Raw genomic sequence first — 72089 nt, forward strand, 5'->3', positions numbered from 1 at the left:
AAAAAATAATGTTTTTCACTTGAAAATCAGACTGTAACAAGATTAAATATGCTTTTGTTTTTTCGTACCAAAAGGATCACAACATCTAAGGAAATCAAAGATTAATTCAAATGCTTAGGGAGCTACCATTTGATTTTTATGGGGGGGGGGGGGGCTAGGATGAAATTTGAAAAAAATAGGCAGGACAGGAGTTTTGAGTAAAAAAAAGGCAGGATGAGAAACTTGTTAAAAAAAAAGGCAGGATGACAATTTGTGTAAAAAAAGTCAGGATAAACTAGTAAAAAAAAAGGCAGGACCGAATAGAGTAAAAAATAAAAAGGCAGGACAGAGATTACAACTAAAAAAAAAAAGCAGGACACAATTTTTCATCCTAGCCCCCCCATAAAAATCAAATGGTAGCTCCCTTACGGTCAAACGTTGCTTGCATGGATTCACCTGAAAAATAAATACAAGTTACATACTAACGTTACATTTTCCAATATTAAAACACTATTATGGTTAATCTTATTTTTTTTTTAATTTTCATTTATAATTTATTCATTCATTTTTTTTATTTTTTATTCATAAAATCTTTACAAAGGCCAAATTGACTTTGGTATTAAGATCGACTATGAAAAGCGATGTCTTCGGTGATGGCTTTAACGTCAAAGAGACTAGAACAAACGTAAAAAAAATCATAATGGCAACATAATTTTATTTAATAATAACTTCAACAATATAATTCATTACACGGATGTAAGTTTTGTGAGTAAAAGACCCAGATTCGTGAGATACTAGTACAAGAATGATACATCGATGAGTACTGCAGTTTAGTTTGACTTTGACTGTTACAGTATAATATGAGGCAGGTATTACCTGTGAATGGGGACGAAGTTTGTTTCAATTAAACTATTTGTTAAAAAAAGAAACGGAAATACCGTAATGTTTCCGATTTTGGTTCTGTTGTTAGGGATTTTACTTCTGACGTTATTTAAGTTATGACGTCATGTTCAATGTAAACAAAGAAACGCAATGCATCAGGGGGGGTCTCATTGGGGGGTTCCGATCCCGGATCCCGCTTACTGTTTTGTCAGATTCCCGTATCCCGCTTACACTATATACGTAAGCAATTCTCCTTTTTATGTCATTTCCCGGGTCCCGCTAGACCTCATTTCCCGTTTTCACGACACAATAATTTGACTTTCACGTGTCACGCTTACAAAATATCGGCAATCACGCGTCACGCTTAGACCCCAATGAGACCCACATCAGGTAACGTTTATTCATACCAAAGACAAAGAATGATTAAAAATGAAATATTGGTATAGTGTTCCTTGAGTTTCTATATTTTACTAGACTAATCAAAGTCTCACGACAACAAGACCGGAAGAAGGAAGTAGACTTATGTGTTCTGCCCAGATCCGGAAATTAAAAAACGCGACAAAAAAAAAGTTGAACGATGTAATTAGTACAATGAAAAATTCGGGAAATTTTTTTATTGAATTTTCTACTGTAATAGGGGACTTCGTCCCCATATTAGATATAATTATATTCGCTTCCCCTATTTTCACAAAATAACTGATATGTTCAGAAGGCACCCTTTTTGGAGATATGAATGCAAGTGCATTTTATATGGGTTTTTTTTTTATTTTGTATCGTTTGGTAGTTGTCTCTGGAACAAATTTCTGTGACAACTATGTGTATTTATCAATTTATCAATAATAGTATTGGCTATGTTCCAAGAATTTGAACAATATTGACTTATACTTACATTAGATGTATGTTTCACTATAATACGTTATTCTGATTGGCTAACTGCACATCACGTGTCATTCCGTAAGCAATTGCATTACTCAATAAAACTTTTCATTCATGATAACACGAGGTGCCACAATAAAGTGCACAGGTGAATTAAATAAAAAAATGATAAAATTCGTGTTTTCATGATCCTAGCCAAAAAATGTAATTATAAGTATTGAATGCTTCTTTTTGTAACTTCATAGGGTTGTAAAAGCGTTGACCGTGCGCACATTTTAGAATGAAGCGCTTCCGCGCTTCATACAAAATGTACTTCGGCGATCAACGCTTTTACACCCCAATGAATTTACAAAAAGAAGCATTCAATTCTTAAAGGAAAGAAACAATTATTCATCAATCTTATCATATAAATACTCTATATCAAGCCCCATTTAAGAAAAGAAAGACGAATTAGTAGGTTTTTTTTAATTATCTGCGAGCAGTTGCGTTGTATGTCAGTAAAAACACATGTTTTCCGAGAATTGTAAACACGTATAGTAGTTCATGATGCAATAATTACATTAAATGTATGTTTCATTATAATACGTTATTCTGATTGGCTAACTGCAATTTCGCGTTATTCCTTAACCGATAAAGTGCACAGGTAAATTAAATAAAAACTTAATAAAAATCGTGTATTCCTGATCCTAGCTTAAAAAAAATGTAATTATAAAAGCGTGGACTCCGTACGCACATTTTTAGATTGAAGTGCTTCCGCGCTTCATACAAAATGTACTTCGGTCAACGCTTTTATACCCCAATGAAGTTACAAAAAGAAAAATTCAATTCTTAATTAAAGCTCATTCATTGGATTGTTTGGTAACCAAGGTAAAACATTTCGACTAATTGTAAACAAAGACATCAAAGGTGCTATTATTTCAGTGAATGACTACTTTTACATACTTCTAAATTGAAGTACAACCAACCCTTGATCAGGTGCGGATTTACTGCGGTACTGAATGTTGCCCAGGAAAGGGACGTTGGTTTGTTTTTAAAATAGATATGGCAAATCACATTGTATGATAGAGCTGTAAATTGCAATCTGAGGACGAGATGATTTCAGACCAACCCAAACATCGTCGGACCGCAGGTCATGACCTGTAAAAAACTTGAAGGTCCGTCACCATCCTGTGAACTACAGGACCTCCTGTCCTGTACATTTTTTGCAGCATGCAGTATTAAAATTGGGAAAAATGTTTTGCTATATCAAACACAAAATATGGTTTTCCTCCCGAGATCAATGAAAAGCACTTGTCTTTATAATAATTAGGATCGCGGAAATACCCTAGTCATATATATAGATATATATGGACAACACAAATAGTAATCCAATCAGAACACAATAATATAAAAAGCAGCCAATGAAATCACGCTTCCATTGACACGCGGCAAGATTTTCTTGTCAACTATTTTATGCATTCCCTGAAAATCGGCATTTCTAATATGACTTCTTCTTTTTAAAAACATATTATAAGACAATTTTAAGGCTCACTGGCTTGTCCCCTACTGCCTAAACCCTTTCCATTTGAATATTTTGAAAATTTTGTATCTCGATTGTCATGTCCGTTGCGTCAGTTTCCGGCATTTCTTTTTTCCCCGGTTCATTACGCATGCGACGGAAACACATGTTGTAAACAATAACATGAGTTTCCTCCGTTTTTATGATGGGGCCGTGCCTGGTCAAAAACGGAAGGCCGATGATCCAAGTACAGCACGCCAAAAAAAAAGTTGAGACATGGAAAGCGTACGAGGAAAAAGTAAAAACACAAAAATACTGAACTCCGAGGAAAATTCAAAAAGGAAAATCAAAAATCAAAAGTCCAAACACATCAAACGAATGGATAACAACTATCATATTCCTGACTTGGTACAGGCATCTTCTTATGTAGAAAATGGTGGATTGAACCTGGTTTTATAGCTAGCTAAGCGTGGTGTCAGGAAATTTTGTGACAAATGGAGAGAAGGTAGAGATTGGTTGACATTCAACAACAAAAATGAAACTGACATGACTTGCTCATATAATTTTGCATTGAGCTGTATAAAAATGGGAACACATCTACACCTTCCAACTTAAAAGGACAAAATACTTGAGTATGCCAAAGAGGAATAAATTTAAATAAAGTCTTAAAAAATGAAGTTTTATTCAATGTGATTAAACATGCAAAAGTGTAGTACAGGATAGTAGTTTTGGTTACTTCATTTATCATAGTCAAAGCACTCAGAATGCAGGATTTTGCATCTTATTTTTCATAATTTTTCGGGGGGGGGCATGCCCCCAGACCCCCCTAGCATGTTCGCAGCGCTGTGCGCTGCTCACCGGTGATAATAAATAGGTCCTGTAACAGAAATGAAGGTCCTGTAAAAAATATTTGTTACTGGACCTCATGACCTGTTAAAACAATTTATGTTTGGCTGGGTCTGTGATTTCTGCCTTTTTAGCTCACCTGGCCTAAAAGGCCAAGTGAGCTTTTCTCATCACTTGGCGTCAGGCGTCCGTCGTCCGTCGTCGTCGTTAACTTTTACAAAAATCTTCTCCTCTGAAACTACTGGGCCAAATTAAACCAAACTTGGCCACAATCATCATTGGGGTATCTAGTTTAAAAACTGTGTCCAGTGACCCGGCTAACCATCCAAGATGGCCGCCATGGCTTAAAATAGAACATAGGGGTAAAATGCAGTTTTTGGCTTATAACTCAAAAACCAAAGCATTTAGAGCAAATCTGACATGGGGTAGAATTGTTAAACAGGTGAAGATCTATCTGCCCTGAAATTTTCAGATGAATCGGATAACCCGTTGTTGGGTTACTGCCTCTGAATTAGTAATTTTAAGGAAATTTTGCTGTTTTTGGTTATTATCTTGAATATTATTATAGATAGAGATAAACAGTAAACAGCAATAATGTTCAGCAAAGTAAGATTTACAAATAAGTCAACATGACTGAAATGGTCAGTTGACCCCTTTAGGAGTTATTGCCCTTTATAGTCAATTTTTAACCATTTTTCGTAAATCTTAGTAAAATTTTACAAAAATTTTCTCCTCAGAAATTACTGGGCCAAATTAATCCAAACTTGGCCACAATCATCTTTTGGGTTAGCAGTTTGAAAAATGTTTCCGGTGACCCGGCCATCAGACCAAGATGGCCGCCATGGCTAAAAATAGAACATGGGGTATAATGCAGTTTTTGGCTTATAACTCAAAACCCAAAGCATTAAGAGCAAATCTGACGTGGAGTAAAATTGTTTATCAGTTCAAGATCTATCTGCCCTGAAATTTTCAGATGAATCGGACAACCTGTTGTTGGGTTGCTGGCCCTGAATTAGTAATGTTAAGGAAATTTTGCTCTTTTTGGTTATTATCTTGAATATTATTATAGATAGAGATAAACTATAAACAGCAATAATGTTCAGCAAAGTAAGATTTACAAATAAGTCAGCATGACTGAAATGGTCAGTTGACCTCTTTAGGAGGTATTACCCTTTATAGTCAATTTTTAACCATTTTTCGTAAATCTTAGTGATCTTTTACAAAAATCTTCTCCTCTGAAACTACTTGGCCAAATTAATCCAAACTTGGCCACAATCATCTTTTGGGTTAGTAGTTTGAAAAATGTGTCCGGTGACCCGGCCATCCAACCAAGATGGCCGCCATGGCTAAAAATAGAACATGGGGTAAAATGCAGTTTTTGGCTTATAACTCAAAACCCAAAGCATTTAGAGCAAATCTGACATGGGGTAAAATTGTTCATCAGGTCAACATTTATCTGCTCCGAAATTTTTAGATGAATCGGACAACCCGTTGTTGGGTTGCTGACCCTGAATTGTTAGTTTTAAGGAAATTTTGCTGTTTTTGGTCATTATCTTGAATATTATTATAAATAGAGATAAACTGTAAACAACAATAATGTTCAGCAAAGTAAGATTTACAAATAAGTCAACATGACCGAAATGGTCAATTGACCCCCTTAGGAGTTATTGTTCTTTATAGTCAATTTTTAACAATTTTCATAAAATTTGTAAATTTTTACTAACATTTTCCACTGAAACTAATGGGCCAAGTTCATTATAGATAGAGATAATTTTAAGCAGCAAGAATGTTCAGTAAAGTAAGATGTACAAACACATCACCATCACCAAAACACAATTTTGTCATGAATCCATCTGCTTCCTTTAATATTCACATAGACCAAGGTGAGCGACACAGGCTCTTTAGAGCCTCTAGTTAAATTTTTTTTTTTTGAACGGACGTTGCTGTCTTTTTATTTTTTTACTTTTAGATATATCGCCATACTGTTGGGTGGCTTATTGTTCGCCAGCTTCGGTTTGATGAAACAATTTTATTGGCAGGAACATATTAACAGAGATACATTTACATGTACATAGTTATGGGTATTAGAAAAGAAGTGAAGCAAAATGTTTTATTTTTTTTTTATTTTGAAAGTCAAATAATAAAATCGGAGCCAAAACGAAGAACTTACACAAAGTCTTTAAATTCTTTGATGTAAATTCAATTCATTGTCTTTTGAAATGTCGATTTTTGATTGGTCTGGACGAGAGGGTGACATTCAAAAAATTGTCATCTGCTATGTGATAGAGTAAATTGTCACCCTCTTATTAGCCAATCAAAATATGGCATTTTAACGTGAAGTATGCTGATAAAGATTATAGATCGTACAACATCATAATTTACAGTGTAATGGCAAAAACAACATACTGGAAAAACAAACAAAAACATGTAAGTAGTGATTCAAACTGCAAGTCTTAAGAGGAACCGCTCCAGTCATTCCCTATTTTCCAACAAAAGAGGGGGGTTAAATCCGTCTCTGTCTGCTATGTCAACTCCGGCAAAATAGCGGACTTTGTCTGGACCAAGCAGCAGTGTAAAAAAGAATAAATATAACTACTATAATGTCAAGCAGATTCGATAAAGAATTTTTAAGACCAAGTTCTCATGGCACAATGAATCTATACTGTTCACATAAAAGAGGGACGAAAGATACCAAAGGGACAGTCAAACTCATAAATCTAAAACAAACTGACAACGCCATGGCTAAAAATGAAAAAGACAAACAGAAAAACAATAGTGCACATGACACAACATAGAAAACTAAAGAATAAACAACATGAACCCCACCAAAAACTAGGGGTGATCTCAGGTGCTCCGGAAGGGTAAGCAGATCCTGCTCCACATGTGGCACCCGTCGTGTTGCTTATGTGATTACAAATCCGGTAAATAGTCTAATTCGGTAGGTCACATTCATGAAAGGGAAGGAGATTGTAGTTACGACGTAAGGAACATATCCGATATCATTTGTGAAACGGTTATTCCATAACGGTCAACCAACTCGTGATGGCGTCCGTAAAATTTACGAAGGGATGATTTCAACTTCACCATTTGGAACTCTTGGTTTAATAGCTTCCTTGTGAGCAGTAACCCTCTATCAAGAAAATCATGATAGGAAATGCAAGCACGGGAATATCGTATCAATTGGGAGATATATACCCCGTATGCAGGTGCTGCTGGAATGTTGCTACTTAGAAATGGAAAGTTCACAATTGGAAAGCTGAAATCATCTCTTTTGTCGTAAAGTTTTGTTTTCAACCGTCCCTCATTATCAATTTCTAGATGTAAGTCAAGATATGAAGCCGACTTAACTGTATCTGTTGTATCCTTTATCTCCAATTCGATGGGATAGATGCGTTCCACATAGTCACCAAATTTTGAATTGTTTAGTGAAAGAACGTCATCTATATAGCGTAAAGTAGAGTTAAAGGATATTGCTAACTTCTTATCTTTCTTCCTAAGAAGTTCCTGCATGAAATCAGCCTCATAATAATAAAGAAACAAGTCGGCAAGTAGAGGGGCACAGTTTGTTCCCATTGGGATGCCGACAGTCTGTTGAAAAACACGTCCTCCGAACGTTACAAATATGTTGTCAATCAAGAAATCAAGCATCTTGATAATATCGGTTTCAGAGAATTTTTTGTTTGAATCAGAGTGATTCTTTACAAAGTATGATTTATCCCTCCCTAAGACAAGATACTTGTATCTACGTTGGCAATTCTTTTTTATGAAGCAAAGTAATACCAACTCTTTCAATTTGTCTTTTAGTTTGGAATGTGGAATACTTGTGTAAAGAGTAGAAAAGTCAAATGTTTTAATACTGTTACAAGATGAAAGAGAGTTAGATTGTATGTACTCTAAAAGATCTTTGGAATTTTTAAGTATCCACATCTGATTCACGCCACCTCTAGAATAGGCAGTTTCACAATAACTTTGAAGCCCGTCTTTGATTGCTGATAAAATAGATGTTAATAATTTAGAAAGAGGTTTCGTGGAGCACTTGGAAGACCCAGCAATATACCGTTGTTTGTAAGGACACTTATGTAGTTTAGGTATCCAATACAGTGATGGAAGATCCAGTTCTTCATCTTTGGTTGAAATACCAAAGGAACAAAGAACAGACCTATGATTATCCAGGATTTCCTCTTTGGTAAGTGTCGTGAGGGTATATGTTGAGTTTCCAAGTGAATTGTCTATACCTAATTCGTTTATCAAGCAATTAATGTAGTGACTTTTACAGACAAAAACGATGTTATTTGGGGCTTTGTCTGCGGGGACAACAACATATTTATCATGGAGGTCGGATAAGTGTTTAGCAACATTTGGGTCTTTAAAGATTGACGTAGCATGGGCATTGATGGACCCATTCAGTTTCTTGATTCTGATTTGAATTAACGACCTCACTGATAATGTTCACTTAAATTTTCGGTTGCTTCTGCTGGTCTGAACGACGCTGAAAACATGCTAAGCGATAGACTCACAGCAAAATAAACATATAGAATGTTATGAGTAATAAACATGGGGGAAAAGTCCCACCTCACTGCAAATAATGTCGGCCTCTTTCACGCGTTTTACCGGCACTATTATGCTATAGATGTCGATCAAACAACATATGTGATTTGAAGAATACCAACAAATTATCAAATGTAATTGCAAAAAAATGAAAAAATACTGTTCTTGGTATTCCGATAACCTGACTGGAAAATACCAAAAACAGTGAAATATATAGACATTCACTTCGCACATCTAAATGAATGTCAGAAAACTTGGTAGGAAATTGTTTATGAATATAAAAACCTTTCTCCTCCCGACCTTATAAATATATAGTAAGTTCCATATATCCCAGTGTATATATTACAAAATAGACAAAGAGATGCACAATGAAAGACTGCATGTAAAAAAGGTTATGTGACAACTTTAATAATAGCGGGATTTGTTATTTTTTTCTGCAGCTAACTTCATGTTGTGCAACTTGAACAACCTTTCCCCCCAAAAAAAGATAATTACATTTAAAAATTGAAAATAGAATTTCAGGTTCTTAAGATTTTATAAAAATATTCATTAATATTCAGTCTCAGTTTTATGGGAACTTGCAAATACAATGCACAATGTTCAGAGGTTCTGTTTTTGATGATGTTGTCCAATGTTCCTTAATGTGGGTCGTTTGTTGATGGTGGTTTCATTAATGCGGACATCTGTAATATAATTTGGAAATACCACTTGAAAAAAAAACGAAGATCCCCTTATAAAAGTCATTTGATCAATATGAAATATGAATAAGATGATACAAGAAGTTATGAGTTAAATTATTTACTGGTTTAGTTTAAAAAATTTAATTGTTATAATTGTATTTGATATATCCCATCAGCTGGCAAAGCTTTTTCACACATGGATATATGACTTGGCGAATTTATCTTTAAAATTATGTAATTTAAAGTCTGTATTAAACATAGCATGGACAAGGTCTTTTCACCAGCGAGAAGTGTGCATATTTATTCTGTAGAAACAAATAGTTCGTAGCAATGACAGTGGGAGATTAGTTGCTTACAATTTGAAATGAAAATAGACAACTGTCATGACATACACGTGCTTACTCCTAACACTTTTCAAAAGTAATTAATGAAAACCATCAGATAAATTGCCAAGTTTCAGCAACCTTGTCAAAAAGGAAGTTTATTTGTTCAGAAGCAGAATTCCTTAATATTGAAAACAGTAGTATGCGGGACAGCTGTGTGGATGTAAAAAGCAGGGGAAAGTTAAACAGATGTAGAAACAAATCTTGCGAAGAAAACTGATGCGTAACGTTGTGACGAGAAAACCAGATCGACATAAAATTTTCCATTTTGTGCCAGTTGCAAATAAGAAAAATATAAAACACAATTTGCCAAATGATACTAAAATAAAAGTTCAATATATTACTTATGAATGGAACATTTATAGTTCTAAATGCATGATACTTGTTGTTCAGCTTTTTTCGACAAAGTACAAGGGTATTTGTAAATGACAACACAAAAAGAATACTGACATAAATCATTGCCTATGGGCTGTTATGTAAATGAAGGATTAGAAATTTTGCAAGAGAATGTTCGTGTTTTTGCTTTTGTGAAATACGAAAAAATAATTATTTTATTTTTCCCTTAACTTAACACATTTCAAGATTTCCTAGAGTATTTGTCTAATAGTGCTTATATTGTTTATAAAAGAAGGAAAAAATGTTGTTTGTACGATATTAGTGTTCTTTTACGCAATAAAATATATTATACTTTTATGATTTTGACTTTTTCATTTGTGTTATTATTATATTATTCAAAGGTTCATTGAACAGGACTGTTACTCAAATTAATGGTAAAATCTGTTAATCCCTAATGCCTAAAAATCACGTTTCTCCAACATTACATCCAAGCTCCTGTGTTCTACCAGTGGTGATCTGAGCCGGATCACCCCTGCCAGATCACCCCAGCTGGAGTTTCTTGCTTTCCTTTGTTCTGAAACATTTTGGCGGGAATGTCAAATCCACTATAAAACTTAAAAAAAATTTTAATACGGTAAAGACTATCTATCAAAATTTATGTAGAAAAAAAACCAGTGTCTATGCTGGGATTCGAACTCAAGACCTTTAGCATATCAACCCACGACACATGCCCCTATACTAGGACGACTGGATAACAACTATAGATCTGTAATTTAACATACTTAAAGGAAGCAAGATATGTGCATAAGTGGGGCGAGTTGTCAAACCTTTATTCAGTGGGGTTTTAGCCCTATTCGTAAATAAGTGAAATATCCGATTGAAGATTCAATGGCATTTTACGCTTTTTAAAAGTGGAAGAGATGGAAAACAAGAGTGGGGCGATTTATTAGAAAGTGGCGACTTGATGTCGGCCGATTGGCCAGTGGGGCGAGTTGACATGTTTTCATATTTAAACATCGTGTTCGTGATGTAAAATAGTTATCCCATTCGGACTTGGTGTGTCAGTGTTAGATCACCCTCTGGCCTCTGGCCATCGGGGTGATTTTACAGGTTGCAGTCTTGTAATTGACTGCTCCATAGGGTGACATGCAAAATAGTTGATTTTTGCAAATAAAAAAATAAAAAATGCTACATAGAAAAAAAAATCATGTTCATATCATGAATGTACTAATGTGAAATTGTGATTTAATCGAAAAAAAGTGGGTCATGCCACGAAGAATAAAAAGTTACGTAACACTTAAGTCAAAACAATTTTTTTCTACTTTCTGTTTGCTGTTTTTACTAGGCCTCACCACTTCCAGTAAACATGATATCCTTCCACTTTCCTGGATTGATATCCCCAAAAAGATGCGAGATTTTTTTTTAAATTTATATATATGTTTCAATTCAGCATAAGGGAGCTACCATTTGATTTTTATGGGGGGGCTAGGATGAAAAATTTTGTCCTGCATTTTTTTTTTAGCTGTAATCTCTGTCCTGCCTTTTTATTTTTCACTCTGTTCGGTCCTGCCTTTTTTTTTTTTAGTTTATCCTGACTTTTTTTACCTAAATTGTCGTCCTGACTTTTTTTTTTTGTAAGTGTCTCATCCTGCCTTTTTTTTTTACTCAAAACTCCTGTCCTGCCTATTTTTTTCAAATTTCATCCTAGCCCCCCCATAAAAATCAAATGGTAGCTCCCTAAACCTAATATGAGGCAGGAATTACCTGTAAATGGGGACGAAGTCTGTATGAATTATTTTTTTGTAACTTACATATTTGTTAAGAAAAAGAAACGGAAATACCGTAACGTTTCTGATTTTGGTTCTGTTGTTAGGGATTTTAGTTGTGACGTTATTTAAGTTATGACATAATATGCAGTGTAAACAAAGAAACGCCATCATCGGGTAACGTTGTTTCATATCCAGCAATTATTTAAAATGAAATTGGTATTGCGTTCCTTCCTATTTTATACTAGACTGATAAATATATTTTTTACTCAAAGTTTCATACAAACGAGACCGGAAAAAGGAAGTACATTGTAAATTTCTGCGCATATGTGGGAATTCAAAACCTGGCATCAAAAATATTGAACGATTTTGAGTTCATTAATTAGTACAATGAAAATTTCAGGATTTTTTTTTCCTACTGTTATTGGGGACTTAGTCCCCATAATATGAGGCAGGAATTACCTGTGAATGGGGACGAAGTTTATGATTTTTTTTTTAAATCAACAATGTTAAAAGAGAAACGGAAATACCGTAGCGTTTCCGATTTTGGTTCTGTTGTTAGGGATTTTAGTTGTGACGTTATTTAAGTTATGACGTCATATTCAATGTAAACAAAAAAAAACGCTGTCATCAGGTAACGTTTTTTTAATAACCCACCTTTTTTTTTAAATGAATTAGTATTAGTTCCTTTCTTAGACTGATAAAATTACATTTCATTCAAAGTCTCATGTAAACAAGACCGGAAACAGAAGCAGATTTTTGCGCCGATCCGGAAATTCAAAAACGCGACAAAAAAAAAAAATTGAACGATTTTGAGTTCATTAGTACAATGAAAAATTCGGGAAATTTTCCCGATTTTTTTTTTTTTTTTTTTTTTTTTATTGAATTTTTTTACTGTAATAGGGGACTTCGTCCCCATATAATCAAACAGAAAAAATTGAGTCCAGAAAAAAATTCTGAAAAAATGGACTATTTTGTTTCCCTCGTTGTAATACAAGATTGGTACCTATAACACTGACACACCGTGTCCTCATGGGATAACCACTACAGAAATTCTTTACCTGTATACGAAAATATCAAAAAGTTGGAAAACCTGATCACACCAAATTTTAAAGCAAGCTATTTATAGTTAACACAATATCAGAGATCTGTGAATGTAAAACCACATTATTAGACCGCTTTATGCACGATTATATGTTCCGTATTGGTAGGTGAATTGAATGAATTTCTTGGTGTTAGAAGTTTATTGTGCACATAATTATATATAAATAAACTCATCATAGATAGCATATGTACGCAGTCTCTTTTTCAGATCCACCTGTACTGGCTTTCCGTAAGCCCAAAAGCCTTAAAGACTTGCTGGTGAGAGCTGATTTATCATCTAAATCAGGCTCTTCGTCTGTGTGCTCTTGCTAGGGATGCGAAAACGAACGATGCCCGGTTTGCAAGCAAATACTGAATACCCAGGCTTTTAACAGTCACTCCACTGGTACGGAATATACCATATTATGCAACGTTAATTGTAAGACTACAAATGCTGTGCATCTCCTAGTGTAAATGTGGACAACAGTATGTAGGCGAGTCGCCATTTCATAAACGTATGAATGGCCATCGTAGCTACTACGACTATGAATACAGGCCAGACCTTCATCTTAGTCGACATTTGAGATCCCTTGGCCACAAACAGAGCTGATCTTAATCGACTGACCGTTTAGATCATAGACCACAACACTGCTTGATCTAGGGATAAACTTTATCACCAAATGGGATCAATAAAAAGGTGTAGTTATAATTCGTGCACTGATTTTCATTTGGGTTACTAGTATATTGCTACTCAGTCTCTGTTGCTATTCCTTCACCTTTATCAATTCTAAAATTCTAGAATTATACCAGTTTAAATCGAAGGGTGCTATTCATTTAGGATGTTTAAGTATGCAGCCACGTTCATTTAGTCTCTGTTGTAAAATTACCTAACCTGCGTCTTTTTTTTTTTGTTTTGTACACTTTTTAGGCGTTTATGAAATTTTTTAGTGTGTACATGTATCGTTAATCGTTACGATCCAGCGCCCTCGTACGAAAAATCGTTGACTAATATCTAGACGGTTTATATATTCATATATATGCATAAAGTCTATTTAAAGTGATTCATGAAATAATACATTTTTTTAATAACACGATTTAACATTACAACACAATTCAAACAAATCATTTTTTCTGCAACGTTATATATTTTTCATATGTAACCTTGATACAGCGTCTTCCTTTCTACAAATAACAGGTAAGATGTTTTCAGTATAATTTTCAGATCATTGGATGTTGTCCTTCTTTGTACATTTGTAGACCCATATTCAACGCATTTTTGTATTTAAACCAATATCTGTGCTTCAACTTGATGCTATACGACACATACATTCGCCTGCCTTTTTCACATTATGATACATAGGTTACATCAATTAACGTCATGCCCACTGTATAAAAATCTAAGCTTATGAAACTTGTGTCATGCCGACAAATCACATAAAGTCGTTCTATGTGAATCTTCGATCTCAGAATTAGCGTTTGTAGATGTAATATTTGGAGCCATTATTGGTTTCAATTGTCCATCAACTTTATCTTTCACTAGTTTTGTGCCTTTCACCCTTTTCCATTTCATCCGTCTATTCTGAAACCAGACTTTAACCTACATACAAAAATAAGAAAACTTTTAATAACTTAAAGGATTAAAGAAAATTATCCATTACATGACATTGCAATTGTGTAAAGAATGCTTTGTATACAATCTATTCTAAGGTCATTATGTTAGGCAAAGTCGACTTTAGATAAATTTGGCTATTAATTTTAGGCATTTTTAACATATAGCTCTTCAACGGTTTCGGTACTTACGCTTCGGACGATAGAAATTTTTTAAACGTGTTGTTTACAATTTTTTACTATGACGTTTGTATTTGACACATTTTTGTATTTTGTACCTATAATTGTGTTCTTTACTGAACTTAAGTTCATAACACTTTTTAGAAATAGTATCTGTAAAAGATCGGCTCACTCCATAAAAAGGTCAACCACAGATATTAATACATAAAATAAAGATTTGGTGAAATTATGAAAATTCGCATGCCGTTGACATGTAAAATATTAATTGACTTGAATACCAAAAAAAAACAGTTTAGGCTATATAAAAAAGAAGCGAAAAGGATGCTAAATGTTCACTACTACATGTACATTCCTCAAAACCAAATCGGCAAATTAAAATGAAGGATAAGTCACACAATTGTAATGTTAAAGCAAACTTATTCCAGATAATACATTTTCAGAAAGAAAAAAAGTTATTGTTGTATATTCATTTCAAACTTCAATTGTATCAAAACTACAGATATTATGAATAATAGAGATAGGCCATTTTGTACATATTCCAAGGGGAAACTTGATGCAAAGCGTTATTTTTTACTGTTCCATTGCATTTAATAGAAAAAGAGGACTCTGTGGCAAATAAATCAAGATTTTTATAGAAAATCCACAGCCTTTATCCTTGTACTCTCATATTTGGCAATTTGATGACTGATAGATATAGGATTATTGCATGCAGTGCTAGCATTGATTTCCTTAAAACAAGTTTATAAATGTAGTTATTGGTTAAGACAAGTATAAATATGGCCAAAATCAAGTACACCTTTTAGGGTGCGCTCGACTTTAGTGACTCAGCACGAGGTGTTTTGGAATTTACAGGTTACTTAGAACTTTTTGTAAAAAATAAACACTAGCACATCATAGAAAATCAAGTGAGTAATTTATGTTTCAAATTTTATAACAAAAATCTCTGTATTAAAGGCTGTGGATTTTCTATAAAAATCTTGACTTATTTGCCACAAAGTCCTCTTTTTCTATCAAATGCAATGAAACAGTAAAAAATAATGCTTTGCATCAAGTTTCCCCTTGGAACATGTACTAAATGGCCTATCTCTATTATTTATTATATCTTTAGTTTTGATACAATTGAGGTTTGAAAAATTCGTACAAAAATGGCTACAGAAGGGTACATAAACCTTAAGAAACTGAGAACTCTGCTCGTTTTTTTTTAATCATTTGATGATATCAAATCTTACATATGATGATGCTTTATAGAGGGGCGCAAAGAGAGGGGGTTTAACTGCACGGAAGAACGCGAAATAAAATTGCCATTTCACGATGAACGAACAATTAAAATTGCTTGCACGGTGATCTTTTTATCGATTTCACAAAACATGGTGAATAACGAACCTTTTTCACGGCTGCACGTGAAATAAAAATGTCAAAACACGTTGCACGAAAATAACCCTTTACCACCCTCTTTAAATCAAAATACAGTAATTGAGCTATATTTTCTTCAATATATCTTCAGTGTTAATAATATTCATCATGCTTTAAGAATCTTCATTTATTTCCATATTGTCGGTTTTTTTTAATAGTATTCTAGAAAAGAATAAAAATTAAATTAAATTAACTTCGAATTCTAGCCCGAAAATTTAACAAAAATCACTGAACATACGCATTCGCTACGAGTACTCAAGTTAATTCAAAGGTCGCCGGAGATATCGGAAATTTCCGAATGTATGAGATGTCCAATTAACCGATTGACGAGGATAGCGTGCATGTGCTTGTAGCTAATGTGTGACATTACGTTACGTATCATTTCAGTAACGTCATTGAAATATGTATGGCAACGTAACCATGTGAAAAATATAGATTCCTACACTGCAACAAGTGTATTACGATATTTCTCCACTCGAGACAGTTAAATTTTATTATTTAAAGCGCGAGGCTTGCCGAGCATTTTAAATACAAACCTGTAATTAAATTTAACTGTCGACAGTGGAGAAATATCGTAATACACGAGTTATAGTGTCGGAATCTATTTCTCTGATGGCTTTAATCATTCTTTTTCAAAGGTTTTCAGAAACTTGTGTTCTTTATATGCGACGTCATCAGGCAAGGTCGCCTTTTTTCATGACGTCACAATAGGAAAATTGAGAAGAAAACAAAACATTTTGACGTCATAATCAAATTTCGACTTATCATTTGCCGAGAACAGATTTTTCACTAATGAGGAGAAATATTTTTCTCACACCAGTCAGGAAATGTGAAAATAGCACAAAAATTAGAGAAAACAACGTCTCGGCGCTCAAAGGATTAACGAATGCATGTAATATTTTTTTCTGTCTATAAAGAAATAACATAAAAAAAAAATGTGGTGCACTCTGAATAAACCACGTAGCACCATATTTTTTTATTTTATTTCGAAAAGACGGAAATATATTACATTCATTCCTTATAATTTAATTCTAAATTCATTTTAATCCAGTGTAAATCGCAAAAAAAATGTTTGTTGCCGTCACGGTCACATGACAAAATTATGTCTATGAGTTGATAGACAAAACATTATCAACCAATCAGAAGGCGGTTTCACCTTATAAACAAGTAACATTTCATGAAAGTTGACAAAAGGAATTATACCTATATAATTCTAGTATAACTAAATGATGGTTGCCCAGACATAACGCTCATTCGTCAATCCTTATTTACATCTTTTAAGTTGCTTGTTTTCATTTGAATTTGGGATTTTTTCTTTTTGTCTTTATAGTTACTCATCGCAAAAGCATACTATGCTCTAAACTATAAACGACAGACACACAAATGGCTCCATTTTCTGATATTTGCAGCACAACAACAACACCAAATATGACTCTACAGTTGTAGAGAAAAAAATAACTCAAAGACAAATTCAAATTTGCCGACAGCCCGCTGCACGTGATGGACGCCAGATATAATTGTATACAGTCGTGACATATCATGAAATAAACATATAAAACAGTTTTATTCAATTGGGATTATCATTCACAAATCATATGTAAAATAGGCTAGCATAGCAAAATATTGGAAGCTGTACGTTTGATAAACTACCCCTCATTGATATCAAGGCCGATCAGGAAAAGTGTATTCGGATCAATGCCCCAGCCTATCTTATGATAATGAGGTCTGACCTCGTCAGTACAGTGTACGAAGAACAAAAACATTTGTCTTACAATAGAGATATATAAAACATCATTTAAAATAATGGAGTTGACTCGGTCCATACGACGGCTAGAAAGTGAAGTTACCACACAAAAACCACCTCAAATATGACAACAACTCAGCCCTCCAGATTGGACAGTTCAACATCGGCTATACTGACTGAAACGCAGGAGGTCCGAACATATTATTATCGACTTGATTTATGTTCAATTAAGTTACAACCTTTTTGAACCTTTTAAACAAGAGGCTGTCACAACGACAGCAAACCGGATTTATTAATATTTATTTGTGTCCTGGCAATATCACAAGACCCATTACTGATGAATGGTGAAAGTGAAAATCGTCAATATCAAATTTGACCTCCATCAGTATCAACATCTTAAAATTTGAAAAGCTTAGATTGAATGGTTCATGAGTAAATGCAAAAACGTGAATGGAAACGCCATTTCACAATCTTTCAAGAACCATAACTCCTGAACGGTAAGAGTCAAAATCGTCATTATTGAACTTGACCTCTATTTTGTCATCAGTAACAACATATTAAAATTTGGGAAGCTTTGGTAAAACAGTTCATGCGTAAATGCACGGACACGACTGGAAACACCATTTTTCAATCTTTCAAGAACCATAACTACTGAACGGTACAAGTCAAAATCGTCATTATTGAACTTGACCTCTATTTTGTCATCAGTAACAACATATTAAAATTTGGGAAGCTTTGGTAAAACAGTTCATGCGTAAATGCACGGACACGACTGGAAACACCATTTTTCAATCTTTCAAGAACCATAACTCCTGAACGGTATAAGTCAAAATCGCCATTCTTGAACTTGACTTCCATTTTGTCATCAGTAACAACATATTAAAATTTGGGAAGCTTAGGTAGAACAGTTCATGCGTAAATGCACGGACACGACTGGAAACTCCATTTTTCAATCTTTCAAGAACCATAACTCCTGAACGGTAAAAGTCAAAATCGCCATTATTGAACTTGACCTTCATTTAGTTGTCAGTAACAACATATTAAAATTTTAAAATCTTTGGTTGAACGGTTCATGAGTTAATGCACGGACAACATTTGATTGCCGCCCGCCCGCCGTACATCCCCAAATCAATAACCGACATTTTTGTCACAAAAATCCGGTTAAAAATCTAATGCTTAGCTGTCACTCTTTACGCCTTTATAGATGGTCCTGGAAATGGAGTTTAAGAAGTCCGATACGGATCAGATACTGTTGCATCACGGTGTGATTACGAGTGTTGAGGTATCTAACACGGGTAATGATATCTTAAGTATATTCTTGGTGTAAATAAAAAAAAAGCCTCAAATTTGGCAGTGTTATCAGAGGTAGCAAGATCTCATCTTTATTTTTCTGTCATTATATCTATGGTCTACTTTATAATGCTTATTTTTGTAATTAAATTTTAGATGCAGGAAACATTATTTGTTGGTATTCAACCATGAGATATATTACTTCCACTTCAATAGATATCTGTGATGAATTTGTATATCTGGGTATTTTATTCAGATATAATGGATATTTTACATATACCCAGAAATCATTAGCAAACCAAGGTCGTAACGCATTATTTAGTTAGATAGTAAATTTCAGGATGACTGTTTTAATTTTGAAACTATGCTGTCATTGTTTGACACGTATGTAGCAAGTATTTTGAATTATAGTTGTGAAGTTTGGGGAAATCAAAAATGTGATGATATCGAACAAGTGCAATTGAAGTTCTTAAAACGTATATTAAAGGTGAAAGCATCTCCTGTTAATTATATGATCTATTGTGAGTTGGGACCAAACCCTATGTTTATAGAAAGATATTGTCGAATGTTAAAATATTGGTTTAAGTTATTGTGTACTAACTGATAACTGTATTTTTAAATGCTGCATGTTATGAAGAAATGCCCGAGAGATGTAATAAAACACCAAACGACAAATATAACTGGGCCTGTCGAATTAGAGACATATAATACATGTATGGGTTCCAGGATGTATGGTTATATCATGGTGTAAAACATGTGGATTTGTTTTTAATTGAATTCAAAGATAGAGCAAAGGGTAGCTTTCATAGTGAAATGAACTCATTCTTTGAAGATTCGCCAAAATGTATGTTGTATGCGTATGTATTCGACCCCAACATGTTACAATTTTATTTAGATCATGCTGTAAATTATATTTATAAACCATTTAGAATGAAATTCAAAACAGTGTGGCTGTGGCCATTGATTGACACATTAAATTCACCCATTGACTGGGACAATTTACATGAACGTTTGTCTGTAACGACCACTGTTCACGACGTACCTACGATAGACATTTAAACTGTGGGGTCACCAAAGGTTTCTTAACGCCTTTAATTATAAAATAATTCAAAAAATTAATCAGGAATAACCTTTATGTTTTGATTTATATAATTGATATAAATCAAAACATCGTGTTATTTCTGATTAGTTTTTCGAATTACATTATTAAGGTGTTGAGAACCTTTGGTGACCCCATAGTTTAAGTGTCTTTAAAAAGTACATAGTGAGCAGTGGTCGTTACATACAAACGTTCACCTAAATTGTCCCAGTCAATGGATGAATTTAATGTGTCAATCAATGGCCACAGCCACACTGTTTTGAATTTCATTCTATTTGTAAATACCGCATATCTGCTCACTGTTTGAATATAGAAACTGGTCGATTTTATAATATTGAGAGACATCTGAGACTTTGTAATATGTGTTACAAACAAGTAGTTGAAGAAGAATATCATTTTATTTTAGTATGTGAAAAGTATAATGAACTTCGAAAGACATTTATCAAGCCATATTATTGGAGTAAACCTTCGAATTTTAAACTCATACAACTGCTATCTGTTCATAATGTAAAGGTTCTTAACAATTTAGGGAAGTTTTTATTTCTAGCCGAGAAGGCACGTAATTAATTTCATTATTACAAATGCTTAATATGTGTTATATTTTATCATACTCTGCTGTACTGTTATATGGGTATACTTACTTATATGATTATTTGACTAATTGTTTAAATATAAATATATTTCACTGACGTAATTGAATATTTGTAATATTTGTATTCTATATATATATAAGTTGTATTGTGTACGAATAAAAGATTAGTATTGTCAATCGTAGGCTGGTTCCATACCGGACAAAATCGGTTTTTGCCAATGCAAAGCATGATGAATTCAAAGTGATGTAGCTGCGGTTTAATTAATTTTTCATGAAAAATAATTTCTGATGTCAAAAGTATTTAGCATAACAAACAAATTGATGTAATTAAAAGATTTGAAAACCTTAAAGATTAGTCACATTACGCACAGGTAAATTTGCTCTTTCTGCTAGCTCTTCATTGTAAATGAAAATCAATGTCCCTCATAATGAAGATAACTAAAAAAGGATCTTTAATAACAGGGTCAATTACGGGAATTGGCAAATAGCCTATTAGAGGAGATAAAATAATTAAAAAAAGTAGATACTCTTAATTGCATTGACAAAGGTCCACCTGATAAAGTACTAAAGATTTTTTTATATGTGGATAGAAATTGATAACAGTGTGACAGCGATATTTTCCTTTTTATTTTATTTTGTAACACTTCAAACTTTATGAAAAAGCAAGCGACTATTGTTCTCAAAATTGTTAGCCTACACGTTAAGCAGTTAATCCATTTTAATCCTAACATTGTCTATTTCTTGTTATCGTATATATGTTTTTAATTGTATTATTCGTTTATAGCATTACGTGACAAATTTCATTATTACATGTAGTTTGATTAAGTAAGATTATGTAATACATTTTATATCGTTTCTATGCGAATGGTCAGTTGGATACCAGCGGTCAAGCTGTACGGACGCCGTGCATTTACAGTGACATTCATTAGTATAGAACATTTATTGGAATTACCATTTGTTTTGTCTTTTCGGAATATTTACCGTTGAACTTTTATTGTAATTAATGTATTGCACTATTGAAGAAGTTGTATATAAACCATCGTAAAGCTAAACTTAGTTTTGTTTCATCAGTGTCCAGTGACTTTCCCCCCGAATTCTAAATATAACAGGAACGACGAAAACCCCTGTTATAACAGTATAAAGTTTGTACTTACTTGTCTTTCTGTGAGATCCAAAGCAACTGCTATCTCATACCGTCTTAGTCTCGTCAGATAATTATGTACTGCAAATTCTTTTTCTAATTCTCGTATTTGGTGTTTAGTAAATGCTGTTCGCTCTTTTCTCGGCTTTACAGATAAATCTAGTTTATATGGATCACTGCTGTCTAAAAAAGATAATTGTAGCGAATTCAGTTGTTAATCAATATGATAATGTCTGCTATTATCAGGCTACAACTTGTTTTATAAACAACAGGTAACAAGTTTGAAATTCATTTGACAAACTAAGTGTTTTATAATGTCCGTTCTGATTCAACTGTATTATTAGTAACATTTTGTCTATAAAAAGGAAAGTGTGTCGACATTAAGGGAGAAAGGGCACAGAAGAGGGGGGAAAGTGAAGGTGAACTGACAAAAAGGGAAAGATATTTAAAGAAATTAGAAAAAGGGTCAAGATTAAAGATTGATGACTCATATTGTTTAAGGCTGTACGGTGGCATATATAGTTGTTAAATTCTGTGTCATACTGTATCTTGTTAATAGTTGTCTCATTGGCAATCACACCACATTCTTGTCGTACATATATGACTATCGTCATAAAAACTAAACTGAAGATTTCATATATGAAAAGTATTTAGGAAATAGATGCATTTTTAAAACTCAAACGACTTAGACGATTGATTAATGTTTGTCATCTTATAAAATTGCCTATGAAGTTTTTTTGTTTACAATTATGGATCTTTTTCGGGGGGGGGGGGGGGGGGTCATGATCAATTATTGTACAACAAACACACTTTCTCTTCCATTTAATTACAATAAATACCCCTTAAGCTTTACCAATATAATTTCGGCAAGTTTTGTTACAATTTTGTTTTCTCGTTTATTCCACACAAACATCAGTCTAATTGCTTAATGCCATTCGGAAGTAGGATACTAATTACTAAAATGTCCCATCGAGAATGTGTTGTATTTATATCCTATCCTTCAACAAAAACTGTTTGGGAGCGATATTCAAACAGAAATTAATTACGTTTGGGATGGTTTTTCCATCATATTTTTCGGTTATGGTTATAGAGTTTTCTCACATCTCTAAATAATGAGAAAACCAGTTCTATAGGGACTTGTTTTTGAACGGTATGTTGTTTTCGCGTAGAAATACAGACCACACGTGCAAAGAGACTGAGGTGTAAAGATTTGTTTTCATATATTCATATTCAATATGTAAAACAAACTATTGAATTAATACCTTTACTGTTACGTTTTTCAGAGATACTAGTTGTCGGAACAAACGCAGATTACTGGTTCTACTGCACTGTCAATAACTGTAGTTATCTTATTTTGAAATCCGTTTACCATTACTTTTTCTTTGTATCATGAGAGAAACCGTAGTTCAATGCGTTAGAGAGTTTTCAATTGTGTTCATATGACGGCACATACAAATTAACACGACTTTCTCCAAATATTTGAAAAGAAAGGATAAACTTTGTTTAGATATCGTCTAAACTTTTTAGAGAAAGAGATTCCACCACTTTATCTCGTGTATAACGATATTTCTGCACTCTCGACGGTTAAATTTAAATATTCAATAAAACAAAGCTTGGCCAGCTTCGCGTTTTAAGTTTCAAAATTAAATTGTCTCCAGTGGAGACATATCGTAACAAAGTTAATCTATATATCTATATAGGTCACCGTCCGACCTCCAAAAATGAACAAACCCAATAGTAAGCATTCGACCCCGATATAAAAATAATTATGTAAAACAATTGAAACGAGGAAACCAACGGCTTGATCCATGATAAAAAAAAAAACACCGAAAAACACAACTTCAATCACTAAATTACAGCTAGGCTTCTGACTTGGAACAGGCACATAGAGAATATGGCAAGGCTAAACATGTTTGCAAGCGCCCAATCCTTTACTTATCTAGGAGAGTATAGTGTAAACAGCACAATATAAAGTATAGACACAAACTGTAAAACCTCGTTTGAAAAATCTTGATTCAAATTATCGGCATGAAGCATACACACAAAAATTAAATAACAAAATAGCAAAATGTCAAAGGACTGATCTAACAGTACTCACAGTTATTAAGCTAATTCACACGATTTACAATTAATAAATAGCCTGATAATAAATATAATTATAATCGACATGTGTTTGTGTGTTTGTACGAAAAGCAAAGAACACAATAAGGAAATTTAAAACTTTACACCGGAAAATAATCACGAAAAATGTCTGAAACATGACTTTTTTGTCATCTTTAAAATTCAACAATTGCTCCTAACTTGCAGTTAATTTTATCATCTTTCATTTATCTTTTTTTACTTTCATCAATTTTGCTATATTTTTAACCTTATGCTAATCAAATCTAAAGTTTGGCTAATCTTAAAATAAGAAAAATAATACAGAAATATTGACAAGCATGCATTTTTGCGTAGAATCTTTTGAAGTGGTAATTCCCAAGTGTTAAACGCTTCTACGATTTGATGTGAACAAACAGCATCTATCTTTGTGTTACTTTTGTTTTTCTTTAAGTAAATGTGTTTACCTGCTTGTTACAGCTAAATAAATTTGATCCAACTTGAAACTGCCATTTTATAAAATACTTCGACAAGTCTGATTTATCGTGTGTTCATTTCACTAAAATAATATTCCCAAATGAAAAAGATAAGTTATATAAATCTGTTAAAAAAAGAAGCATTAAAGAATTAATTACAAAACCAGAGCTGCAATGCGTTATCTTTCATCTAAAATATGTGTTGGATATGAAAACTTGTATATCTATTTGACTATTCAAACACCTGAATACGCATAATTTTAATTTCTGTTTCGTTTCTATAACAAGTAAAGTAAAAGCTCTTTTTATTTGGAAAAAAAACCCTACAAAAATGGCGTATAATGAATTTTAAAAAAACTGACCCAACCTTTGCTCAGCTTCCCAAGTTATAAGTCAATCTTTAAACTACAGACTGGATAGCAAACTAGTGGTTCTCATACGACTCTCTATAGATATGTGTTCGTGGATCCCGCTAGCGTGATAGAGTTGCTTAGTTAATAATTTATTTATATATACATGTATGAAAAATATTCAAAACATACTATGTTCTGAATCATTTTTTTAAAGAAATTACCAATTCTTTCAATTACAAAATTTAAAAATTTAATTAAGGTAGTGATACCAGGCCTGTATCCAGGAATTTCCAGGGGGGGGGGGGGGGGGGGGGGGGGTTCGTTGGACTCACAAACTCGACTTTAACCGTCACAATTCGAACAGAACATTGACTTTAACAGTGCTTATTTGTTTTCATCCCCCCCCCCCTGGCTACGGGTATGGATACCACCTGAATGCCCAACTTCGTTTAGAAACACTCGTGAGTCACATACATACTGTACCTATATTTTAAATGCTTAAGGTGGTATGGGAGTATAGATTAAAAATAAAGAGCTGCACCCTATAAGCGCATGATACGCCCGGTGTCCTTTTAGCTTGTCTTTATGCTTTAAATGATTTTTTTTGTACATTAGTTAGGCTGTTTTCTACGATTCTTCAACGAATAAATTTCCTTGGCCGTTTCCGACATTTTTTTTCAAGAAAAAATCCACAACTGTACAACAACAAAAAGAAATTATATAAAAAAAAAACAAAAAAGTTAGATATAAACAAGTCACCATAGTTTCATCATAAACTGCTGAAAGCATTTTTGATTTATTATCCATACTGGAAAAAAGCCTCGTTTATTTTAAGAATAAGACTGCATAACACCAAAAATGTAAAATCTGAAATGTATACAAATCAAAAGGGATCTTACATCAATAGATATAAACAATTCACCAAAGTTTCATAAAAGTTGGTGAAAGTGTTTTTGAGTTATTGTCCAAAAACTGGAAAAATCCCCCTTTTTTAAGTATGAAAATTCATAATTGAAAAACGTAAAATCTGAAATTTATAAAATTTGAACGGTAGCTTAAGTCAACAGATATAAACATTTCATCAAAAGTTTCACGTTTATGAGTGATTGTCCGAAAACTGGAAAATACCCCATTTTTTAAGCATAAAAATTCAAAACACGGAAACGTAAAATCTGAAACTTATGAAAATCGAAAGGGAGCATACGTCAATAGATATAAGCAATTCAACAAAGTTTCATTAAAGTTGATGGAAGCATTTTTGAGTTATTGTCCGAAAACTGGAAAATCCCCCTTTTTTTAAGGATAAAACTTCATAACATGGAAACGAAAAATCGAAATTTATAAAAATCGAAAAGGAGCTTACGTCAATAGATATTAACAATTCAACAAAGTTTCATAAAAGTTAGTCGAAGCGTTTTTCAGTAATTGTCCGAAGTGTGGGCGACGGACGGTACGACGGACAACGGTATACCATAACACGTCCCGTCATAGACAGGCATATAATGATATAATGTGTTCATACTTTGCCAAAACGTAGTATACTGGAAACTGTGATACCTTAAAAAATGTTATAAAAATGATAGGTCACCAAGCATTTTCTCAAGCAACAGGCTGTGACAAAATGACACATGTTGTATGGATTATTCAGGAAAAAACATCATCATATGATTGAATGATAAAATTGTAAAATACAATACGAGAATATAGCTTTATGAAATTGCTTTGAGAATATCAAAGAAAAGATAGGGTCACCGTATGTTTTTTTCCGGCTAACATATAGAATGAAATTCAAAACAGTGTGGCTGTGGCCATTGATTGACACATTAAATTCATCCATTGACTGGGACAATTTAGGTGAACGTTTGTATGTAACGACCACTGCTCACTATGTACTTTTTAAAGACACTTAAACTATGGGGTCACCAAAGGTTCTCAACACCTTAATAAAGTAATTCGAAAAACTAATCAGAAATAACACGATGTTTTGATTTATATCAATTATATAAATCAAAACATAAAGGTTATTCCTGATTAATTTTTTGAATTATTTTATAATTAAAGGCGTTAAGAAACCTTTGGTGATCCCACAGTTTAAATGTCTATCGTAGGTACGTCGTGAACAGTGGTCGTTACAGACAAACGTTCATGTAAATTGTCCCAGTCAATGGATGAAATTAATGTGTCAATCAATGGCCACAGCCACACTGTTTTGAATTTCATTCTAAAAGAGCAAAATGGTAAGTAGTTTTCTTCAGAAAACGTACTATTTTAGATTAACTTCCCCATAAAAGTAAATAAACTTTTAAAATTTCATTAATATTTTCCTCTCAGCTTTTCCAATTTCAAGGTATAAATGCGCAAACCCTATATATTCTTACCTTGCAAATGCTTGGACATTTTTCAGACCGTTTTAGGAAACATGACATTTTCCGGTTTACGGTTTCAGTGATATTGATTTTGCTTAAACACACAAATAACTGTAACAATATCAATACTCTTGTGAAGGTTTACAATGATCGGAGAAAAAATACAACTTATGAAAGAAACCTAACTACCCCTTTGTTTTTACGTAAAAATGGGATAAATAAGTGTTATGATTTTAGTATTTTAAATTTCGGTTCCTATTTTTTTTTAATTTCAAGTCATTTGTAATGAATTAAAACAGAAACTGCTATATTTTATATCGAACTGACTATTCTACGTATACTTATTTTTATGATAATCTATAGAAAAAAATGAGTTGGTACCAACATCGTGCGCAACGTCAAATCTTATTTTAAACATTCGAGTTTGTTGCTGAACTTTACCGGATCAGCACGTGAACAATAAGCGAATTGATAGAGCCATGATCTTCCATTTGTTTATTGAACTTTGATAAAAAAAAATCCTTAACAGTTGTTAAATGATTTGGTGTATATAATTTGTTCTGTTAATAGAACCAGTTATATAAGGTCTTTCCACTTTTCAGCTTCCTAATGTTTAAATCAAACTGTATTTAATTTGAGGTCCTTGGTTTATGAACAGTTACATGTAATTAAGATCAAGGTCAGAAAATTTGTGACTTTCTAGATTTTGGCTTACATTCATATATCCTGGCTTGGGAATACCCCCCTTTTTTTAAATGCCTGGATCCGCCCCTGCACAATAAAGAAGGATGCAGAACTTCTAAATTTGGTTAAGAATTATTCAATTTTCTTGGAGCATATACATAATGTTGAGATTGATTCTCATTTCGAATAAAAACATGTGTTTTATGTTTATTTTGCTGATATGACCGTCGGCAGTCTTCGGAGGTCAACTCAATAGTTAATAAGATGACGTCTAGACTAAAACACACACGAAAAAAACATACATACTGGCGAGCCCATGTCTTGTAAATTATTCATTTTAGACTTTATATAATTAAAATATACGTTTTAGTATGACTTTTTGTTATAAATCAAATATAAGAATTTGAGTTAAATCGATGAACATGAATTTGACAGCCACTACCCATTTTAAAAATAGCATAAATTCTAGATTTTTAAATATTAGCTAAAAATTAATTTTGATTACAAATAACTGTATTCTAAAACGAACATACGAGGTTCTCAGAGCTAATTGGTTAACCGAAAGAAGAAATATACAACTTGGGCTTATATGAATTTTAGTTACTCCATATGTTATGATATACGGACCGTGCAAACGCACATGCGGGCGTATATATGACACTAATGTGAACATGCTTTCCACTAACAAAACACCATCTTGTAGATGTAAAAACACAGTAATTAATATTTATTTAATATAGTGTATTTTCAATTATAGCAAGTGTAGTATAGACATACTTTATTCGTCTGAATACATCCACCCCCCCCCCCCCCCCAAAAAAAAAAAAACCACCAAATGTACCGTTAGTGGATCGTTTATCCAAAGTACATGTATGTGGACAATTGAGGACGAGTTCCATCTGATTCTTGTGTGCTCCGTACTTAAAAACTTGCGGGTAAAATACGCAGTTGTTACGCTACAAAATGTTAACAGTTGACTTTTAAGATTAGAGACAATATTTTACAAACATAATTAACAATCTCTTTTTACATGTTTATCCGATCTCGCAGTTTAAAGTAATTACTGTCTTCAGCACGAGACAATGAAATTCCTGATCTGATAAACGTTTAATCTGATGTTATTTAATTGAGTGATCATACACGCGAGTCGATCAGATTTTAATTAATCTCCACATATCTGTAAACGAGATCGAATAAATTGATGATATGCGTCTTGATTTATGGACCGTGCAAATGCACATGTGGGCGTATGATACTTGACAGTTTTACGAGCATTTAGTGGAATTTGTGTGTCGATTGATGTTTGAGAAAAAAATCTTTTTCTTCGTTACTTTGATTTTTCAACCACAGCCGTTACGGATAAATGTTTTGTATTTATCGTTTACACAAGGTTCACAACTTTTGAGATTGAAGGTACACATGCATGCTTTGATTATACGACCAAATCCTGTTACATATACACTGATGGTTTCGAGTGATGCGAACTTTTGTGAACATTATAATCAAACAAATTAAGAGCATCAATATGTGTATTTGTAGTTTTCCCTTAGTTCAAAAATATTATATAATAGCAAATTTGACCTCGGCCGATTGAATCGGTCTGGTTTGCGTCATTTCATTTCATTGTCTTCGCTAATATTTCTCTGCTGCGAAAGTTCACAGCTAACCCTTATACATATTAATTCAGAAAAGTAACGTAAGTTTTATTATATCCTGGTACATTTGATAACTATTGACCGGGCTTTTAAATCCATTTTCTGAATCAAATTAGACTCGCGCTAAGTCAGTAATTTATGATCGGAAAAGACGAATGAAATGTGGGTTCCATTAGATGTGTACAAGTTCTTCAATCAATTTTTTAAAAGAACAAATTTAAAAATACTTAAAGATATTCGATTTCCATTAAGTAATTATCTATCTTCATATATAACAGTACATGATATATAAAAGAGGGACGAAAGATACCAAAGGGACAGTCAAACTCATAAATCTGAAACAAACAGACAACACCATGGCTAAAAATGAAAAAGACAAACAGAAAAACAATAGTACACATGACACAACATAGAAAACTAAAGAATAAACAACACGAACCCCACCAAAAACTAGGGGTGATCTCAGGTGCTCCGGAAGGGTAAGCAGATCCTGCTCCACATGTGGTATAAGGCATGAAGATGGAATTGTTACAAATCGGCTGAAATATCTATTGTAAGGGATCCTACAAATTAATGTGATCAGTCACAGAAATAACAAGAAGTAATTGTAACAGGATGCTGTTACGAAGTCTCCCAAACAAAGCTCCCATAATTCGCAATGCCCATTGTCCCATATTTCATTTGATTTGTCTTATATTGTCCCATACAAGAATTAATATAGTTTAGGGGTGGGGATCTCGACTGTTTACAAGTTTTCAAAAAGGAGGGGTGGGGTGACCCCCAGGGACTTCACCTACATTTCATTTATTTTTTGTTGTTGTCCCATGCAAGAATATAAATGGTTTAGTGTTTGGGGATATCGACCGTTTACAAGTTTTGAACATGAGGGGTAGGGGTTGACCCCCATGGAGTTCTATATTTTGTTTGATTTGTTCAATTGTCCCATACAAGAATATATATGTTTTAGAGGTAGGGATCTCGACCGTTTACAAGTACTCAAACAGGAGGGGTGGGGTGACCACCAGGGACGTCACCTATATTTTATTTGATTTGTTTTATTGTCCCATACAATAATATATATTGTTTAGGGGTGGGTATCTTGACCGTTTACAAGTTGTCAAATAAGAGGAGATGGGGATGACCCCCAGGGACATCTATTTTATTTCATTTGATTTGTTCCATACAAGAATATATATATATATGGTTTATGGGTGGGGTTCTTAATCGTTTACAAAATAAAAGCACATTCTCAAATTGAAGGGAGTGGCGGTGACCCCCAGGGATCTAACATATTTAATTATATAAGTACGTCTGAACCAGTGACAACTCTATAACAGATTTATACATCGGATCACCAGCAGTATATAAACATATATATAAGATTGAAAAGTTTAAAATTTTGTCCACGCTGTGCACTATTTATTTATTTATATGCTTTATTCCAAAAGCAATACAGTTTATAGGTATCAAGTACAATTAATTTTACATAAAATATAGTAAACATCAAATAGTATAATAAGGTGATTCCTTAATGTACAATTCATACTGTTTAAAACATATCTTAATTAACATACGTTTACTCTCAAGATATTGACCTTTTTTAAAAATCATTGCTAAATATAAAATCTTTCTTGTAAACAAACGAGACACATTTTTATGCCCGCAACTGAAAGTTGGGGTCACATTGTTTTACTGTTTGCCCGTCCGTGTGTCTCATTATTGGCATATATACATGTAGCTTTTCCAGATAAATTGTCGTACAGTTTGAATGCTAGGAAGTTCTCACTTACATGTATGTAGCTGGCTGTGTGTAAAATTGAAGTTGGGCAAGTGGTCGGGGTTTTAATTTTTATCGATGTTTGCGTTTTAGCCCTACAACCGTGTGTCCACAGAGCTTGTTAACCCTCATTTTAAATAAAACATTTTTATTAGAAACAGCTTATGGTTATTTTTGTTTTTAATTCATTTAGAATCACAATGGGAATAGTAAATCTGATGCTTCGTACAGAGAGAGTGCCACAGTATTTTAGAATTCGAAATAACTGTATTAAGATTACTTCAATTACCCATTTAAGTTTCATTTTGATTCAGTAATTGTAACTTGATAGACAGATCAATAAGTGAAATTGTTGACGTCCTTGGGTTTCATGTTATTCAGAATGTTATACATGTTTGAGCATTTCCGTGTAGTTCACTCACATTTCAGTGTTGAATATTGTTCGTGGTTTTTTTTTTCGAGAGCAACTTCTAAAACGTACGTGTTTTTCAACAAATGGTCAGGGTTTTAAAGAAAATGCGAATAAGAAAGTAGATATAGTCAATATCTTGGGCTTATAAACAACTTTTTCTACAGTTTGTAGCTGTTTTTGTTCATTGCTATTAATTAAATTACCATATTTGAATATCGGTAAGATAAAAGTATCAACTTCTTTTTATTTTTTATTTTCATTTTTTCATACGACAATACATTGTAGATATGCTGTAAAAACTAAATAAACTTCATATTTGTAAATCAAAAATACTATATTCTTGACAAATGTCAGATGGAAGACATTAATATAAATATTAAAACCTTCAGTGACAAATACTAATAACGCAACGTTTTGAATATTTTATTTGTAATCTTCAGTTATGTGGGTCACTTTATTACTAAGACTTTTCTACATCAGGAATAGATTTCCTTAGCTGTATTTGGCAAACTTTTAGGAATTTTTCGTCCTCAATGCTGTTCAACTTCGTACTTTGTTTGACCATTTTGAAATTTTTTGATTCGGGCGTCACTGATGAATCTTTTGTAGACGAAACGTGCGACTGGCGTAAATATGAAATTTCAATCCTGGGGCCGTGTCAACGAAGCTGTCATAGGACTAGGACATGTCTTAGGATGGTCTTAGAACACGTCTTAGTCCTAAGTCAGGTTAACGAAAATCTCCTAAAATAAGATATGTCCTAAATTTGGTCCTAAAGTTAGGATATACAAATAGGTGTCTTATGATAGTCCTAAAGGTTACAATGTCCTAAAACGTAATAAAAACAACAAATATAGCACAAACTCAATACTAAAAATACTAATACAATATTGAAAATATCATACTGTTATTAGAATTGAATTAATAAATCAAAATATTTTCAATATTTGTTAAAGATTCAATTGTATTACATTAAATTATTTCGTGTTGTTTATTTTGAAGCCTAAAAAATACTATCATTATAAGCAACATATTTTGCGACTAACCAAAACGGTGCAATATTAATTAAAATATGGTAAAAAGTTGATTTTTTTTTTTTAACTAATCCTGATTCGATACATGTAATGAAATCGAGTGGACTTAAGTACAAAACTAGTTTATGTACTAAAATTGCAGCACGAATATCGCATTTAACAAAGTTTTGTGACTATTTACTTTTGTTTTCGTAGCAAGTGCATTTATATATTTTATCATATTTAATAACGTATTTATTAGTATTACGATAAAACTTTAACTTTTATTTTGCGTTAATTATTTCCATATAAGAGTAGATACTAACATACCATTAAATCTATGACATAGAAATCTCTACATATTTTTTCAATTAAATAAATGTGTTAGGATCATCGTAGTTGGGACTGTACTAAGACAGCTTTGTTTTACATCCTAAGACTTTTCAGACACGTCCTAAGACCATCCTAAATAATGTCCTAAGACATATTCTAGGATACTTTCATTGGCACGGCCCCTGGTATCTTTTAGGCGCAAGTCAAGTAACAAAGATTATGTGCTTCCTTTTATATACTTAGTAGTATGAGGCATTTAAAAAACTGTCAAATCCTTTATATTTGATTCGTCATTTGGTTAATATTTTAAGAATTTGTGTTTAACAACACGGATTTTTTTTATTCTTGTTTGTGCATTTTTGGGTTGTTAGTTGAAAAACAAGGAAATAAGACATTTTGAATAAATTTCATTACATGGTTATACTTTTCTGATAAAAACCTACTGTATCAATGAAGTTATATTGAATCATAGTCTTTGGGTATACTGATAATAAACACGCAAAGATACGCCTGGCTTTCCCTTTCTTATCTTATATTTCTGTTTATTAATAATAAACGTACGCATTTCACTTTCTCTTTCGTGCGTTTTCATGCCACGTATTTCCAGGATGACGCTATCTATTTTCGGCCAGTGACAGTTTTATGACAAATAAACATAAATTTGTTCCTCCTCAACCCTGAAAACAATCTGCATCTTAGAGAAAAAAAATCCCCTGATTTTGCATAATATTTTTTTAATCATGCAACATTTGAGATGCTCTATTCTAAATATTTAATTTAATTTTTATTTAATTAATGTTGACTTTCTGTTTTAGAGCCGTATATTCCATACCTCTCAGTTTTAAGCAAACTATTGAAATATTATGAAGGATTTCAAACAAACAAAATTGTAGACAAATAAAGACAAACAATACCTGCAAGCAAGGACAATGGTTAAGGGATTAAACGCGTATACAAACACTCACATCCCTTTTTCGCCTATCTAATCACTGCTAATTTTATGTCGTTAAAGTATATGCTCTCAAATATTTGAATTTGTTTTTTTTTTCGATACCTTCAAGACTTACTAGATGAAGGTTATTCTAAGAACGTGTTGTACAAATATTATTTGATATCAATATCATAAATTTATGTAAAAGAATTTAGTTCTACTAACTGAACTTGTTCAAATATTCGTTTTCCTTTTTTATGAGGCTCGAGGGTATAATTTTTTTTTTTTTTTCATTACAAATTTTATAAGTAATTATTAGTTGTTACTTTATCATATGGAACAACAATCATTCAAAAAAATCAATTCGTTTTGGACCCAGATGACTTTTAAAATGTATATATCATTGAAAAAAGCTCCAAATTATCTCCCTTTGGTGCAAAATGCCGTTTTTTTTTGCATTAAAATTGAAATATCTTTTTTAACTCATCGGTGACCTATATTTTTTATTATTATTTTCAAATAAGCTGTACTTAAACTAAACTATTGTAAAATTTGAGCGATTTCTGTAATTTCTTTCTTTTTTTTTTATTTCGATATTACCTCTATTTCTCCTATTAGTTCAACAGAAATAAAGTACTTTTACAAAAATGTATGCTTCTTTCGAAGGCAGATTGTGAGCGTAAATGAACGGTGACCCCATTTTTTATTTTATTTTTCTATTAAGTATAAGATAAAGTTCAATTATAAAAAAATATAGCGAAATCCTGATGAAGAAAAAAATTTGATTTAGACCCGCGAGGCTCCTTAAGGGCATACGATACAGTTACAGGGGAGGTAATGACGTTTCTAACGTAAATTGTTATTTTAGCGACGTCAGACTATGACTTATCGGGAAAAGATTCAGTTTTCGACTGATTTTTAACATTCAAACTTATTTAACTTGAAAACGAGTTCATGGACCCCTCTTTTTTAAAATGCCATTTGGTTTGATTACGCGAGAAGATTATGTGTGCCAATTTTCATGAAAACGTAAATAGTGCAATTTTTTTAATTTGATAATTATACAGCAAAAAATTATGTTTTTTCTCTAATTTTTGTGCCATTTTCACATTTCCTGACCGGTGTGAGAAAAATATTTCTCCTCACTAGTGAAAAATCTGTTCTCGGCAAATGATTGGTTAAAATCTAATTGTGACGTTGAATTTACTTGCTTTCTTCTGAATTTTCTTATTGTGACGTCACGGAAAAAGGCCACATTGCCTGGTGACGTCACATCAAAAGTACACAACTTTCCTCAAATCTTTGAAAAGGAAGGATAAAAATCACAAGAGAAACAGATTCCATCACTGTTACTCGTGTATTACGATATTCCTCCACTCTCAACAGTTAAATTTCAATTATTTAAAAAGCTCGACAAGCCTCGCGCTTTAAATATTAAAACTTAACTGTCTCGATTGGAGAAATATCGTAATACATTTGTTGCAGTTGTGGAATCTATATTTCTACATTCATGAACATTTGATAAATATGACTTATTACTGAATAAAAAATGTATAATTTTTTAGGATACTTATAAAATACAGAAATTACAAATTATTTAACAAAAAACAATTTGTGTTTATATTTTAAAACAAAAAAGTTATGTTTTTCTTTCGAAAGGGAAAATACGGCCACAAATCCGAATTTTGAGCAAATATACAAAATTTCGACCTCATTTTACTCAAAAAGTAGCACATGAAGGTATAATTATATTTTATTATTTTGAGAATGGAAATGGGGAATGTGTCAAAGAGACAACAAATCGACAAAAGAGCAGAAAACAGCCGAAGGCCATCATTGGGTCTCCAATACAGCGAGAAAATCCCGCACCCGAAGGAGTCTACTTTTACGGAAATATATACCTTACTTTTCCGAGAAAATAGTAACGATTCAGGAAAAAATAAATTATTACTTTTTCGAGAAAATAATTAAGGAGTACCTTGAACTTTGTCGTAAATGTATGCAACAACTGATTGTAGCAGCATGAAATTTTTGTAACAGCAGTATGCATTGCACATTCAAAGTCAATACGATCTACCTCGGGCTGGAGAGTTAGTCTTCGGTTAATGCACACATCAATAAGCAGATCCCACATTTGGATGCAAAGTGAAAGTAACGCAAACACAAGAGGAATGTAGTTACCATTTTACACCCATGTATCGAATAATTAACTGTGCCATCTATAAAAATATCAGTTATTTCATTACATAGACGATCATAGAAATTAGAAGTTGGTGAAACATGAAAATAAAGTAAATAACGATTCCGACATCATCATCTTTTACTAAGGTGAAACTTTCTGTTTTTGTTTTTTTTATATCTGGTAAATAATTGTAGATATAAGATCAGAACCTTTTTTGTATAAAAATATGAAATAAATAATTTATCTAACATATATTCAAATATTCATAATTTACTGCCAGGTAAATTTCCGGAAAAGCAATAAATACAATTTCTGGAAATGTATACTCTAAAGGTTTCCGGAAACGTAATATTGGAACTTTGAAAATTAGCGAAATGCAATACGCTCGCATATTTGATGCAGGAGTGCAATTTTTTACTAAATAAACAAATTGAAAACAAGCTCGGTGACCTATAAATCTTATTATATTTTTGAACATATACTTCATTTTTTTAAAGTACAAAAAAATGAATCTTTCATGTTTTGTTTATTCTCTAATACCACCTTAACTTTTTCAATATGTCAGTCATTTCACAAAAATATCAACAAAAGTATGCTTTGCAGATGCTAACCTGACTTGAAGATATACGATCTGTATATATCTTTCTCATTTGCCAAATGAAGTGTTCAAATATCAACATGTTTAAAGAAATGTATTTTAATTGAATAAAGCAATGTTTGATCTCCCTTTAGCATTTGTCATAATCAATAGATTTTAATAAAGTAAAAAGATTTTATTGTCTATTAGTTACAAACAAAATTTTGGATAAATTATTTTGATTAAAAAAAAGTAGTTTTTAAAGAAACATTGCAACAAAGACAATCGGCTGAAAGATGTGGGCAAATATAGACGTTCACAGGACAACAATTAGACAAGTGTTTTAAAATACCAATTTCAAGTTTGTGAATAAATTACTAGAAAATACCATTAATTGACAATATTCAGATGGTATTAATTCCTCCATTCACCATTCACCAGCCAGTATTATTTAATAGAAATCGCATTTTCTGAGGGATATTATGTATAAATGGCATATGAGAGTTGACCATTTCAATACAAAAAAGAGACAGGGTCGATTTCCAATATAAAAAAGACGATGTTGTTTAAATTGGTTGCCAAAAAGAAATTTATTAACCACCAGAGACAAAATTGCGTAGGGACACTTTTCATTAGTCATATTTTACAATGTCACAACTCAATGTGTTTATTGTTTGTTATGTTCTTTTTAACATTGAATAAGATGATGAATAATAATATAAGGCTCATAACTACAACTTTAAGACTTCCTGCAAAATATGAGTAAGTATTCAAAATTGTATTCAGTATACATTATAAACCATAAATATATCAGCTGGTGTGTATTACCCTTCTGATACAAGTCCCGGGTGTCCTCAAAATACACTGAAATGTGTTTCCACTACAACGTGTATATTTTGCAGTTTTTAGTTTGTTTTGTGATTATACTCGTTGTTTATGTTTAAAATCACAATTGCTTTAACATCAATGTGTTTGAATGAGTATAATTGTTAGATTTTGTGGATATTTTTGAGTGTTGAAAACGTTGTAAATATGTTTTTGTTTTTTTATATTTTTCTACTACTTTTCAGCTTAGATAATGCCTTCGTGGGTATAATAATAGCAGACAAAATATCTTTGTCAAATCATTTCAAATTCAAAATGTTTATCTAGAAAATGAATATTATTCTCAATTCTATCATAGATGTAATATTACATCTATGATTCTATATATCCAACAATAATACATCTATACATCCATATACATTTGCAATATATATGTATATAAATATTGTTCACAACGGATGATAATCTCTGTAAAGTTTGGAAATAACAAATTATTCAAGTAATATAATATGATTCATAAATATATTGATGTCATACATGTACAGAACATTATCAGTATTTATATTATTTTCATATAAAACATGCACATTTTAGTGCGAGTTCTAGTTTTGCGACACTACTAGAAAAAGTTTCAAGACTTTATGAGCTATTTTTTAAATACTAAGTAGCAATATACCACTTAAATGGTTATAGCGTCGTTATTTTTATTTTAAAGAACATGCACACTATAAAGATTTATACCTCTGTTTTTATTTTCCTTTTTATCCATGTCATCAGATAGGCATTGGTCAGATGGCGAAGGAGGACATGATGAAGGACCACAAATCCCGGTATTATATGATTCTGAATTGTCACAGTTTAGTCCACTACTGGAAGAATTTGGTCCTAGTAACCGTTGCGGTCCTGTATTATTATGATGAATAGATGTGCCATATTCACGTGAAACCGGGAAAAAACTTGACGGCGTTGTATTTAACGTCCTGTTAAAATTAAATCCTGTAGCATAAGGTCCAGACATGAAACCCCAATCACTGGGGTATGAAGAATAACCAAATCCTGAAGGTGGGGTTATTCCAACCCCACCAGCTGGAGGGTGCATGCAGTCAAAAGCACTATTTCGTTGAAAGAATCGTCCCATTGCGCTATAGCCCAAACCACTGTCAGAGCAATTTGTGGAAGAATTCGGATTAATTCCCCGTTCTGTTTCTTCCATTATGTAGGTAAGAAAACGACAATTCCTAATTTCTCGTCATAAATCTATAGTTAAAACGACGAAAATGAGTTCTTCAGATGTAGTCTGAGCAGACGATAATAAGTCAAAAACAGACGATAGGATAAAAAGTTGTTAAACCGTCACTGAAATTTGATGAGCCAATCAAATCACAGTGTTAGCACATCTCCTCTGCTGTTCACGCGATTTTGTCAGGATGGTGCATTGATAGGCGTTGAATTTTGATGGGAGCAATTTGTCTTATCAAGCAGCACATATCTCTAATTATGTAAGATTGATAAGAGTCACCTCTCAGACAAATATTTGCATTCATCATACGTCACGTTTAGTTTTTGACAACGACTACATGTATATTCGAATTTAAGAAAAGAAAACACAAAAGAATTATCAGCGCAAATGAATTTTATTTTATACGAGGAATAAACAAGATATTAAAATGTTCATTTCATTCTAAATTGATATCTATGACCATTTATTTTTACAAAATCAATAAAAAAAAATTGAAATAAATATAACGCCTACGAACAAAATGAAACTATTCCAAATAAATGTAAATTATTGTCTTTTGTCGTTCGTGATATGGTGTGTGTTAATTGCCATTAGTATCTTCTCTATATTTCTCATAATTATTCTGTACTTTTCTTGTAGTACTGTCTAATATTAAACACAAAGCCGTGTTTTCTTAATTAAGAGGCGTAAACAAAACTTAGTTTTAACAATCATTACTTTATTTCTCAATTTATAACAAGTCCACGAAATGTGCTTCACTTATATAAAATGGTGACTTCTAGTACATCTATAGTTTATTCACGACGCACTTCTTTCGTTTAAACGTGGGATACAACAGACAGTTATGTAGCATTGTGTTCGTACTAAAATGGCGTTACGGGAAAAGGATAATTTTCATCAGACAGCAATCCAGAAACATTTGTAAACTAATCGTTAAAATCTATGAAAAAAAAATATTAAATTATAAGCCAAATGAACTTAAATACTAGTATACATCTCTGGTGTAAGGTATTTATGTTTGTTTATTTTGATTTTTCTTCTGGTTCTTTTTACAGTTTTTTTTTTCTCTCACCAAAACAAACAGTTGAGTAGCATAATTCATAAAAGTTCGTGTATGTACATTTAAGCTAGTTTTTCACGTCCATGATTTTTTTTTCGTCCCCTTTTCATTTCGATGCAGACGTTATTTTATTAACGAAATTCAAATATATGAGAATACAACTTCATGTTGATAGTGGTGTGCATCTACTGAACATAGGATCTAATAACAAAACTTAGCAACGAGCTATCATCAATTGGTTCAGACTAAATTTGTCTCTCACAATTATCGAAATACACCAAATTCCATGTTCCCATAAAATGCCCATTCATTATTTTCTTACCAGATTTTTTATTTTATTTATGAATGTAACAACTACCGAACTCTCACCCTCAGCCTATTATATGGATAATATACGGTGTATTTTGTCCTGAACAATTGCCTCAGCGATGCAAGGCACGTCTATTTCACTGAGAAATGGAAATTTTTTAGTATGATTCTATGTTTCATTCTGACAACTTTTCCATGATGAACGATGAGAGCTAATGCTATTTGGTTGTTCCACGCATAAAAAAAAAATATTTTCCTTTGCCTTTTGGTTGCAGACCCAAATCAATCAAACTAAAGACATCTTGAGACTGTTATTTTCGGTTTAATAATTTATAGACGAAATATTGGATGCTTATCTTTACAATTTTTCTGGGTTTTTTTTAAAGAAGGGTAGTTTACGCATGTTTGAAAAATATATTATCGTCAATTTTCTTAATCAAATTCTTAAATCTAATCGTGATATTTTTCACACCATATACCAGACGAACGTCATCAATTTGTAACACTACCCTAGTAATGAGGAAGGGTTGTTGATTACACTGTGAAATTGATTAACCGTTTCAAAAGCAACACGTGTTTGTTGATATTTACATTTGTTTCTATGTACTCTGGAACCGGCAATAACGCCTTCACTCAGCCGTGAAAAATGACATATTTTCTTTCTCTTTCAAGATAATTATTGTAAATATAACTTAGGCAACAATTTTGTGAACATCTATGCGAACAATTAAATTGCGTATGCTAAACTGTAAGTTCAAGCATGTGTAAACAAGTTGCTTCTTTTAAAAAGAAAAGCAACTATTATACGTGAACCTAAGACCGCTGACAGGTCACCAAAAGACTGTTGCTGAATGTTTTTCAGTGGCGGATTTTGTAAGGGGGCCCACTGACTGACCTAAGAAGTGGGGCCACTCTGTAATCAACCAAATTTTTCCCCACTAAAGCATAGAAAAGTGTGCATACAGCTACTATTTGAATATATATATATCAAAGCTCGACTATATTATTTAATATGTGGAAGGCGCTACTTTAAATACCAGCTTACCAAAGCTATGTCATACATTTAGTTTTTGTATAAAATAAAATAATAAGTTCAAATTGAAAATATTTAGCCTTAGGAAATTGCTTAAAAAATATTCTAGCTGATCAAGGAGAGGACACCAAAAAAAAATCAGAATCCAGATTTCCCCTTCCTTCTAAGTGTTGAATTTTGAACCAAATATTTTTGATTGATAGCGTTCAATCGCTTCACATGGAAAAAAAAAATCTGATTCAAACAAAAAAAAACATACCTCCCCCGTTTCAAGCTAAATGGTTGCTTTCTTATGGTCCATATTGTTGTTTTCTGTTGAAAATTAAAAATTGATGATTTATCTAAATGACAATGCTTACATTCATTATCTTGAACCCTTTTCATATCAATTTGTCTTTCATTGCAAATATATTTCAAAATTTAAAACAATAAGACATTTTGGAAATTCTATCGAAAGTGCACGCCGAGTTCTATATGGGCAGCATCTAAACTATGTTCATTTCAACACACCAGCAAAATGGCGTCTAGCAACAAAAACAGTAAAAGTCAAACATGAAAAAAATTCTAAGCGCAGATAATAACAAAACTGTTCAACATCAAAATATATCAAGAGACTACATTTTAAACAAATCAAAGGCCTTGATAAAGAAACTAGATGCAACAAGATCAGAACATTTAAGTTATAAATTGACCGGTGGTTGCCATAGGCTGTTTTTCAGCAGGTCTAGTTTTGAAGTGTTTAAACGGGCATGCACATACTATTATGAACATCTGAATACAAATGGAGGAGATAACAGAGAAATAGCATTTATTCTGATCAGAGATAAAAATAATAAAAATGCCGTTGAAGAACAAATTAAAGTTTCCGAAAAAGGTTTTGATTCGTTGGGAAGATCTATCAAGCGAAAATTTTATTGCATCAATATATATTTCATAACATCTTCTGTACTTGTTAATGGAAAAGGACTGAACATATTTTGTGAAACAGATCTTCCGGTAATTGTAGTTAAAATGAAGGAATGTCAAATCAACGGGAAAAATGTATATTTAAATGAGCTAAACAAAATTTTCGAAGAGGTGATTTTAATGGAAAAAAAGATTGCAATAACAACTCTGTTATTGGTGTAAATAAAACAGAACAATTAAACTCCGGTAATACATGTACCATTCAAATATCAAATCCTACAAATGTAATAACAACACAATAACATCAATAAAATATGATGTTTCGTCGAATACAGATCGGGAACCGTCAACTTCGTCAGTATCTTTACCTATAAATACTCCAGATAATATACAAGCACAAATTATATAAATTCGACTAATTCAGAGGATAGAAGCACATGTTAAGATGAAATTAGTAACAAATTACCACAGTTGAATATTCAAGACTTCATTACAACTCTAGACAAACTAACTAGCTGTTGTTACAAATTTGAAAGACAAAGTTGACGATTTGGAAATATCTATACAAGCAAATGATTTGTCAAATGCAAGTAGCATTCAAATCTTAAATGACTTTGCATGACAGCTTTGTCAAAGGTGCGCATGCAACATGACCAACAGTCAATGGATAAGATGCAAGACATTGAAGTAGAAATTCAAAATGTTAATACAAAGGAGATGGTCCAGTAAGACCCCTTTTTGGCCCCAAAATATAGCAGTTTTACAAAATTTGTTAAATTATAAACTTTTAGTTATTTATTGGACAGTAAAATGCTTCTGCTACATAAATATGGGCTGTTTTTGACAATACAATGCACATATATCGGGTACTAGCACCATAAAGTCATGCTAAATTACTGAAATCTTCACAATTCTATCATTTTAGTTAAATTTTAGACGGTTTTCGTGAAAAACGGAAGTGGCCGCATTCGTGTTCATCCTTAATATTGAAATGTAACTTATACTTTATGATAATACATAACATATTTAAAGGTTAAGGATGAACACGGATGCGGCCACTTTCATTTTTGACAAAAACCATCTGAAAAGTGACACTTTTCGGCGTATTTGGTAGATTTTTCATATTTGAGCTTGAATTGGATCGTTGTTAATGACGAGATCAACAAAAAAAGGAGGGTATTTTTTTTAATTTTTGGAGGGGGTGGGGGCAATTCACAACAGCGTAGTGCAAAAGCAAAAAAATAAGTATAAATTCAAATTATATAACCAATTTTTAGTTCTTTGACTACAGTTATTCTGTGTCAGAAACCTATTATGTGTCAAATATTTAATTACATTCCAAATTCAGACCTGAATCAAGCGTGAATAGTGTGTTCATTTTTGTCCGAACGGTTCAGGGTTGGACCTCTGCGGTCGTATCCAACTGCGTTTGGCGAAGCAGTTTAATAAAGACTTAAAAATAATTTTATATACATATTAAGTTGTGATATGGTGAAACTGATCCTCAAAATAAGTTTAAACTGCCCTGGTGTGGAATAAAATTTGTGTTAAATTGATCATACTTCTTAATTTACTTATTTCAATCAGTTTTAAATATTGTATACTGCCTTAATGATAACATATATAATAATAACTGTTGAAATTTGTTTGCCGGGCATTAATTTACCGTAATTTACCAATTATGGATTCGGTAATTTCCGCTAAAAAACGAAGTTTACCGAATGATCTCATCATACAACAAAAAAACGTATAATGTTGTGATCACTTCATATAATGTTGTGATCACTTCATATAATGTTTTGACCACTACATATAATGTTTGGACCACTGCGTATAATGTTGTGAGCACTTAATATAATGTTGTGAGCACTGCATATAATGGTGTGAGCACTGCATATAATGCTGTGAGCACTGCATATAATGTTGTGAGCACTGCATATAATGTTGTGAGCACTTAATATAATGTTGTGAGCACTTAATATAATGTTGTGAGCACTTAATATAATGTTGTGAGCACTTAATATAATGTTGTGAGCACTTAATATAATGTTGTGAGCACTGCATATAATGTTATGAGCACTGCATATAATGTTATGAGCACTGCATATAATGATGTGAGCACTGCATATAATGTTGTGAGCACTTAATATAATGTTGTGAGCACTTAATATAATGTTGTGAGCATTTTATATAATGTTGTGAGCACTGCATATAATGGTGTGAGCACTGCATATAATGTTGTGAGCACTGAATATAATGCTGATCATTAACATAAGGCAGTAATGGCGTTCCATAAATATTGCTGAAGGTATAATAGTTGATAACGAATCATTAAAAAATGATGAAGGTGCAAGTTTCAGTGCACTCAATAAATTTGTAAAATCAAAGTTGCAAAGGGTAGTGAAAAATTCATTATACCAGAAATGAGTATTTTAGATGTAAACAATGTATTTAAAAAAACTTGACAAGTCTAAAGCAGCTGGTTAAGATGATGTCGGGCCAAATATTTTAAGTATGTGCAGCGATGTCATTGCACCAGCCTTGACATATATATTTAATCTAAGCATCAAATGTGGTAAATTTCCAAGTATTTTTAAAACTGCAAGAGTTTGTCCAATTTTTAAAAGTGGCGATGCTTGTAATCTTGATAATTATAGACCAATAGCAGTTTTGCCTTGTCTATCTAAAATCATAGAACGACATATAGCTAATAGTTTGTAGTATATATTTTTAAATAGTAATGACTATCTTAATACTACACATTTAGGTTTCAGACCTAAACATTCGTGCATTACTGCACTTACTAAATTAGTAGATGAATGGCTAGCAAATATAGATAATGGAGAAATAAATGGAGTTAAATTTTTAGATTTAAAGAAAGCTTTTGATCTGGTTAAACATATAATTTTATTGAAAAAACTTGAATATTATAATGTTTCAGATTGTACACTAGACTGGTTTCAGTCATACTTGTTTGAACGAATCCAACAAGTTAAGGTCAATAACGTCATGTCTAATACTAAGTGCATAAAAACTGGTCACGGTACCACAAGGCTCTATCCTAGGGCCTTTATTATTTATTTTACATATAAATGATAGACCACTTAACATAGAACATTCATTAATAGATTTATATGCAGATGATTCTACATTACATATTAAAGGTAATGATTTACTTCAGTTAACTTCTAACCTTCAAAATGATATTCATGTAATTGAAAACTGGTGTTTGCAAAATTGTATGAAATTAAATGCTAAAAAGTGTAAATCAATGATTATTGGTTCAAAACAAAGGCTTTGTTCAACTGGAAACAGTTTAGATATCAATATTTCAAATGAACAAATAAAGAATGTAGATTGTGAAAAACTTCTTGGTTTACATATTGACAAAAATGAGCAAATTGATAAAATGTCATGTACAATATCAAATTGAATCAAATTATTACAAAAGATAAGAAAATATTTACCTATGCATATACGTATTATCTATTTTAATGCTTATATTCTGCCATTATTTGATTACTGTTGCAATATATGGGGAAGTTGTTATTAAAGTGGAATAAATAAACTTAATAAGTTATTAAAGAAATCTTCTACGGTTATAGTAGAAGCTGACATAATAACATCATCTAGTTTATTGTTTAAAAGTTTACACTGGTTAAATGTGGAAAAACGCATTCAATACCAAAATACAATACTTGTATTTAAATCATTAAATGATATGGTGCCTAACTATATACAAGAAAATTTTCATTTTACTGATAATCAAAATTATAACTTGCGTTCAGTTGATGAAAAACTACTAAATCTTCCAAAACCAGAGAAAACATTTACATATTCAGGTTCTCAAATATGGAACAGTTTACCAAATGAAATAAAAATGAGTAATGGAATTTAAGTAAATAGACTTAAATTCAGTTATCGATGGGGCCACTGACGGATTGTGTTTCATGTTTTAGATTTACCCAACATGAGTGACGTTATATTCTGATACGTAATTTAGTCCTTTACAGAATTTCATCGCAGCAAGCAAGCTGTTTAAATTTCGTTAGCGGTAAAATTGAAAAAATTGAAAAGTAGTATCTTGTAAATTGTAAAGTAGTGTTAGTATTGTATGGTTATAACCTGCCTCATGCTTCCAATGTTTATTAGAAGTAATTTTAATAGAAAGAATTCATTTTATCGATCGTCATTTTTAACTATATTCCATCAGGAATTTCATCGCCACGTGGAGAGCACATGCAAAGACTTTTTATAAAATTATTTAATTTTTACAAATATGAGTAATTAGATGCAATATTGTCCTAAGATTTGCAGATTATAATAATGATTCCGTCATTGTATTTCTACATCATATTAGATGCATATAGTCTGCTTGATACTGATAGCCTTGGTACTCATGACATGAGGGTCACTCATATATATATATGACGTCGAGTTTAATTTGTTGTGGTTTTTTTTTTATTAATTTTTGCCCATATCTTTTTACTATTGAAATTGAGTATTGACAGATTGTCTACTGCCTATGGATAAGCCTAACAAATTGTATTTGCGCTGTAACAGATCATGCAGGTTAGTAACGTGTCTTTAATGTTTATGTGTTGTGGGGCAGGCGTTATCTGATGAACTCCCGAATTATAATTAAATGTTCCTTAAAAGGTTATACATTTTAATTGTGTCTAGATCTTTCAATTTTCATAGCCCATATATAGCTGTAACGAATTTCGGTTTAAGAATATTATAAAATTTCTACAGTTATATATTTTCCGATATATCTATGAGTTTCCCATTTTAATCTTTTTCATCGTTGAAAACTGTATCTAAAATCATCCCTTTATCCTTGGTTGCTATCAGACGCTTTACCTCGTTCGAAGTTTAAATAGTGGGTAGCTATTCAGTTCAAGTTGTCGTTTGTATCGGAGACGTTGCAAGAAGAAGAGCAGATTGTTAAGACAGTTAATTGTTAAAGACGAGTAGCAGGATTAGTCAAACAAAGTGGAGTGTTTGAAACCTGCTGAGAAGATATAGATAGTTTTGGTTCCGTAGAAGTTGTATAAACAGGGTTAGTGCTAAGGTTTTGCGTTCCACATCTCTCACAATTGCAGTGAGTGTTTTCTGTTAAACCATACCTTGGTGCTACCCTGTAACAGTTTTATAAATATATTTTAATAAATTTTCATACGTCGAAAGTTTATAACAGTTGGAATAGTTTCCATACATTCGTTTTGATAGGTTTTAGCCCGGTTGAATACCTAAGGTTTCAGACCAGTTTTATACCTTTTAGGTTTCAGCCTAGTTTGATACATTTGGGTTCAGCCCCGTTTTATACATTTAGGTTTCAGCCCGTTTGATACATTTCGGTTCAGCCCCGTTTTATACATTTAGGTTTCAGCCCGTTTGATACATTAATGTTTAGCCCCGTTTTATACATTAAGGTTTCAGACCCGTTCCATACATTGATGTTTCAAACCAGTTCCATACATTTAGGTTTCAGACAATAGTTCCAAACCGTCAGACCAGTTTCATACATTTAGGTTTCAGACCCGTTCCTTACATAAAAATAGGTTGCAGACCAGTTTCATACATTTAGGTTTCAAACCAGTTCCATTCATTTAGGTTTCAGACTATAGTTTTAAACAGTTGGTTTAAACAGTTTCGGACTGAAAGGGTTTTAAACCGTTTTAATTTAACAGGTTCGGGTTAGGTTGATAGGTGTTGAAATTCGTTTTATGTAGTCTAGTATTTGTTTTATATTTGATAGTGATAGTGTATACTTTTTATTGATTTCAGAAGTTGTGAATTGCTTTTCAAATCCCAGGAAACTGGTACGAACCCGAGGATAAAAATATCTAAACGACCCCGCCCGGTAACACGTTACACAGCAAATAGACCATGAAAGGATATGAACATACAAAGGTGCAAAGGGACGTACACTTTGGGGCGGAAGGACCGAGGTTTGTAAACGGAAGTTCAACTTTCGATACAAATAAACAAAAGTTTTGAGAATCTTCAGCATTCGGCAATCCTCGGATTCTCTACTCTCCTTCTAGATGAGGGTACGGAATCGGCCGAGTTGAGACGAATGAATCTTCAGTAGCCTTTCTACCTGCCTACTAGGTTTAAAGGACAATAACTCTTTATTTTTACAGGAAGTTGAAATTCGCAATGCAATCACAACTTATTTTCAATAGACACAGACAATTATCTTGAATGGACCGTCATTCTTTGCTAATTTCCACCTTTGATTCTGTTGTTAACATATATTTGTTATAATAGGTACATTCTTTGTATTGGACAAAATCACTCCTCTTCGCCGCATAATTTATAGATAATGCATAGTGATGCACGTTGACTGAATATGAAAGTGTATTTGTAGTTGTCCCCCTTACTAGTATAATCAGTTTCAGAATGTTCATTATTATTTCCCTTGTTTAAAACTGTAAATTTCATGTTTCTTTACTTAATGACTAACATGATGCTTATTCGGTACATATTTGTGAAATTGAATAGATATTAGTATTTTGAAATCTTTGAATAAAGATATTTATTATACTCTTAAGTTTAGTATTTGCATTGACGCAAATCATTTATAACCTTCTTTGACAAACTTAGGCCTATACATGTTATATGACTGTTTTGGTTTAATTACATTGAATTGTCTGAGGTCTGAAGTAATTAGTCGAACCAATGATAAAAAAAATAGTCCAACCAATGAAAGCTGTGATAAATGCAAATCTTTCTTTAATTTCTTTGCTTTCAATTGCTTAGATATGAGCCCCCCTCCCCCCAAGTTTTTTTTTTAAATTGAAATTTTAATCAATCTTGAAGAAAATAGTATGACTCCCTCCCCCTAAAAAAAGAAAGAAGAAATAATAAAGATAAAAAAAAATAGTCCAACCAATGATAAAAAAAATTAGTCCAACCAATGAAAGCTGTGATGAATGCAAATCTTTCTTTAATTTATTTGCTTTCAATTGCTTAGATATGAGCCCCCCTCCCCCAAGTTTTTTTTTTAAATTGAACTTTTAATCAATCTTGAAGAAAATAGTATGACTCCCTCCCCCTAAAAAAAAAGAAAGAAGAAACTTCCCCCACCCCCTTTTTTTTAAATTTGAAATTTCAATATATATATCAATTCACCAAACAAATTTGACAGAGAAAAGGATTTCGTTCTTTGCTTGATGATTGATGAAACAGATTATACTTAATAAAACTAGTGAATAAAGACATTGAGCTATTCCTCTTAGTGTAAGAAAATGCCAAAGAAAAGCTCTGGTTGTTCCCCTTTATTCATTTGTTGTTTATAAACAAAAAAAATGAAATACTGTTTTCTCAGGCCTGCAAGAACATACAATCAAATGTTCGGTTTTATTTTGCTCTAATTGTAGATGACTGTTTAAAAAAACAAACTTCATTGGTTTATTTTGATATTTACAAAATTAGGTAGAAAGGCTAGATAATCTTGCACAGGGATCATGCACGGAGTTGAGAAGCAGTATCCAAAAATTGTCATTTCTAAATGTTAGCTTGCTGGTGGAGTTTAGCAAACATATATCATTATCGTTATATATCCTGCTATAAATTTTGCGTGTACCTACACACTTGTCATGCTGGTTACTGAAAACTGTCTGATAGTCCAGTCGATTTGTGCAGATTTTTGACAAAATTGCTCAGAATGTGGTAAAAGCATGAAATTTGGCATAGTAATAGTATACAACATTTTAAGCTATGGACCCACTCTGAAAGTCGAAATTAGCGGAAAAGGCTGCCGTTTGATCTCTATAAATTGAAAACAAAAATCATGAAAATGATATTAGAGAATATATTGACATGAAACCTGGTTAATAGAATAGCAGTGCTGATTCCAATTGTCTTGTTGAACAAAATTTTTGAAAGTATTACCCATATTGAATGGCGGCCATCTTGAAAAATCTTGAAATTTGTAAGCCAAAATAGGTAGTCATTATTCGATAGAAATAAAAAAAAATGCATTATATATACATTGTCGAAAATATACAAATGTATTTGTTTGAGCTATATAAACAGGACAAAAAGCGAGCCTATCCCCCTCCCCGTCCCGAGTTTTTCTTCTGTTTCGTAGCGGGTACACATTACATTATATTTTCCGACAATGTACATTTATTGTTATTATTCAAAAGTTCACACCCAACACTTGAAACTTTAGTAGCTAATATCTTAATCATTGTATCTAATGTTCAAAAGTAATTGACATAGCTAAAACGCGGACCACGAAGAGGATCATAAAATGAACTATTACGCTAAAAACAATACTCATACCACCGCTTGCTCAACATATATTAGGAAGAGAAAATCTTTTAAGTACAAATACAGCAAGAAAATGTTTGTATACCTGTCATTTATAATAGTTGGCTGATTACAGGATAATTCGTTTTGTTGATATTGTTCATTTGAAACAACTTTCAAAAACCTTGATTGCAGACATAATGAGTTTGATATCATCCAAGTAATGTTATAAGAACATCAAATGCTCAAATGTTCTCAATTGACGTTAAAAATATCTCACAATAAATGAGATGTACATGTTTTGTAAAACCACACTCTGTCTATCATATTCTGTCACATTGTCCTCCACATTTACACACAGTAGTACAACTTAAGACTCTCTTTACACATTTGCATTTCCTTGGTAACCATGTTCACTTTAACTAATTAGTCAAACGCTTGCTGCAGGAAGTTATTATATAGACATATGGTATATTCATCACAGATGACAAGGACTGTCATCTGAGGACTTCATATATTGATTTTTTTTGGTAGCCATCTGGAATGATGGCCATTTTAAAAACATGAATTTCCAATATATCATTATTCGCTTTTCTTATTAATTCACATTCATACTTTTTTTGCTAATTTATATTGGATATTCACAAAGTGGTCAGATAAGGCATGCACATGTTTACGAAATAAAGATATCAGTATCAGAATTTCTGTTACTTACACGTTTGTCTAAGTAACTTTTTAAAACATAAATTACGTATATATGATATAATTTATGACCGAAAGTTGTTGTTGGAAAGGATCACAATTGTAGATTTCAAAAACACTGGAGCTAGATATCAGAAGAACCTAATGGACGAATAGACTGGAAGGAATGTGTGAAACGACAAGAGAGGACATGTTAGGGTTTGCAATGCCAAGCAGATACAAACAGAACAGACATAGACATTTGAGCTGACAATCACTCCTTTGATGCAAGCATACGAAGATGTTGGGTCTTGAATTGGTTTTTCTTTCGCTCAATTTAAAACAGTTGAATGAAGGCTATGGAACTGCAGAAGCACTCCAGAATCACAAGGCAAAATGGTACAAATCCTGTCAAACAAATTTTCAGACCTCAAAATATTTCATCAGTGAAAGGGAAACATACTTCTGATGTTCAAAATAAGTTGCCAATTGAAATAAATCAATAAGTAACCAGACACTGTAAAGTGGTAGTGAATCAACAAAAAAAATGACTGCAATGCATTTTTTCTGTGGTGATGTATCTGAAGATCTCCATGATACATCGACATTTCAAATCGACAAAAATAGGGCATGACTGTGAACCTGTACTACAAGACATATTATCTGAGCCAAAGTAATCACTAGTATCTTGCTTGATGATTGATAAAACTTGACAACATAGCAAATAGGCAGAATAAAAGACACAGAAAGAAATCCAGGAATCTTTTATGGTGTAACACCACTAATTCGGGCCCAGCCAGAAAGTAGTACATATTTAACACAAAATAGTTCCTACGCATGGACATAACTTTCAAAATATGTAGAATATTTTATTCATTTTGGTATCAAATGAAAGCTGCATGACTGGTGATCATTGTAGAACAATTTTTGACTGATAAATTTGAATAATAAAAAAATGGCATGAAATTTTAAAAGGAAGGTACATTTTGCCTGTTTGTCAGATCGGAAGTACCTGTTTTGGTACATCCGAAGTTCCGGGAACCAGTTCTTTCTTATATGCTATTGAAAGTATGTTGATTTTTTTCAGTACAGGACACCAGAAGGTGTTGCTTTGACATGCAATGATTGTCACTTTATTTGAACTTAAGTTAAAAGAGCTGTGACCACTCGAAATTGAGGAATTTAACATAGAAAGCAATGGGGCCATTAATTAGTGGTGTACTTCCTTATCCTTGGAGTTGTGCTTTCCAAAATAATAAAATACAGAAATTGCAGATCACGCTTAATTGTTCAGTAAACGCCTTAAACAACTTGGAGTTATGGAAGGAAGAACTGATACAACGCATCTAACAAAATTGGAATGTACCTGCCATAGGATATCTGCAAGCATACAAGTAAGGTAAATTAGTTCTCTTGATGTTCAACGAAGGTATTCGCGAAGCTCCGAAACAGACCTTATAATAAAAGGGTAAAAATGAAGACATCACCATAGCCATAACAGGCAAAATATATATACTTGATACTAAGAATAGCTTTACAGGGACACTCAATAACAGCTGTTAACACGAATCAGTTCAACAGACATAAGTTTCCTTAGTAAGAATGATACAGAATGGCAAAACATCGAGACAGTCGAGTAAAATCGTTGAGTGGCAGACAACACTTGCCATTTCTCAGCTATTATAGTTCAATTGTGCTACTCGTCGTCGAAAGGATACAACTGCAACTTATCAGTCCTAAGATAGACAGTAATATGTCTCAAAGATTGTGGAACTGATTCATTTTGAAAGCCTAAATTGAATGTCCCTGTAAACCTTTTTATAGTAGCAAGCCTAACTCTTTAAACTATTCTAGTTACTTTGACTATGAATAGGCCTTCACCATCACGACTATAAGACATGGCCTGTTTCAAAACTTTCACAACATATTCGTTGAAAATCCGGAGAAAGACGCAACCTTTCATGTGTGCTTGTATAACATCTATGGCAGCTAGTATTCAATTTTTCAGACGTGTTGTATTAATAATTCCTTCCATAACAACTCATATTTACTAAGAACGTTTACTGTAAAATTTGCCGATATCAGCAATTTCAAATATAAAAACAATATATGTTCCAGACTGTGAGCCGTCACTGTTTTCTATCCTTTTGGCAAACCCCATTCCACGGATAACAGATTCTTGACTTTCTTTATGTGTCTCGAATTCTGTCTAATTGCCTTGCCATACAGTTTTAACAAACATTTAGAATGATATCCCCTGAAATATTAATCTCCAGCACTGAGTCTAGCTAGAAGAATAATGTTTAGTAGTTCAAGTGACTGTCACGTACTCTATTGTCGATCATAATTGGTGATGCTTCATGATGATAATCAGCTACCTCATCACAAAAAAAGTAAAAAAACTCCGTGCAATCATTGTTCTTGTTGATCCATCACAACTATGGCTGGTTATTTTACTGGTATTTTCAATCAGTGGCTCATCTTAGACTTTTTTCGTTTTTCCTGACAAAAGATATTTTGATCTTCGGATTTGCTTTGACAGGACTAGTACCTTTTACTTTGTGATTCTGAAGTGTTTCTTCCATTACATGGCCTTCATCAACATGTAACAGTTGTATGCTTACAAAAAATTACTGATTACTAGCTCAAATGTCTATGTCTGCTCTTTTCGTATTTGCTTGACATTGTAGATCCTCACGTGTCCTCTTTTGGCGTTACGGAATTCTTTCCAGTCTATTTGTTCTTTAGTTTTTTCAGCTCCAGTGATGTCAATACCTACATATTTTTCCTTTTCAACATAGAGTGGTCATAACTCATATTGTCTATACGCATTTTTTTTTTGTGGTAAAAAAAAAAAGAAACTAAGCCTTACATGCTAAACTGCAAGTAAAAGAATTTACGTATTTTTTTAGATACATTTATTTTGTCAACATATGCATGCCTTATTTGAGCACTTGGAGAATATATCCTATATGAATAACAACAGTCATAAATAAATGATTAGTAAAACTAGTTGTAAATGCATAAAAAAAACTTAGTATAAATTCAAATAACAATTTAGGATAGCGAATAATGATATATTGGAAATTTACGTTTTCAAAATGGCCACCATTCAAGATGGCCACTAATACTTCAATAGCCCTCAGTTTAAAGTCTTTGTCATTAAAATATACGAAAGGTTATCAAAATTGGTAAAGTAATATATTTTTCATATTTTTTTTAATAATTTTTATCAATTTTTTAGAAATGATTTCAAAATGGCCGCCCAGAGCCGCCATTTGGATTTTCTGAATTGGGTTCATAGCTATAACTGTTAGTTATGTCCTCAACTAACACTCTGCACAGTTTGATGCTTTTACCACAATCTGAACAATTGTTTCACAAATTGACTGTCGAGTCAACAGTCATCACAGTGACATGTATAGGTGCTACTACTCTCTAGCCTAGACTAGGTTGATATGGTATGAATAGTTCAGATAAATCACAAATTTAGTCATAATGTCATCAACCGTCAATAGGCTACAGCTTGAATTATTTTTGTAATGACTTAATTATATACAAATATTACACTATGTCACTATCAAATGACTATGGATTTAAGAGTTTATAAATATATATATATATCGTGTATATATACTAATTAGGTCTTTCCACCTTTCCGTGGAAAGACCTATTGGATTTCTTCTGATTATTAGGTCTTTCCACTTTTCCGTGGAAAGACCTATTGTATTTGTTCTGATTATTATTTTTTTTTTTTTTTTTTTCTTCCGCCTAAATTTTTTTCTTGCGTAGTATTGATGTTTCAAAAGATGTCGCTTAGATATTTGGAATATGATGTCGTATAGTTTATACGCTTTTAAAATTTACAACTGCGTAACAAAAGACTTTACGTTGTAAGAGTTATCTTCCCAAACACTGTTTTTCTTGTGGCCACTACTCCTTCGCAACCGTAAAAGATTACGACAAATTTATTTTACCAAACTGCTCGTTACTTCTTCAGGATTAGGCAATTCATTTGGACCGAAGCTATCTGGAGACTCCATATGAGAGTTATTTCCCCTTATGCATTTGATATAAGTGATATGCGTTTCTAACTGGTAAACCATAAGTGATAGAGACCTAGGGTCTCTTGATTTGAGATCCTTGGTCCAAAAAAATGAAAATAAGGTCAAGGTCAAAGGTCAAGGTCATATTCTAAAATTTGATTTTGGCTTATTTTCACTTATTTTCAAATACTGTATGACATATTGACAAATATTTTTTCCTAAATTGTTAGTTGCAACATGTCCTTACTTGTATATTTTGGTTGAAAGGGTGCGCATACAATAAATTGGAGTTTTTGTCCATCTTACATTTAGAATAACGCGTAAAGTGGTATTACTCATTAACCAAACATATTAAAGACCTAGGGTCTTATGATTTAAGGTCCTTGATTTGTGACCTTGAAATTTAGGTCAAGGTCATAGGTTAAAAGGACGTTCTAGATTTTGACCTTTGCTTTAAATTCATATAAATACATCATAAAGCCATAGGAACTAACATTTTAAACTGATTTTTCATATTTCAATATCAAAATAGACCTTTACTTGTGGAAAGACCTTCAATTGTTCTCTGAACAATTGGTTTTTAATTAGGTCTTTCCACTTTTCCGTGGAAAGACCTATTGGTTTTCTTCTGATTATTAGGTCTTTCCACTTTTCCGTGGAAAGACCTATTGGTTTTCTTCTGATTATTATTATTTTTTTTCTTCCGCCAACTTTTTGTTCCTTCGCAATTTTTTTGTTTCGCAAGATGTCGCTTAGATATATGGTATATGATATCGAGCAATTAATACGCTTTTGAAACTGACACCGCGTAACCAAAATCTTTTCAATGTAAGAGTTATCTCCCCGAACACTGTTTTTCTTGTGATCGCTTAATATTCGCAACCGTATAAGAAACCGACAAATTTATTTTACCAAATTGCTCGTTATGTCCTCAGGATGATTTGATTTATTTTGACCGAAGCTTTCCGGAGACTCCATATGAGAGTTATTTCCCCTTTTATATTTGATATAAGTGATATGCATTTTTAACTGGAAAACCATAAGTGTTAGAGGCCTAGGGTCTTTTGTTTTGAGGTCCTTGGTCCAAAAAATTGAAAATGAGGTCAAGGTCAAAGGTCAAGGTCATGATCAAAATTTTAATTTTGGCTTGTTATCTCTTATTTTCAGAAATCATATAAGATATTGACAAAATATTTTCATAAAATTGTTAGTTACGACATGTAGTAACACATAAATTTTAGTCGAAAGGGTACGTAGACATTTGACGTGAGTTTTCCCCCTTTTTATATCTAATATCATATGTATGGTAATATAACTCATAAACAATATAAAGTAGAGGACTAAAGTCTTTTGATTTGAGGTCCTTGGTTGATGACCTTGAAATTGAGCTCAAGGTCATTGGCAAAATTAACGTTCTAGATTTTGACCTTTGCTTTTACCTCATATGTATACATGATAAAGACATGGGACTTTTTGCAATAGGTTGCAAGCAATGTGACCTTGTAAAAGCCAACCGGAAGTGACCTTTTGTTTACCGGAAGTAGCTATTTTTTGTTCTAAATAAATGTAAAAGTATATAGAACCATATATTTTTGGAATCAGTGTCAATTAAACTATCAAACTATACCGGAAATTACGTCGTTTGAACCGGAAGTTAACAATTATCTCCCTTATCTATATCTTTTTCCATAGAAATCATACATTTTTGGAATCAACGTTCAATATGCTGTCATTTGACGGTTCAATTGACATTTAAAACCAATTTTTTAATATTTTCATATAAAAAAAGATCCTTACTGGTGGAAAGACCATCAATGGTTCTCTGAACAATTGGTTTTTAATTATTATTTTTTTTCTTCCGCCTAATTTTCTTTCCTTCGCTAACTTTTTGTTTCACAAGATGTCACTTAGATATTTTGTATATGATATCGAAGAGTTAATAAGCTTTTGAAACTGACACCGCGTAACAAAAATCTTTTCCATGTAAGAGTTATCTCCCCGAACACTGTTTTTCTTGTTATCACTTATATGTCGCAACCGTATAAGAAACCGACAAATTTATTTTACCAAATTGCTCGTTATATCCTCAGGATGAAATGAATAATTTTAGTCGAAGCTATCCGGAGACTCCATATGAGAGTTATCCCCCCTTTTGTATATGATATAACTGATTTGCATTTCTAACTGGTAAACGATAAGTGACATAGGCCTAGGGTCTTTTGATTTGAGGTCCTTGGTTCAAAAAAATGATAATGAGGTCAAGGTCAAAGGTCAAGGTCATGTTCAAAATTTTGAATTTGGCTTGTTATCGCTCATTTTCAGAAATCTTATAAGATATCGACAAAATATTTTCACACAATTGTTAGTCGCGACATGTAGTTACACATAAATTTTAGTCAAAAGGGTACGTAAACATTTGATGTTAGTTTCCCCCCTTTTATATCTAATATCAGTTGTATGGTAATATAACTCATTAACAATATAAAGTAAAGACCTAGAGTCTTTTGATTTGAGGCCCTTGGTTGATGACCTTGAAATTGAGCTCAAAGTCATATGTTAATTTAACATTCAAGATTTTGACCTTTGCTTTTATCTCATATGTATTCATGTTAAAACTATTAGACTTTTTGCATTAGGTTGCAAGCAATATGACGTTGAAAAAGCTAACCGGAAGTGACCTTTTGCAAACCGGAAGTAGCTAATTTTTGTAATAAATCATTGTAAAAGTATGTAAAACCATATATTTTTCGAATCAGCGTCAAGTAATCTATAAAACAGAACCGGAAGTAACATATTTTGAACCGGAAGTTGAAAATTATCTCCCTTATTTATATCTTTTTGTATATAAACCTTATATTTTTGGAATCAGCGTACAATAAGTTGTCATTTGACGCTGAAATTGACATTTAAAACCAAATTTTAATATTTTCATATAAAATAAATCATTACTGGTGGAAAGACCATCAATGGTTCTCTGAACAATTGGTTTTTAATTATTATTATTTTTTTTTTTTTTATTCTTCCGCCTAATTCTTTTCTTGCGTAGTATTGATGTTTCAAAAGATGTCGCTTAGATATTTGGAATATGATATCGTAAAGCGCATGCACTTTTAAAACTAACCACTGCGTAACCAAATACTTTACGTTGTAAGAGTTATCTCCCCAAACACTGTTTTTCTTGTGGCCACTACTCCTTCGCAACCATAAAAGATTACGACAAATTTATTTTACCAAATTGCTCGTTACATCCTCAGGATGTTCTGTTTTATTTTGACCGAAGCCGTATAGAGACTCCATATGAGAGTTAGTTCCCCTTTTGTATTTGAAATTTTGAAATGTATTTTAAACTGGAAAACCATAAGTGATAGAGACCTAGGGTCTTTTGTTTTGAGATCATTGGTCCAAAAAAATGAAAATTAGGTAAAGGTCAAAGGTCAAGGTCATATTCTAAATTTTGATTTTGGCCTATTTTCACTAACTTTCATTAACCTTATAAGATACCGACAAATTATTTTTACTAAATTGTTAGTTGCGACATGTCGTAACTTATATATTTTGGTTAAAAAGGTGTGTAGACATAAAATGGGAGTTTTTGCCCCTCCTATATTAGAATTAAACGTAAAGTGATATAACTCATTAACTATTCATATTACAGACCTAGGGTCTTTTTATTTGGGGTCCCTGGTTTATGACCTTGAAATATAGGTCAAGGTCATCAGTAAATTTGACGTTCTAGATTTTGACCTTTGCTCAAAATTCATATTTATACATCATTAAGCCATAGGAACTGACATTTTCAACTGAATTTTAATATTTTCATATCAAAATAGATCCTTATTGGTGGAAAGACCTTCAATTGTTCTCTGAACAATTGGTTTTTAATTTTAAATTATTTTATTTTAAAATTATTGTAACTATCATAAGACATTATTTTTTTTTATTATTATTGTTTCTTTGTACAGTCATTTGATTTTGTTATGTCAATGCTATGTAGCATGGTGGAACTAATATTTAATTTTTGTTGAGTTGTAGCACAATGTTGGGAAGATCAGTTAGAAAGCGAAAAGTGCGACCTTGCTCGGCCACAGAACATCCCCACAAGGGTTATAACAATTGGACCTGAGACATAGACGACATGACACACAAATTTTTTACAGATGGGTCACCATGGCAGACTGGACTGGATTCACGACTCATCATGATCACGCCACTAACTCAACTCTTTTTGGTCACATACATTTGTACATTGCATCGATAGCCATTGGATCATCATCAGACGTCATTTATGCAAACCCCCAGAGCTCTGCATCAATATGTTCCAGCTGATAATTTACCAGGTAATCGTCAGATTTACAAAATCAGTATATTACTTTTAAGTTAAACCCCCAAATCTACATGTACATGTACATGTGATTCTAACATATAACAATCATATGTATAAAGATATAAGGCAACTTTTTTCCAATCTTATGGTATATTTAAAAGATTTGTGTAATGATTATTTCTCAGTTTCTAAACTTAAATCCACAAAATATTGCTGAATGTGTTTTTTACAAATTTATATGGGATGCCGCATCATGCGTTAGAAATATTAATGAAACAATTCTTAAATATAAGGTTACAATTATATGTTATTATTATAATGATATATATATATATATATAAATATATTACATGTGAAACTTTTAAATGTTCTTTTGTATTTATCATATGACTTGTAACATATGATTTGTAATGGAGAACACCATTGACTAATATAATATTATTTATCTTGATAAATAATCTGAATATTCCAAATCAGATATGCATGTATTGCATGAATACAGATGTTGCAATAAAGTACCACAAATATAAAGGACAAAATTTATAGAAGTGTATACTTAGTTATTGATCACTTATTTAGGACAGACTGCAAATATTTCTGTTTGCCCAAACCCTTGCAACTATTCTCAGGTGTGTGGGAATTTTTTATTATTTTTTTTTTTTATATATTTAAGGGAAGATAGGGGCCAAAATGGTTATGTCTTGTAAACAAGTTTTAAATGAGACTGTTAGAGAGTGTTGTGTAAATTGTCAGACGCACATAAGCGAGGATATATACATGTAAGTACGTGTATGTAATATTAGCAAAAACTAGTACAAACTAAGTAAGTATTTACAGCTTGTCTTGCAGTGTGCTCCAAACCAGTTAAACATCGTTAGCATTTAGTTATGGACAACAGCTTTAATTTATACGCTGTACGTTTAGGTGCCAAGCTTTGTTAATTTAGGCTGGAAGCATTATGACGAGCAATTTTATTTGCATAAAACCTTTGGCCCTACTGGTTCCTTGGCTACAGTTGATTCCAAATTATGGCTGATATTTATTAATGAAAATTATAGTACAGGTTGAACTTCAGTTAACATGAACACTGGGACTAATTTGAAATGTTATGCTTTTAATTATGAGGGTACCTAGATGTTGTTTAGCAGCTTGTTTGTGTTTTGCTGTTGTTTATTTATTATTTGTTTTTGTGTAACGCAGGTCATCCTATTATAACATGTTGGTTGTCCTAACAGGAGACATTTACCATGTTTACTTTGCATAATCTAGGCCTTCTTATGATAATCCAAGTTTCAGGTCACCTAGACCTCAAATGAAATAAGTTTTCATTGGGCAACCTGTTTCAAACCCAAGACGAGACAGAGAGTGAGTGGTTGCTGCTGTTATACTAAATGTTTGTTTCTTCTTACATGGATTTAGACTCTAGTATACAGGTCCTCATAATCATTCTTTTAAATATGCATTTTCCTGAGTAGATCCAGTTATTCTTGCCTTGTTTTTATGGGCACTTTTATTACACTATAAGAAATTCACTTCAACATAGACGTCTTACACATTCAGGTATTTCCCATCCAATCTTTTATGGTAATATTCTTTACAAAGGACTAAATGTCAGCTTTTACCTAAAATGCTAACAAAACATAAAAGCAAACTTAGGAAGAAGGAATACTGTTGCCTGCATAAAAAATGGCATATTTTGGCTTCAATATTGATTCACTTGCAGTCTTTGCACTGGACATAAACTCATTTATTCTTAAACTGGTTGCTGGTATGATACGGGTTATGTTCCTCTTATATATTTAATGATGGTATGATTCTAAACCCCCAATGGAGGGATGGTGCTAGATATTTCATATAATGAAGACATAATCTTTCGAACAGTTAAATTGAGGTCTGGAGCTGGCATGTCAGTAACTGTTAGTAGTCCTTTGTTAATTTATGTAATATCGTCATTTTCAATTTTTGTTTTGTTTGTTTTGTTACCTATTCTGATATTGGACTCGGACTTCTTTAAACTGTGTGATTTTTACTGTGCGTATTGCTGTGTGTTTGTTTCTTTTTCATTGGGTTGAAATTTCAAAAAAACTTGTTTAACTCCTCTGCATTTTAGTGCCGATTTCAAGTCTGGAGCCTCTGGCCTTAGTTAGCCTTGTATGAATTTTTATTTTAGTTCACATATATTCGGAGTTTAGTATGACATTCATTATCAGTGATCTGGTACAAATTTTTCATTATGGCGAAGCCATTTCTGGTTTTAATGTAGATCGCTTCTACTGTTATTTCATACCCTTAGTAACGGTTTACTTGTAAGTTCCATAGCACCCAGTACATACAGATGTATCAGAGAGGACAGTCTTTATTTTTTCATGAGTCTCTAATTGTTTACATTTCCTATCTCTCTCTATGAATTGTTAAGGTATTGCTTACTTGTACATTTTGTATCTCTCAGTCAACAAAAATTGTGACATAACTAAGTTACTAGGTTTGGATATTTTCTTAGGAAAATTTAACAGATGTGTCCAAAAATAAATTGAGGTTTGACAGTTTTTAAGAAGGTATTAAACACTCCAGGCCTATTACATTTACCTTAACCAGAGTCATGCTGAAGTCTAGCAAATATTTCCTTATCTTGTGTTGGTTAAACTTGGTATGAATTCAGTATGTTTGAAGCTGTCTTTTCAATTGTTTTTGAGGATTATTAAAGGGTCGGAGATCCAATGCTGACAACTTAATACAGGGGTTACAGAAGAATTATTATTTTTCTCGATTAATTATGCTTTAAATTGTATTGGTATTACATATGTAACATATACTTCCATGTAGCTAATTGCCGTACAAGAATTGTAGGAGATCCTATATAGCTATAATGTTTGGATAGTAGAATCCTCAATAGTAAGTATGTTTTTGTAGCAGACCGACATCCTCCAGATGGGGTTGAATAATAGGTCTAGGCCTGAAATGAATCTTTGTGGTGGCATGATTGTCAAGTATGTTAAAAGATAACTCAGAACAATGAAACTGAGGATCCACCATATTTCTTGATAAAACATGTAGCAGGTAATATAATGACACAGGTAGTTCTATAGTGGGTTTTTGCACAATAAGATGAAGAACATGATCAGATGTATTATGTGGTTCATCAATTCTTATGTAAGTATGGTCTCAAATTTGACCAGGTTATTGCAAAGCATGGACTTGTGTTGTTATAGAATATACAATTCTATTATTGCCTTTATAATTAGCTGTCTGGATAAAATATCATGATTTTCAATCAGATGAGAAATTTTTCAACTAGATGGTTTTCACTTGTCACCCTTAACATGCTTATGAAATGAATTGTTACACATCTTGAATATATATTTGATGATAAACTATAATATACTATATTTTATGACATACAAATACAATCAACTATCTTATGGTTTGGTGTAGTTTTGGTAAGTATTTTTATCTGTGTAGGTAAATATGTTTTTGAACAGTTGTTCACAAAACATCATATAGATTATTTATGAATCTATATTATGAATAAAAGCTGTGGCGTGTATTTTGTTTTAATGGCACCATCTGAGATAATGGAATTTAAGTAAATAAGACTTAAATTCAGTTATCGCTGGGCCACTGACGGATTGTGTTTCATGTTTTAGATTTACCTAACATGAGGGACGTTATATTCTGTGACGTAATTAAGTCCTTTACAGAATTTCATCGCAGCAAGCAAGCTGTTTATATTTCGTGAGCGGTAAAATTAAAAACCCGCCCTCACACTCCTTTTTTGTACGATATACTGCTCTTTTGTATTTATTTTTCAGGTTTTTGTCGGTGACAGTGGTAATACAGATGTGACTGATGATGTTAACGTGTTTACTGTTGAGAAAAGCTACTTTTATTTGAACTTTGAGCATCATAAATAGATTCCCAGTAATTGGCAGAATTCGCTGCATAGAATCTTAATGTTAACTATGAAATTTTAGGTTTTTGGATAATACAGACTACACTTGTTTACCCCACGGTGTTTTCTAAATTTAAGCACCAGTGTATCCCACGGTGCATCTTTACATTTTCATATATATCTATCTATCTATCTGCAAGGTTGTCATATTATCTTCGGGTAACCAACCATATATCTATCTACATCTATCTACATCTATCTATCTATCTATCTATCTGTCTGTCTCTCTGTCTGTCTCTCTGTCTGTCTCTCTGTCTGTCTATCTATCTATCTATCTATCTATCTATCTATCTGTCTGTCTGTCTGTCTGTCTGTCTGTCTGTCTATCTGTCATACAGACTACACTTGTTTACCCCACGGTGTTTTCTAAATTTAAGCACCAGTGTATCCCACGGTGCATCTTTACATTTTCATATATATCTATCTATCTATCTGCAAGGTTGTCATATTATCTTCGGGTAACCAACCATATATCTATCTACATCTATCTACATCTATCTATCTATCTATCTATCTGTCTGTCTCTCTGTCTGTCTGTCTGTCTATCTATCTATCTATCTATCTATCTATCTATCTATCTATCTATCTATCTATCTATCTATCTATCTATCTATCTATCTATCTATCTATCTATCTATCTATCTATCTGTCTGTCTGTCTGTCTGTCTGTCTGTCTGTCTGTCTGTCTGTCTGTCTGTCTGTCTGTCTGTCTCTCTCTCTCTCTCTCTCTCTCTCTCTCTCTCTCTCTCTCTCTCTCTCTCTCTCTCTCTCTCTCTCTCTCTCTCTATCTATCTATCTATCTATCTATCTATCTATCTATCTATCTATCTATCTATCTATCTATCTATCTATCTATCTATCTATCTATCTATCTATCTATCTATCTATCTATCTATCTATCTATCTATCTATCTATCTATCTATCTATCTATCTATCTATCTATCTATCTATCTATCTATCTATCTATCTATCTATCTATCTATCTATCTATCTATCTATCTATCTATCTATCTATCTATCTATCTATCTATCTATCTATCTATCTATCTATCTATCTATCTATCTATCTATCTATCTATCTATCTATCTATCTATCTATCTATCTATCTATCTATCTATCTATCTATCTATCTATCTATCTATCTATCTATCTATCTATCTATCTATCTATCTATCTATCTATCTATCTATCTATCTATCTATCTATCTATCTATCTATCTATCTATCTATCTATCTATCTATCTATCTATCTATCTATCTATCTATCTATCTATCTATCTATCTATCTATCTATCTATCTATCTATCTATCTATCTATCTATCTATCTATCTATCTATCTATCTATCTATCTATCTATCTATCTATCTATCTATCTATCTAATCTATAAGTGCCTATAAATAGCAGCACATGACATACAAATCTATGGGAGTGTGGATTAATCAGTACAGAGATTAATTCAATTACACAAATAAAATTATAGATTGCCTAACAATGTAATTTTAACACACTATTTAGTATGTAAATATAAGAATGTTTAAAATATTTACAAAAATTTCGCTAGACCAACTAGCTTTATCAAGCGTGCATCTATCTATCCAGGTGAAATCGGATGTAGATGATAAGAAACTTTTGCAGCTCAATGTATATGTTGCACTTAGCTACCTTGAAAATAAGAAAATTTTGCAGCTCAATGTCTATGTTGAACTTGAATTTAGCTGCCTTGAAAACAAGAAAATTTTGCAGCTCAATGTATATGTTGCACTTTGATTTAGCTGCCTTGAAAATACATAATCGGTAGTTGAAGTTAGCAACGTCCATTGGCCAATATTACGGAATAAAAAGGACGATGCTTTGTTTTAAATTATTCTTTATCTTTCCTGTATCTTTTCTCGTCTTTTTCGTTAAGACCATTAGGTTCTAAAGTGTGGAGTTGGTGGATCCAAACGTTTTCTCTTCTCCTTCTCGCCGTGGTGTCCCACTCGGTGTTTGTTGACTTCTATAATTTGGAAAGTAACATTATCAAAAGGATGTTTCGTTGAACGACGATGTCTTGTGAGAGGACAGTTTTCGTTCGTTTTGTACGATGAACGATGATTATTGAGCCGAATATTGAATTTGTCCATTGTTTCTCCCACATACTGAATGCCACAAGTGTCACATGTTAATATATAAATTGAGTTCTCCGTTTTACAGTTGGAATTAGAGTAGATGGTATATTTCTGTTTAGTAACGGAGCTGATGAAAGAACTGCTTGTATTGGCAGCTTTACAACACACACAATTCCTTCGACCACATTGTTTGTAGCAACCGGGCGATGGAGTAGGCTGCTTTGCTAATACAGATGTCACTAATTTGTCACGGATATTTTTAGGTCTTCTGAAGGCCATGACCTAAAAACATCCGTGACAAATTAGTGACATCTGTATTAGCAAAGCAGCCTACTCCGTCGCATATTTTTAGGTCTTCTGAAGGCCATGACCTAAAAACATCCGTGATAAATTAGTGACATCTGTATTAGCAAAGCAGCCTACTCCATCGCCCGGTTGCTACAAACAATGTGGTCAAAGGAATTGTTTGTGTTGTAAAGCTGCCAATACAAGCAGTTCTTTCATCAGCTCCGTTACTAAACAGAAATATACCATCTACTCTAATTCCAACTGTAAAACGGAGAACTCAATTTATATATTAACATGTGACACTTGTGGCATTCAGTATGTGGGAGAAACAATGGACAAATTTAATATTCGGCTCAATAATCATCGTTCATCGTACAAAACTAACAAAAACTGTCCTCTCACAAGACATCTACGTTCAACGAAACATCCTTTTGATAATGTTACTTTCCAAATTATAGAAGTCAACACCGAGTGGGACACCACGGCGAGAAGGAGAAGAGAAAACTTTTGGATCCACCAACTCCACACTTTAGAACCTGATGGTCTTAACGAAAAAGACGAGAAAAGATACAGGAAAGATAAAGAATAATTTAAAACAAAGCATCGTCCTTTTTATTCCGTAATATTGGCCAATGGACGTTGCTAACTTCAACTACCGATTATGTATTTTCAAGGCAGCTAAATCAAAGTGCAACATATACATTGAGCTGCAAAATTTTCTTGTTTTCAAGGCAGCTAAATTCAAGTTCAACATAGACATTGAGCTGCAAAATTTTCTTATTTTCAAGGTAGCTAAGTGCAACATATACATTGAGCTGCAAAAGTTTCTTATCATCTACATCCGATTTCACCTGGATAGATAGATGCACGCTTGATAAAGCTAGTTGGTCTAGCGAAATATTGCGTTTCTTTTCATCATTTTGTAAATATTTTAAACATTCTTATATTTACATACTAAATAGTGTGTTAAAATTACATTGTTAGGCAGTCTATCTATCTATCTATATATATATTCAAGTCTAAATTGAAAACTACGTTCAAACCTATGATTGCGTTGGATAAAAACCGCATTTTTTATACGTGTGCATGTAAAACAAATTTCGTTGTAGAAGGGTCTAAATACAGCACAAACAACATTTTCCAAAAGTCCAAAAAAGTGAAAAAGTATATTTAAACAAAACGCATTTGACTAACAGGTAGAACAACTGATGTTCTTTAACCCTGCTGACTGCCATTGGCGATTGCCAAATAAAATTGATCACAAGATGTAACAAAATGGATCTTAATATAAATTTAATACTAAACAGAAAACAATTTACTTGTGGCCACGATGTTATGCCACAAACATAAGTTGTCAATATTTGGTTTTTTTTTTTGTACACCAGATCCGGATTTTGACAATAAATGTCTCTTCAGTGATGTTAGGGATCGAAACGGTATTTGGAAGGCCATATAAAATTTACCCTCATTTTTAGAAAGACTCTTGAATTTTAAGAGTCAATATAGGATGAACGGATCATACAAACCGGAGGGAAAATATGATACACGCACAAACGAAAAAATATAAACAAGTCTAAATTGAAAACTACGTTCAAACCAATGATTGCGTTGGATAAAAACCGCAATTTCTATACGTGTGCATGTAAAACAAATTTCGTTGTAGAAGGGTCTTAATACAGCACAAACAACATTTTCCAAAAGTCCAAAAAAGTGAAAAAGTATATTAAAACAAAACGCATTTGACTAACAGGTCGAACAACTGATGTTCTTTAACCCTGCTGACTACCATTGGCGATTGCCAAATAAAATTGATCACAAGATGTAACAAAATGGATCTTAATATAAATTTAATACTAAACAGAAAACAATTAACGAAATCTGAAAGAATTCAACAGACGAAGTAATTAATACATGTAATTGACGATTAAAATTAATTCATAAAACAAATTTAGAGCTAAAAAGTTGCTATTGTTGGCATTTGTTTTCTGTATAGACAAATGAAAGTAGGATCTTAATGCTAAGTATTGAAGACTCGATCAATTTGATAGGCCTCTAAGTCAAAATACCACATGTGAAGATAGTCGGTAAGATAAATTCGTTACACCGTGTGCTAGTGACCTAATACGATATATATGGGGTCAGTAAATTCCATATGGGGATTCGAGCTTCGCTCTCACCCCATATGGAATTTACTGACCCCATATATATCGTATTAGGTCACTAACACACCATGTAACTAATAATATATATCATATGAATCTATATTATGAATAAAAGCTGTGGCCAGATATCGCCAAACAATGTATGTATTTTGTTTTAATGGTACCATCTGAGATAATACACTTGTATCGTTTAAAACAAAATGTTACAATGTTTTCATCAATTGTGCACAAATCAATATTCTTTTTCATTATTATTTAGATACAATTGTATATTGTGTATTATATATCATTATAATACTGTATGTACTTATAAATATGTTATTATTATTTTGAGGACTCTTAGGAAGATTAGTTTTAACTAATGGGATCATCCTCTATCGTCCAGTGATAGATATCTAATGCATGTTAAACACTCAATTTATAGGTTTAATGTTTCTATTACTCACCCTCCTCCCCTTTTTCCTTTATTTGAGATATAAAGCACTTAGTTTGATTTATAATCTGGATGCATCTATTTTATCTAATATCATATCTTAATATTCAACTCGTTATTAAAGCTGTCTGTACTTATGGAAGATGTTGTGAAATTGATAAATTTAAAGTCAAATTTCCATGTTAAGTGAAACCCTGTGGCATGCAACTTTTTTGGAAGGTTCGTATAACACAACAGCTTCATTTCGACTTCTTATATAGAAACTTATTCTGGTCAAATAAAACATCTCAAATTTAAAGGATTTCCTAATTTCACTTAAATCAATTCAAATGTTCTACGGAAACTAGGTTTTGAAAAATATCTTATTTTCAGAAGCTTATTGAATACCTGGAAAATACTCTTAAAAGAACCAATTTATATAAAAAGATATGTAGATATAAAAAGATACCAGGATTAAAATGTTGTACGCAAGACGAGAGTAAAGTCTACAAAAAATCATCAGTAACGCTCGAATAAAAACAGTTAAAAAGACCAACTAAAGTACCAGTTGAGTAATTTATTCCTTGGGTAGAAAGTTTTAAGCATTCGAAAATGTCAAAGTTTATTAACAAAATTTTGTATTTACGCCAGACGCGCGTTTCGTCTGCAAAAGACTCATCAGTGACGCTCGAATCCAAAAAGGTTTAGAAAAAAGAAAAAAAAAAAAAAGGCCAAACAAAGTACAAAGTTTTGCCAAATACAGCTAAGGAAATCTATTCCTGAGGTAGAAAAGCCTTAGTACTTTAAAAATATATAAAAATTTAAACAGTAAATTTATAAATATTACCATATCAATGATAATTCATGTCAGTGCTGACTACTGGGCTGGTGATATCCTCGGGGAATTAAAACTCCACCAGCAGTGACATCGACCCAGTGGTTGTAAATAAACTCATCATAGATACCAGGATTAAATTTTGTATTTACGCCAGACGCGCGTTTCATCTACAAAAGACTCATCAGTGACGATCGAATACAAAAAAGTTAAAAAGGCCTAACAAAGAATTCCTAAAAGTTTTGCCAAATACAGCTAAGGTAATCTATTCCTGAGGTAGAAAAACCTTAGTATGTCAAAAATTCATAATTTTGTAAACAATTAATTTATAAATATGACCATATCAATAATAATTCATGTCAGTACAGAAGTGCTGACTACTAGGCTGGTGATACCCTCAGGGAATTAAAACTCCACCAGCAGTGGCATCGACCCAGTGGTTGCAAATAAACTCATCAAAGACTCAAAAGAGAAACAGATAGAGGTCAGAATACCGTAAACAATGATGACCGTGCATGAGAGTCAAATATCAAGATCTTACTGTCGTGTCCTGAATTTAGATAAAAAAAGCAAAAAATCGCATTCACGAGTGAAATCAATATTTATACATGCACGTGGTGTTTTTGCGCAAGAACTAGTAAATAGAAAGTATATTCATTAATTTATACTCTGGATAAAAATACGTGTGGGCGTCATCACACATATTATTCTAAAATTTGGATTCGAATGTTAAACTATCTACCTCAAGACTTTGACTACACATTTTCTTTAACATTTAATCCAGAAGTTTTGTGAACGCAAACTGATAGTGTGGGTGTGAATAGGGTGATGTATAACATGAATGAACCAATACGTGTAGGATAGCTGGTCAACACAGATCAACACAATGAATACAATTTTCAAAACCGAAAAAATATTTAGAATATTTATAAACAAACAAACAAAAAAATGAATTGAAATTTAAGCCCTAGTCATAGACCACGAATGCACCACGATTACCGCAATCTAAAATTAATTTAGATCGTGGTGAACTCGCATTATGAGCGGCATGAAAATTTAATTTTTCGTTTCTTTCACGTTGCTTTTACGTCCTCATTACGCTTAGAACTATAACGATCCCGCTACGATTATAAAACGTTCTCACCACGCTTATTCTGCGACCTCACTCCGATTATCACGATCTTTCTACGCTCATGACGTCCTCACTGCGACCCTACCTCGATTTATCCGATTGCAACACTATCTTACCACTCCTACTGCGATTATAGCACGCTCTTACTACTACCATACTGCGATCATACAACGTTCCTACTGCGATCTTACTACGCTCCTAGCAATATTTTGTCAACATCGTGTTTCATATAAATACTGTATCATTCCTTCTAGTTCTCATTGATACGTAGAGTTTCTCCAAATCATTCAACCAAAATCTACCATAACTCGTGGGCGTAGGGGTAGAGGCAGAGAGAGATTTGATAGTAACGAGTCATGATCCAGTAGATATATGTAGGACCGACCAATCCAACCCGAATCACAACTTATTCCTGGTCCATCAAGATCAAATGAAAATGCTTTAGTGAACGATTGTAGGGATGACACAGATGTGTCCAGAATTATTGAGCCGTTGGAGTCTCTCCGACTAGAATCGCGCTGTCGCTCCGATGGTACAGCAACCTTTGCGATCTTACCACGATCTTACTGCGCTCTCACTACGCTTCTACTACAACCTGATTCCACGACCGCACCACGATTGTTTTGAACATGTTCAAAATTAGCCACGCTCATCACGATCATGAAGACCTCACTATTACCGTACTACAACCTTACTGAGATCTGCACGATCGTCAAAATGTTCATGTTTTTTACATAATGTAGTGCGATCGTGGCCTAGTGCGGTATTGATGATAAACATACATTCCTATTGGAGAACTTTTTTCCGAATATATAGAATAGATCAATATCAATAAACACAAACGTCAAGTATTTACGACGGAGATTTTATTTCTCAAATGAATTTCTTTTAAAGACTTGAACACGATCGTATCACGATCACTGCGATCTAAATTTAATTCAGATCGTGGTGAGGACACGGTATCAGCGGCAAAAAAACATAAAAGTTTTCACGATGATATTACGTCTTCATTACGCTTCTACAACGATCCCGCTTCGATCATCACACGTTCTCACCACGCTTATTATACGACATCATTACAAGTATCACGATCTTACTACGCGCATCACGTTCTCACTACGACTATATCTGATTGCAACACGATCTTACCACGCTTCTACTGCGATCATAGCACACTCTTACCACGATCATACTTCGAAAACACCGCGTTCATATCGCGATCTTACTGCACTCTCAGCAATAACGTCAACATCGTGTTCCATATAAATATTGTTCTATACCATCTATTTCCCATTAATACGTAGATTAATCGGAAATAACACAGTCATGCCACCAAATCTACCAGAAATCGTTGGCATGGTGGTAGGGTAGAGGTAGAGAAAGAGGGGCCTTAAATACTAATCCTGATTTAGTAGAGATATCGGACCGACCAATCCAACCTGAATGACAACATACTGCTAGTCCATAAAGATCAATTCAATTCGTAACTAATTCTTCAACTGATCATAATGACCAAACTGGAGTCTCCTTTCGGTTGACAACCAAGGATGAACCCTACAGGACCTACGTCATCTAAAATTTCTTCTTCTTATTATTATTATTCGCTCTCTCAATAACAATATCCAATATCATGGCATCTTCGTTAAGATTTTGTTTATGATTGTAGAAGCATAACTTCATGTACATGGTCTTGTGTTTCCATCGTTCAAT

General features: G+C 32.7%; 1 protein-coding gene across 1 annotated transcript; it reads right to left on the reverse strand.

Moving 5' to 3' along the window:
- Positions 1-13942: 13942 nt before the first annotated feature.
- Positions 13943-39118, reverse strand: LOC143063635 (homeobox protein MOX-2-like). The gene is made up of 3 exons (XM_076235881.1): positions 38367-39118; positions 21958-22127; positions 13943-14474 (listed from the first exon to the last, which is right to left on the reverse strand). The coding sequence occupies exons 1-3, from the start codon at positions 38836-38838 to the stop codon at positions 14295-14297; spliced, it is 822 nt and encodes a 273-aa protein (XP_076091996.1). The 5' UTR covers positions 38839-39118; the 3' UTR covers positions 13943-14294.
- Between the last annotated feature and the right edge of the window lie 32971 nt (positions 39119-72089).

The sequence above is a fragment of the Mytilus galloprovincialis genome, chromosome 2, assembly GCF_965363235.1.
Source record: "Mytilus galloprovincialis chromosome 2, xbMytGall1.hap1.1, whole genome shotgun sequence".
In the NCBI taxonomy this organism is placed as follows: domain Eukaryota; kingdom Metazoa; phylum Mollusca; class Bivalvia; order Mytilida; family Mytilidae; genus Mytilus; species Mytilus galloprovincialis.

What these genes read in the sequence shown, in the direction of transcription:
- LOC143063635 (XM_076235881.1), bottom strand. Translation starts at nt 38,838, where the DNA reads ATGGAAGAAACAGAACGGGGAATTAATCCGAATTCTTCCACAAATTGC. An exon ending in AAAGGAAAATAAAAACAGAG is followed by an intron (nt 22,128 to 38,366) that starts GTATAAATCTTT and finishes TATCTTTTTTAG; the next exon opens with ACAGCAGTGATCCATATAAA. An exon ending in TGGATCTCACAGAAAGACAA is followed by an intron (nt 14,475 to 21,957) that starts GTAAGTACAAAC and finishes TTTTGTATGTAG; the next exon opens with GTTAAAGTCTGGTTTCAGAA.